Raw genomic sequence first — 65,510 nt, 5'->3', positions numbered from 1 at the left:
AGGCAGTGATCAAGACCAGTCCCAAGAAAAAGAAATGCAAAAAGGCAAAATGGTTGTCTGACGAGGCCTTACAAATAGCTGAGAAAAGAAGAGAAGCTACAGGCAAAGGAGAAAAGGAAAGATACCCATCTGAATGCAGAGTTCCAAAGACTAGCAAGAAGAGATAAGAAAGCCTTCTTAAATGATCAATGCAGAGAAATAGAGAAATACAATAGAATGGGAAAGGCTAGAGATCTCTTCAAGAAAATTAGAGATAACCAAGGGAGCATTTCATGCAAAGATGAGTACAATAAAGGACAGAAATGGTATGGACCTAACAGAAGCAGAAGATATTAAGAAGAGGTGGCAAGAATATATAGAAGAACTGTACAAAAAAGGTCTTAATGACCCAGATAACCACGATGGTGTGGTGACTCACCTAGAGCCAGACATTCTGGAGTGTGAAGTCAAGTGGGCCTTAGGAAGCATTATAATGAACAAAGCTAGTGGAGGTGATAGAATTAAAATCCTAAAAGATGATGCTTTTAAAGTGCTGCACGCCATATGCTAGCAAATTTGGAAAACTCAGCAGTGGCCACAGGACTGGAAAAGGTCAGTTTTCATTCCAGTCCCAAAGAAAGGCAATGCCAAAGAATGTTCAAACTACCACACAATTGCATTCATTTCACATGCTAGCAAAGTAATGCTCAAAATTCTCCAAGCAAGGCTTCAATAGTATGTGAACCATGAATTTCCAGATGTTCAAGCTGGATTTAGAAAAGGCAGAGGAACCAGGGATCAAATTGCCAACATCTGTTGGATCATAGAAAAAGCAAGAGAGTTCCAGAAAACATCTGCTTTGTTGACTATGCCAAAGCCTTTGACTGTGTGAATCATAACAAACTGGAAAATTCTTCCAACGATGGGAATACCAGACCACCTGACCTGCCTCCTGAGAAATCTGTATGCAGGTCAAGAAGCCACAGGTAGAACTGGACATGGAACAATGGACTGGTTCCAAATTGGGAAAGGAGTACATCAAGGCTGTATATTGTCACCCTGCTTATTTAACTTATATGCAGAGTACATCATGCAAAATGCCTGGCTGGATGAAGCAGGAGCTAGAATCAAGATTGCTGGGAGAAATAATCATAACCTCAGATATGCAGATGACACCACCCTTATGGCAGAAAGCGAAGAGGAATGAAAGAGCCTCTTGATGAAAGTGAAAGAGTGAAAAAGCTGGCTTAAAACTCAACATTCAGAAAACTAAGATCATGGCATCCAGTCCCATCACTTCATGGCAAATAGATGGAGAAACAGTGGTAGACTATATTTTTGGGGGCTACAAAATCACTGCAGATGGTGACTGCAGCCATGAAATTAAAAGATGCATGCTCCTTGGAAGAAAAGTTATGACCAACCTAGATAGCATATTAAAAAGTAGAGACAGTACTTTGCTGACAGAGGTCCGTCTAATCAAAGCTATGGTTTTTCCAGTAGTCATGTATGGATGTGAGAGTTGGACCATAAAGAAAGCTGAGGACCAAAGCATGGATGCTTTTGAACTATGGTGTTGGAAAAGACTGTTGAGAGTCCCTTGGACTGCAAGAAGATCAAACCAGTCAATCCTCAAGGAAATCAGTCCTGAATATTCATTGGAAGAACTGATCCTGAAGCTGAAGCTCCAATACTTTGGCTACCTGATGCAAAGGACTGACTCATTGGAAAAGACCCTGATGCTGGGAAAGATTGAAGGCAGAGGAGAAGGGGATGGCAGAGGATAAGACGGTTGCATGGCATCACCGACTCGATGCACATGAGTTTGAGCAAGCTCCAGGAGTCGGTGATGGACAGGGAAGCCTGGTGTGTTGCAGTCCATGGGGTTGCAAAGAGTCGGACATGACTGGGTGACTGAACTGAAACTGAGAATTCTATATAAAAATAATAATAAACCCAGAAGCTGGTTTTTTGAAAATAACTGCAAAATCAGCAAATCTTTCTCTATGACTATATATATAGACAGAGATAGAAGACTTAAATCACTAAAATCAGAAGTGAAAGAAATACTATAAACAGTTGTAGACGAACATACTGATAATCTTGATTGTTGGGAAGCCCAGTACAAAATAGCTGGTTGGAGGAAGTCCTTGGAAAAATGGCGAAGGGCCAGAAATACACAGGCTTGGTGTGCTCGGGCAGAAAAACATCTCTTGCCTTTGGTTATGCCTGGCGCCAAGATTTAACAATAAATATTAAGGATGTTGCTTGAGAAAACGGGTTATGGGATAAGCACATGGGTCACTTAGAGCACGCTGTCCTTGAAATATTTTTACTGATTAGGTGTTAACCCCGTACGCGCTCTGCTGGCTGTATACTCTAAGATCTTTGTTCCTGCTTCTATAAAAAGGCTTGACTGCAGAAATAAATTTGTCAGTCCTTGCAAGAGACTGTCTGAGTGTCCTTCTTTCAGGTTCGTCGCTTCCAAGTCCCAGGGGAAAAATCCCCAACATTGATGAAATAGGCAATCTTCTAGAAACACATGAACTACAAAAAACAGTTCAAGAAGAAATAAATATTGATGCTGGGAAAGATCGAGGCAGGAGAAGGGAGGCCTTCTCCTGAGGGCTCCCTTCAAAGGATAAGATGGTTGGATGGCATTGTTGACTCAATGGACATGACTTTGAGTGAACTCCAGGAGATAGTGAAGAACAGGGAAACCTGGTGTGCTGCAATCCATAGGGTCACAAAAAGTCGGACATGACTGAGCAACTGAAAAACAAAAACAAATAGGTCTGTAACAACAACAAAAAAGGCAATTAAATCAGTAATCACAAACCTCCCAATAAAGAAAAGCTCAGGACAAGATGGCTTAACTGGTGAATTTTAGAATAACACCAATACTTCTTAAACTCTTCCCACAAACTGAATTAAATAGAAAACTAACAAACTCATCCTAAGAGGTCAACATTACCTTGATTTCAAAGCCAAAACAAAACAACAAAAAAACAAAACCAAAAAATCTACTGGGGAAAAAAAAAAACCTGAAAGCCAGTAACCCTAATGAATAGGATGCACATAGCCTCAAAACAGTACTGGCAATAATAATATGCTAGTGAATTCATCCAGCTACTGAAAGGATTAACATTGTTCAGTTCAGTCACTCAGTCCTGTCCGACTCTTTGCCACCCCATGAATCGCAGCACGCCAGGCCTCCCTGTCCATCACCAACTCTCGGAGTTCACCCAGACTCATGTCCATCGAATCAGTGATGCCATCTCATCCTCTGTCATCCCCTTCTCCTCCTGCCCCCAATCCCTCCCAGCATCAGAGTCTTTTCCAATGAGTCAACTCTTCGCATGAGGTGGCCAAAGTACTGGAGTTTCAGCTTTAGCATCATTCCTTCCAAAGAAATCCCAGGGCTGATCTTCAGAATGGACTGGTTGGATCTCCTTGCAGTCCAAGGGACTCTCAAGAGTCTTCTCCAACACCACAGTTCAAAAGCATCAATTCTTCGGCGCTCAGCCTTCTTCACAGTCCAATTCTCACATCCATACATGACCACAGGAAAAACCATAGCCTTGACTAGACGGACCTTTGTTGGCAAAGTAATGAGTCTGCTTTTCAATATGCTATCTAGGTTGGTAATAACTTTCTTCCAAGGAGTAAGCGTCTTTTAATTTCATGGCTGCAGTCACCATCTGCGGTGATTTTGGAGCCCAAAAAAATAAAGTCTGATACTATTTCCACTGTTTCCCCATCTATTTCCCATGAAGTGATGGGACCGGATGCCATGATCTTCGTTTTCTGAATGTTGAGCTTTAAGACAACTTTTTCACTCTCCACTTTCACTTTCATCAAGAGGCTTTTTAGTTCCTCTTCACTTTCTGCCATAAGGGTGGCGTCATCTGCATATCTGAGGTTATTGATATTTCTCCTGGCAATCTTGATTCCAGCTTGTGTTTCTTCCAGTCCAGCATTTCTCATGATGTACTCTGCATATAAGTTAAATAAGCAGGGTGACAATATACAGCCTTGTCGTACTCCTTTTCCTATTTGGAACCAGTCTGTTGTTCCATGTCTTGTTCTAACTGTTGCTTCCTGACCTGCATACAAATTTCTCAAGAGGCAGATCAGGTGGTCTGGTATTCCCATCTCTTGAAGAATTTTTCACAGTTTATTGTGATCCACACAGTCAAAGGCTTTGGCATAGTCAATACAGCAGAAATAGATGTTTTTCTGGAACTCTCTTGCTTTTTCCATGATCCAGCGGATGTTGGCAATTTGATCTCTGGTTCCTCTGCCTTTTCTAAAACCAGCTTGAACATCAGGAAGTTCACGGTTCACATATTGCTGAAGCCTGGCTTGGACAATTTTGAGCATTACTCTACTAGCATGTGATAAGAGTGCAATTGTGCGATAGTTTGAGCATTCTTTGGCATTGCCTTTCTTTGGGATTGGAATGAAAACTGACCTTTTCCAGTCCTGTGGCCACTGCTGAGTTCTCCAAATTTGCTGGCATATTGAGTGCAGCACTTTCACAGCATCATCTTTCAGGATTTGAAATAGCTCAACTGGAATTCCATCACCTCCACTAGCTTTGTTCGTAGTGATGCTTTCTAAGGCCCACTTGACTTCACATTCCAGGATGTCTGGCTCTAGGTCAGTGATCACACCATTGTGATTATCTGGGTCATGAAGATCTTTTTTATACAGTTCTTCTGTGTATTCTTGCCATCTTTTCTTAATATCTTCTGCTTCTGTTAGGTCCATACCATTTCTGTCCTTTATCGAGCCCATCTTTGCATGAAATGTTCCCTTGGTATCTCTAATTTTTTAACATTAACATTGTGGCCAAGTGGAATTTATCCAGGTCCTGTGAGGGTGTTTCAACATAGGAAACCAATGTAATGTGCTACATTTATAAAATAAAGAGGAAAAATCTAAATAATCATATCAACAGGTGCAGAAATATGTCTAAATTAAAACTATAAAACTCTTAGGACAAAATATAGGTGTAAATCTTTGTGACCTTGGATTAATGGTTTCTTAGATATGATTCCAAAGGAAAGAAATAGACAAATTGGAATTTATCAAAATTAAAAACTGTTTTGCTTCAAAGGGCACTGCCAAGAAAGTAAAGAGAGAACCTACAAAAATGGGATAATGTTTATAAATAACATATCTGATAAGTGACTTGTCTGAGTCCTTTTGCTGTAAGGAATACCATAGCTGAATGGCTTATCCACAACAGAAATGTGTCACAGTTCTTGAGGCTGGAAAATTCAAGATGAAGGTGCTGGGAGATTCCATGTCTGGTGAGGGTCTACTTTGTTTCATAGGTGGATATCTTTTCACTGTGTGCTAACATGGCAGAAGGAGCAAGTGAGCTCTTTGGGCTCTTTGATAAGGGCACTACTCCCATTTGTGAGGGCTCTGCTTTTATGACATAACTGTCCTCTGAATGCCCCGCCTGCAGATACCTTTACATTTGTCAGTAGGGTTTGACATGTGGATTTTTATTTGTGGGGGTGGGGGGGACACAAACATTCAGACCATAGCAGAACTTGTATGTAGAGTACATGAAACACTGATAGTTCAACAATAAAAAGAACCCCATTGTTAGGGACTGAGTATGCATATGTTGAAATCCTAACCCACAACTGGAAGGTGCAGCCTTTGGGAGGTAATCATTTCATAGTGTATAAATATACCAAGTGGGCTTCTCTGGTGGCTCAGAGGGTAAAGCGTCTGCCTGCAATGCGGGAGACCTAGGTTCGATTCCTGGGTCAGGAAGATCCCCTGGAGAAGGAAATAGCAACCCACTCCAGTACCCTTGCCTGGAAAATCCCATGGACGGAGAAGCCTGGTAGGCTACAGTCCATGGGGTCGTAAAGAGTTCAACATGACTGAGTGACTTTAGTTTCTTTTCTTTTTCTTTCTAAATATACCAAAACATTACATTGTACATTTTAAATATGTATAATTTTTTCAGTCATACCTCAGTAAAGCTGGGGGAAAAAAGAATGATGGGGAAAAAATTGTGTAGTAAGTAGGCTATAAAAACTCTCAGCATAAAAATACAGTCATGCTCAAAACACTGATCCCTAGAGGAAAAGTCACCAGATTAACAGTGATTGCATTTGGAAGTCGATTGTATACAAACTTCTTTCTGAAGAAAATGGTGACTATGGGTTGAATGAATGGTGAATATGGCATGTCTGAGGTACAGTGAAGAAATAACTGACAAAAGCAAACATTAAATGTTTTTTTATTATGAAATAGTTTAAATATACAGAAAGATACAGAGAATAAAACCCCACAACCAGCTTTATTATTTTAGAAGAATTGGTATTTTTTCAACAAATGATTTCTCATTTTTCTCCCTTTCCAGAGGTCATCACAATTTGATAATTATTTCCATAAATGTTATTACACTATTTTCATATGGTATTCAGCCATGAAAAAAATACATAATTTTGATTTGCATGTTTTCAAACTTTATATAAATAAGTAGAACTATATCATACAAAATACCCCCTAGTTCAATTTCAGTATTCTCAGATGTATCCATGTTGACAGAAATATCTCTAGTTCCTTCATTTCAAGTCTAACATTTAAACCCCAATAATTTTTTTGATTCCCTAAAACTTTTCATTTCTACAAACACTGAAATGGGTCTTCATGTACATCTCCCTGAACACGAGAGGCTCTGTGGAGGTTTAAGTTGAATTTCTGGGTCAAAGAATATCCATATCTTCAACTTTACTAGATATTGACAAATTCTTTTTAAAAAACTACAGTAAGTCCCCTACACAGGAATGAGTTCTGTTCCAAGAGAATGTTTGTAAGTCCAATTTTTCCAAGCCCAACTGTTAGCCTGGGTACCCAACTGACACAATTGGCTATATAGAACTCTACTGAAATAGCTTTCCCTGGAGAAGGGAATGAATGGCAACCCACTCCAGTATTCTTGCCTCGAGAATTCTGTGGACTTTTCACACAAATAACACATAAAAAGCAAAAAATAAAGAACACATTTTAAATCTTATAGTACAGTACCTTGAAAAGTACAGTAGTACAGTAAAACAGCTGGCATACAGGGCCTGGCATCAAGGGAACAGGCAAGACTTACTGACTGAAGGAGGGAAATAGGATATGGTAGAACTGAAGGATTGTCAGCAATAGAAGATATCAGCTACATCACTGCCTGCTTTTACGCTTGCTTCTGGACATCCTGGACTGGAAACAAAGATACTGTACTACCATGCTCTATACTGTGAAGTACACAAAAGCACAGCTACTTGTAGAGGATGGACGCATGTCACAAGGTACGCCAGACATGTAAACTAACTTACATGACTGGACATGTAAATGCACATACACATCTTTGAAAGCTTGCAACTTGAAGGTTTGTATGTAGCGGACTTACTGTATTTTCAACTGCATTGTATGATTATTTCTATTGCCCCACATCTTTCCAGTAATTAGTACTATGATGCTTTTGAAATAGTTCATTGTGATTTTGTTTCCCTCACTGCCATGATGTATATTGTCAATTCTTTTACTACTCCCAAATCCATTCTTTCTCTACTGGTATTTAAACCATCTTTATCATATGCAAATTTTCTACAAATAGATTTGATTCAATAATTTTATTGCTGTTCTTTAGAAGTCACACTTCATAGATTCATTTTAAGTTTTAAGATTTTATGTGGGGGGGGCAGGGAATAAAAAAAAAAGATTTTATGTGAAATTAAAGGGCAAAAAGGCCTATTGAGGAATTTTGTTGGAATTGCAGTGAATTTGTTAATCAGAAATAATGGATAACTTTATTATCTTGAGTCTCTTCAGCCTAGGCTACATAATACCTTTTGATTTATTTTATTCTTCTTCAGTTTTCTGGACCTAGAAAATCTATTGTTTTAACTCCTTGAGGATCTGGTCTTTGTATCGATCATGTTGTCTCCTCCTGTCTAAATCGGTGTGTGGCAAACAGCAGCTACTCAATATTCACTGAATGAATGAAACTGTGTATATATATGTGTGTGTGTGTGTAGTTTGTAATTTTCTCTCAATCCCCTTTTGATTTCAGTTTTATAATCACCTGATAAAAATTTATAAACTTTGTATTTTTTTCTGTTGTATCAAACAGTTTAGATGAAATCACCTAGATTAACCCATACTATTACTTGGGACTGATGTCTTTTTATGCTGCAGTATGAATTTCTTGAGGTTTTGGAGTTAACTGCAATACTCTCTGTGCTTGATCTAAATAGAAGTTCTGTATTTTTCTCAGTGAACCTTCATTTTCTTTAATTACTTTATCTAATTCTTTCTCTTTAGAAACCTCCTAAAACCAGCTGTGTTATATAGTTCTACTTCTATTACTTGCCTATAGTAAAAACACTCCTACATATATTCTAAAGTTTTTAGGTTGTCTCAGTTGTGACCTGCTGCTTTCCATGGATGTTCTTCTTTGTCTACTAAGGAATCTTGTTTTAGCTGTAAGGATTAAATGAGTTAATATATGTTGAGTATGTAGAATAGTGCCTGGTGCATAGTAGGCACTCAATACATGTTAGCTATTATTATTTAATTGAAGATCTGCTATATTTGATGCACTAGGTGAAGTACTTTGCATGCAAATTTCTTACTTAATATGCACCAATCTACAACAGACACTATTTCATTTAATATTCACATTTCTACACTACAGTGTCCTTTATTATCCCTATTTTAAGAATTAAAGAAAACCCTGAGTTTCAGATAAGTCAAGCAAATTACTCAAATTCACACAATGCCAGAATAGTAGGAGAGCTATGATTTTCCAGAATCTAAGCTCTTAGTCCTGGTAAGTGCCTAGATCTGAGAAAGAAACAAATAAAATAAGGCTGAAAGGTATATAAGAACTAGATAATGAAGTTCCTCATAGACAGTTTTAAAGACTGTAGATGTTAAAGAACAACAGCAAGGCAGTGATGTATTATTATACTTGAAAATGTTCATTTTGAGTGCATGGTGGGAAATGAATTTAAGGGGACCAAAAATTGATACAGGAAGATCTGTTAGAAAGCTATAGAGTGATCCTCATGATTGGTCAACAGAAACTAATAGAATTCTATAGCTGAAACTACCATTTAGTAATCACTTTTGAAAATCCAGATGCACATTAGAAATAGCTTGGAAATTTTAAAAAAACACAAATGCCCAGGTTATTACTTTTCCCCCTAAAACCCCAGATGTGATTCTAATGAGCAGCCATGTTTAAAAACAACTGGACTACATGATGATCTTTTACTTTTATCTAGTTTCACTTTTTCTATTTCATATTCAGTTCTCCCATTTCATTTACTTGGTTTTCCAATCTCTGTCTCATTTTTTGTTGTTCTTTCTCAAGCCTTTATCAAGTGTAGTAGAAAAGCTTTTGTATACATACATACATATATAATATTATAATATATATATTTTTAAAATATGAATTTTTGCTTAGCGAAAAAATTTATGACATTTTGGCTCCACTTGTTTGACTAAGTATGAATAGAATGCTAGATTTCTAATTTATATTCACTCAAAACTTTGATATAGTCCCACTTATTCTGGCATCTAGTATTACTGGTAAAAGTCTAGAAGTGATTAAAAAAAAATTTTTTTTGAATGATGCTTGAAACTTCAATTCCGAGAATATAAAGAAATACTATGTTGTTAAAAAAAAAAACAAGAAATTAACATGTGATACAGTAACTATAGATTTGGTTCAAATTTCACAAAATTTTATGCTAGAGTCCATTATTAGTCTTCATATCTTACTCAAGATTCCACACTGTATTTAGCTGCATTGGGCATGAAACAAATTCTGATAAATTCTCTTTTCATTTTTATTGTTACAAATGTTTTCTAATTTTCCTTGTTATGGTTTCTTAGATACACCCATCATTTAAAAGTGGACATTTAATTTCCTAATACATGGGTTTTTTAAAGTATCCTTGATATTAATTTCTAATTTTGATATTAATTTCTCATTTACATGCTTTCTTCTGTGCACTCACCCTCTGTGCTTTTCCAGTCTTTTAACTTCATTGAGGCTTTTGATGGCTAAGTCAAAGATCTCTCTTGGTAAATGTCACATTGCACTTGAAAATGTGTAGGTTATTTTCAAATATCTTTTCATACTGATTCCTAACATAATTCCACAGTGATAAGAGAACAGACTCTGTATGATTTAAATACTTTTAGACCATGAAACATTTGCACCTCATTTTACATCCCTGGATATGTTACAGAGTCTCTTGGTTTATAGTCTATGGGAACTTCAATAGAACTTATACCCTACTGTTGTGTGAAAATTATATAAATCTTAATTATGTTGAAATGGTTCATAAATAGTGCTTTTCTATTCTACTATATCCTTCTACTTTTCTGCCTATTCACTCTATTAATTTTTGAGAGTTTGATATTGAAACTCCAACTAAAAGTCTTAATTTATCTACTTAAAAAAATAATTGTAATATATAGTGGAACTATATAACTTTGTTTTGTATTTTCCAAGTCTCCTTTAAATGTGTTGTCATACTTTGATAATTTAAAAATTTTTTTAAAAAGAGAGCTATAGAGTGATCCATGTGAGATGAGGTCTTAAACTAGGATGGCAATATTAGAGATAGAGAAAAGAGTATAAATTCCAAAAGTATTTATGAAATAGTCTACAGGACTTGGTGATTGACTGGATTGGGTGGTGAGAGTGACTCCCCAAGATGGATTCTCTGATGATGAGCAAGGTGTGCATGCTGCCTGAAAGTTTTCTTGCATTCCTTACATTCATAGGGTCTCTCTCCAGTATGAATTCTCTGGTGTTGGGCAAGGGATCCACAGTAACTAAAAGCCTTTCCACAAACATTACATTCATAAGGCTTCTCTCCAGTATGAACTCTCTGATGTTGAGTAAGGGATGAATCATTGCTAAAAGCCTTCCCACATTTAATACATTCATAGGGTTTCTCTCCAGTATGAACTCTCTGATGTTGAGCAAGGTAGGCAATCTGGCTGAATGCTTTCCTACATTGCTGACATTTGTAAGGCTTTTCTCCAGTATGAATTCTCTGATGTTGAGCAAGGTGTGAATTCTGGCTGAAAGCCTTCCCACATTCCTTACATTCATAGGGTCTCTCTCCAGTATGTATTCTCTGATGTACAGTAAGGTATGCACGAAGGCTAAATGCTTTCCCACAGACGTTACATTCATAAGGTTTCTCACCAGTATGAACTCTCTGGTGTTGAGCAATAGATGATCTATTGCTAAATGCTTTCCCACATTCAATACATTCATAGGGTTTCTCTCCAGTATGGACTCTTTGATGTTGAGCAAGGTAAGCAAACTGGCTGAAGGCTTTCCTACACACCTTGCATTCATAAGGTTTTTCTCCAGTATGAACTCTCAGGTGTTGAACAAGGTGTGCATTCTGACTGAAGGCTTTCCTACATTCCTTACACTCATAAGGTTTTTCTCCAGTATGAATCCTCTGATGTTGAACAAGATTTGATCTCTGGCTGAATGCTTTCCCACATTCTACACATTTATAGGGTTTCTCTCCAGTATGAATTCTTTGATGAAGAGTAAGGGATGAGCTCTGGCTGAAGACTTTTTCACAGTCATTACATTTCAAAAGTTTCTTCTCTGTATAGATACTCTTGGGCTTAATGGCAATTAATTTTTTTTTTAAGCTTTTATGTGTGTTATGTTTATGTATTTTCTCCTCTTTGGGGATTATCTGTTGTGTATGAAGTAGTGTGTTGGGATGGAAACTTCTCCAAGTTTTGTTATATTCTTGTCCTCTTTCATTAACAGGGGCTTCTTCATGAGTGATTGTCTCTTCCTTGAAACATGCTTTCTGATTCATTGGTTGCCCTTCAAGATGGCCCTCACATTTCCATTCTTCTTTCAAGCTGGAGTACTCAAGGCCATAGCTTGTAAGTTTTTCTATTACCTTCTGAGATGATTGTGGTTCATAAATGTCCTGCTTTGAGGTTAATTCTTCAGTCTCACACATAGATTCCCAGTCTGAAAAATAATAATAAAAAAAAATTCTCTATTAAGTACCAGAGGGTACATTTATAAAAGTGCATCTATAAAGTGTGTGAATTTAACAGCAAATAAGAACACTGGTTTTTGTAGTTCTGAAGAGTACAAAGACAATAACTGAAAATAAGTCATGGAGTAACTGGAGGAGAAGAGTGGAGAAGACTCCTGAAAGTCCCTTGGACTGCAAGGAGGTCAAACCAGTCAGTCCTAAAGGAAATCAACCCTGAATATTCATTGGAAAACTGATACTGAAGCTCCAATACTTTGGCCATCTGATGTGAGAGCTGACTCACTGGAAAAGACCCTGATACTGGGAAAGATTGAGGGCATGAGGAGAAGGGGGCAACAGAGGATGAGATGGTTGGATGGCATCACTGACTCAATGGACATGAGTTTGAGCAAATTCCAGGAGATGATGATGGACAGGGAGGTCTTCTGTGCTGTTGTCCATGGTGTCACAAAGAGTTGGACACGACCGAGTGGCTGAACCACAACAACAAACTCGAGGAGGAATGATTAGAATTATAAGGAAATCAATACAGTAAATCATAGGTCAATAAGGATTTGTGTAGGTGGTTGGACCTGGTTATAATTTTATGCATGTATGAATAATACAGGAACTGAAATAATCTCCACTCTTATGGTTACTTCTTTCAAGAACATTCATTGAACCTTGTGCCAGGTACTATTCTATATGCTTTCAGTTTCATTTCAGAAAGAAATGAAGATCCTTACCTTCATGGATCTTACACTCTTAGGGAGACCAGAAATAAATGCTAAATAAGTAAATTTTATTGTATGTTAGAAGGTACTAAGTGCTATGGAAAAAGAAAAGCAGGGTAAAAGAGATCAGGAGTGATGGTGAAGTCAAAGGAGGGAATCATAAATAAGTTAACACTGAAGCAAAGAATTGAAGGAAGTGAAAAAGTTAGTCACTTAGATATTCAGACAAAGAACATTCTGGACAGAAGAAACAGCCTAAAAGCAAAGGCATGTTTGGTTTGTCTGAGGAATAACAAGAAGGTCAATGTGGCTAGAGAGGGGTGAGATGAAGTCAGAAGTAAAGGATAATTAAGATTATTTAAGCTTTATAGGCTTCCTAAGGAACTTGGCTTTTACTCTGAGTGAGATGGAGAGCCACTGAAGTGGTATGAGTAGTATGAGTGGTATGAGCCAATGAAGTGGTATGAGTACAGAAGTGACATCTAGTTACAGTTTAATGAAATTACTGGAAGGTGGAGAGCAAGAAGAGAAGAAAAGGGACCTACTATTGTAGCAATCAATGCGAGAAATAATAATTATTTAGACCAGAGAGATATCAATGAAGATATAAAGAGGTGGTCAGATTCTATTTAATTTTTCCTCTTGGAAAGGCCAAGAAGATATCCTTACAGATTGGATATAGAATGTAACAGAAAGAGATAAGATAAACATGCCTTCCAAGTTTATGGTTTGAACAATGGAAAGATGGAACAGCCGTCAACATTGGCCAGTGAACCCTCCCACACTGTTGACAGAGATCAAATTAATAAGGAGAAGGACACAGGGGGATGCAAGATAGGGGCAGAGGATTTAGAGGTACAAACTGCTATGCATAAAATAAGCTACAAGAATATATTGTACAGAGCAGAGAATATAGAGAGTATTTTATAATTACTATAAATGGAGTATAATTTATAAAACTTTTGAATCACTATGTTGTATATCTTAAACTAATATAATACACTAAATCATGAACTATGAGTGCATGCTCAGTTGCTAAGTTGTGTCCAACTTTTTGTGACTCCATGAACTGTAGCCTGCTAGGCTCCTGTGTCCATGGGATTTCCTAGGCAAGAATACTGGAGTGGGTTGCCATTTCCTTTTCCAGGGGATCTTCCCAACCCAGGGATCAATACTGTGTCTCTTGCATTGGCAGGCAGGTTCTTTATCCTGGAACCATCAGGAAAGCCCACACTAAATCAACTGTACCTCAAAATAAAAAGAAGTCTGGATTCGAGATTTTTAAATTGGGAGTTGCCAGCATATAGATGGTATTTCACAAGTCTGTATTATCAAGAGAATGAGCATATATAGAAGAGAAAGGAGCAAAGGAATAAACCCCAGAGCACTCCAACATAAAGATATTCAGGAAAAGAGGAGAAACCAAAAGATATTAAGAAGGGCAAATGTAAGCAAGAAAAAATCAGAGGTGAGAACATTAATACCACATGATATTAAAGGTTATAATAAAAATCAACTTGTTCAATGATTTATACCAAAAAAGAATAAAATACACTTTCACAATAACATACACAGTTTGGAATACATTATTAAGAAATGACACAAAGGGAATTCTCTGGCTGTCCAGGGGTTAGGACTCCATGCTTTCACTGTGGAGGGTTGGGTTCAATCCCTGGTTAGGGAACTACAATCTTGGAAACCAAACACAGCAGATAAAAAGATGAAAGAAATGTCATGAACATAAATAATAAAACAATGGCTAATAACAGTAATCATTAATAAGAATTATCTTTCTTTATATATAAAGTATACATTGGTACTTGCAAAACACCACATAGATAAAGGCACATAATAGAACACAGAAGCTATGTGGAAAAGTACTATACTATTTATACTTCTTTTTTTCAAATAAGAATATTATCTTGCAATTTTAGAATCAATTTTAAAAAGCAATAGAAGAAAGCAGAAGGAAAAAAACTTTACAATTCTAATAAGGGACCACCCCCTAAAAACTGAATAAATGGAGAAGATGCACACCTTGCTTTTTATATGAGGAACCAACATGGTAAAGCCACAAAGTCTCATCAAATTTACCTATTATGTTCATTCAATTACAGTCAAAGCCTACTGTGATTTCTTAAAAGAACTATGCAATAAAGAATGTGGCAGGCCTTTGTCCCTGTTTCCCAAGAGGTTACCTCTAAGTCATCTGAACTCCTGGAAGGAGGTCTTTGGTTATTCATGGTGAGCCTCTTGGACTACACCTGATAGTTAACACTAATAAGGTGACTCATGATGACTCCTTAGGTAGTTTTTGCTAAGGAGATGACTCAGGCTGGAGGCAAACCATGTTGGAAAGACCAACCATATGATCAGAGGGTTGGAGCTTTGAGCCACCATATCAGTCTGACTTTTGGGAAAGGAAGAAAGGCTTGGAGATTGAGTCACATTGGGTAATGATTCACTCAGTCATGTCTACATACTGAAACAAAACAAAACTAACCTCCTCCTGCCACCCCACCTCCCCAAAAACACTAAAAACTCTGGACACTGAAGCTCAAGAGAGCTTCCCTGGCTGGTAATATTCTTTTGAATACTGAGATGCCCGATGGGCCCTTATGACAACTGAAACCTTACATCTGCAACTCTCCCGGCCTTCCACCTTTGGGGCCTCTCCTTTTGGCTAATTCTGATCTGCAGTCTTTGTTACAGTAAAAGTGTAATCATAATAATACACTTGAGTTCTGTGAGTCATTCTAGTGAATTATCAAACCTGAGGGTGACTGTAGGCATTCTCAAATGTGCAGCCAGCTGGTCAGAAATAAGGGTGGCCCTAAGGATGCCCCAACTTGCAGCTGGTGTCTGAAATAAGCACAACCTTGTAGAATGCTGTCCTCTCAGATTTTACAGTTTGGCAAACTCTTTGCAAGAATTTTTTTCTTTTTTTGAAGAAATTCCCTGGTGGTCCAGAGGTTAGCACTCAACACTTTTACTGCCATGGGTCTGGGTTCAATCCCTGGTCAGGGAACTAAGATCCTGTGAGCCAAACTGTATGGCCAAAACAAAAATATTGTGACTTAAAAAAAAAATTCTTTTTAATTCTAAAGTTCACCAAAAAATATACATGAATGTAGGATAGACTATATGTTAGCCCATAAAACAATCTCAATAAATTTTCGAAGATTGAAATCATACTAAGTATCTTTTTTAATCATAATGGACTGAAACTATAAATCAATAGCAATATAAAAACTGGAAAATCCACAAATACATGGAAATTAAACAGCACACATTTACACAATCAGTGGGTCAAAGAAGAAATCACAGAGGAATTTAAAAATATCTTACAACAAATGAAAATAAAAGTGCAACATACCAAAATTTATGGGATGCATCAGAAATAGTTATAGCTGTGAAGGTTTACATCACAAAAGAAGAAAAATATCAAATAAATATTAACTAGAAAAAGAGCAAACTAAACCAAATGTAGAAGAAAGAAGAAAAAATAATAAAGATTCAAGCAGAGATAAACCAAACAGAAAATTTAAAAAGCAATAGAAAGAATCAATTAAACCAAGAGTTTGTTTTTCAGTAAGATCAACAAAACTGATGAACCTTTAGACTGAAAGAGCAATTCAACTGAAGTCAGAAATGACTCCAGTCAGAGCAATTAGGCAAGAAAAGCAAATAAAAAGCACTGAAATTAGAAAAGAGGAAATAAAATCATTTCTGTTTGTAGACAACATGATCTTACACATAAACATTTTTAACACTCCACAAAAGAAAAACAAACACTCGTTACAACAAACTCAGCACAGAGTCAGAAAACAAAGTCAACATACACCAATCAACTGCATTTCTATACATTAACAATGAACAATCTGAAAAGAAAATTAAGGAAACAACTCCATTTACCACAGCAACAGAAAGAATAAAATACTTCAGAATTAATCAAGGTGAAAGACTTATACAATGAAAACTATAAAACATTGGTGAAAGAAATTAAAAGATAACTGTAAATAAATGGAGACATCCTGTGTTCATGGATTAGAAGTTAATACTGTTAAGATGTCCACACTACCCAAAGCTATCTACAGATTCAATGCAATATCTATCAAAATCCCAGTGACTTCTCCAGAAATAGAAAAACCAATCCTAAAATTCATATGTAATCTTAATGGACTCTGAATAGTCAAAAGAATCTTGAAAAGGAGGAAGGTAGTTGGAAGTGTCACACTTCCTGATTTCAAAACATATTACAAAGCTACAGTACACAAAACACTGTGATATGACATAAAGATATATGTGTGTGTGTGTGTGTGTGTGTGTGTGTATAGCAAATAGAGAGCTCAGAAACAAATCCTTATATATATTGTCAAATGATTTTTGATGAGTGTGCCAAGACCTTTCCATGGGGAAAAGGACAGGCTTTTCAATAAATGCTAGATGCTAGAAAATTTATGCTAGATGCTAGAAAATTTAAATGATGCTAGAAAAATTAAATATCCACATGTAAAACAAAGAAGTTGTTACACCACACATAAAAATTAACCCAAAATGGATAAAAGACTTAACCTAAAACTTAAAACTAAAATACTCTTAGAAGGAAACATAGGGAAAATCTTCATGACATTATATTTAGCAATGATTTATTGGTTATGATACCAAAAGCATAGGTAATAAAAGAACAAAGTAGACAAATTGAACTTCATGAAAATTAAAGACTTACTGTGCATAAAGGACACAATCAACAGAGTGAAAGGCAACCCACAGAGATTATGGGACAAAATATTTGCCAATTATGTATCTGAAAAGAGGTTAATATTCAGAATACATAAAGAACTGCTAAAACTCAACAATAACACAATTAGATTATTAGACTGGACAAAAAAAATGTTTAGTTATATACTGTTCACAAAAGAAACACATAGAAAGTAAGAGAGTAAAGGAGTGAAGAAAACTACACTAAAGAAATAGTAACAAAAGAAGGCCTTTATAAAGTTCTATCAAGCTAAATAGTTAAGGGAAGAATCATCACTAAAGAGTAATAATAATAGAAGAATTCACCAAAAGATAATCTTTCTGGGATTACCAGAAAGATAATCCCCAAAACATATTATAAAACACTTCCATAATACTGCTCAAGGAGATTTTTTTTTAAAAATCAATAGACTTAGAAGAATTGACCAGCACAGTTATTGAGCTTAATCCAATGAACATGTATCAAATGCTGTACTACACAAGCAGCAGACATTTTCCAGAACACACAGTTTATCAAAATTTACTCCCTAGACATAAAATAGGCTTCAAAGTACTTCAAAGCATGCATATTAAACAGACCGTATCCTCCACCTGTAATGTAGTTAAAACAAAAACTTAAATTTGGAACTTAAAGCTTCCAAATAATTCATGGTCAAGAAAAAAAAAAATCAGTGGAAATTAGAAAATGCTAAGATATACATGATAACAAAAAGACTACATATCAAAACATGTGGACTATATTCCTAACATAGTCTTAAACGCTTAGAAAAGAGAAAGCCTCAAAAACACTGAATTATCTAAGTTTAAAAGCTAAAAAAAAAAAAAAAAAAAAAGACGACCCTGGTAGTATAGTGGATTTGAATCTGCCTGCCAATACAGAGGACATGGGTTTGATCCCTGGTCTGGAAAGATTCCACATGCCTCGGAGCAACTAAGCCTATGTGCCACAACTACTGGGCCAGTGCTTTAGAGACTGTGAGCTGCAACTACCAAGCCCACACACCACAACTACTGAAGCCAGTGTGGTCTAAGGCCCAAAAGCCCGAACACTGAGCCCACATATTCCGACTACTGAGCCTGTGTGCCTACAGCCTGTGCTCTGCAACAAGAGAAGCCACCACAACAAGGAGCCTATAGGCACAAAAATGAAGAGTAGCCCCCACTCACCCCAATTAGAAAAAGGCTGCACGCAGCAACAAAGGCCAAGCACAACCAAAAATAAAATAAACAAAATTTTTATAAATATTTTAAAAGAGAGAAAATAGCATAAAAATGTAGGAGGAATAAAATAGAGGAGAACTACCTAACAAAAATTTAAAGATAGATTAGAGATAATCAGTGAGGTAAAAAATGTCTGAAAACATTAATAAGTTGAAAGATTTGTTTCTCTCTTTTTAGAAGGAAGAACAGGTCATGATTACATATACTGCTGCTGCTGCTGCTGAATCGCTTCAGTCATGTCCAACTCTGTGCATCCCCATAGACAGCACTGGAATGGGTTGCCATTTCCTTCTCCAAGGCATGAAAGTGAAAAGTGAAAGTGAAGTCGCTCAGTCGGGTCCGACTCAGCGACCCCATGGACTGCAGCCTACCAGGCTCCTCCATCCGTGGGATTTTCCAGGCAAGAGTACTGGAGTGGGGTGCCATCGCCTTCTCTGATTATTACATATACTACCAACTTTAGATAAGAGAAAATAATAACTTTAATAAATCTGAAAACTTACATGAGAAGTATAAATCTTTAGAAAAATACCATAACTCCACAACTATAGAAGAAATAAAAAACATTCTTATAATAGTAATTGAATTATTAAATTCTTTTCATACATAAAAAATCCCAGGCCAAGATGAACAAAGTTCTACCAGTCATCCAAAAACAAACATTTTTATTTTACCCAAAATCTTCTAAGGAAGAAAAAGATTTTATGAGATTAGGACAACTTTGATTCTAAGATCTGACAAGGAGTACACGAAAGGAAAATTGAAGGCCAACCTCACTGACACAGATGCAAAAAACCTAAAGAAAATATTGGCACAGAGCAACTAGCTATGAATGGAAAAGATAAAGATAGGTCTGTCTCAGGAATACAAGATTGGTTCAACATTAAAAACATAATTCACTACATAAAAAAGAAAACATCGTCTAATCACCTACAGATATAGAAAAACATTTATTGAAATTCAAAAGCTTTCTACAATCAAAACTCTTAACAAATGGTAATGAAAGGGTATCTACCAGAAACCTTTAAACATCAGAATTATTAATAACAAAATATTATAGCACTTCCTAGGTGGCACAGTGGTAAAGAACCTGCCTGACAATGCAGGAGATGTGGGTTCAGTCCCTGGGTCGGGAAGATCCCCTGGAGGACGCTGTGGCAACCTACTCCAGTATTTTTGCCTGGAGAATCCCCATGGACAGAGGAGCCTCGTGGGCTTACAGTTCATAAGGTCGCAAAGAGTCAGACACGACTGAAGTGACTTAGCATATACAAAGCACTTCAATTGAGGCCAGAAATTGATAAAAATACCTGCCATCACTACTTTGATTCATACTGTATTGGCGATCTAAGGATAATAGAAAAAAGAAATTAAGGATTAAGAATTTAAAGTGAAGAAACTGCCATTATTCAGACATACTCACCCACAGAAAAAGTAAAGGAAATCTAAAAATTACTAATAGTAGTACAAGTTTTCCAATGTTGCTAGATATAAGGTCAAAGTATAAAAGTTAATTTTATTTCTGTGTATGAGCAACAAACTGAAAACACAGAGAACGTTTAACACAGGAACAAAATTTAAATGTCTAGAAATTAATCTAATAGAAGATGTGTGTGTCCTTTATAGAGAAAATTCTAAAACACATTGAAAGAATTAAAAAAATCTAAGTAAACAGAAAGATAAACTATGTTTACAAATAGAAAAAAAAATCCAAAATCAATAAGTAGAATAAATAAAATTTAAACCAAAAGCCAATAGCTTTTTGTTGTTTTCTGGTGGAAACTAACAAGCTGACCTAAAAACTTCAGTTAGATGTCCAAAGGGCAAATTCTGAAGAACATAAAGAAGGTATAGGGACTTACTCTAACAAATATTCAGTTTTTACATTAAAATATTTTTTTAAGATAATGTGGTACTTTCAAGAGAGGGGGACATACGTATACCTATGGCTGATTCATACTGATATATGGCAGAAACCAATGCAATATTATAAAGCAATTATCCTCCAATTAAAAATAAATAAATTTTTTAAAAAGATAGTGTGGTACTGGCGAAAGGAAACAGAATCAATGGAATGGAACAGAGGTCAAAATCAGATTAATAAATATACTATTACGTTGGCCAAAAAGTTCATTAGGGTTTTCTGTGGCATCTTACTAAAAATCCAAACGAAGATTTTGGCCAACCTAATATAACCTGATATATTAAGAGGTAGCATTCAGGACAATAAGCAAAGAAAGCTCACTTCTTCAGTAAATGTCTAAGACACTTGGTTTTCCATAAGGAGTAGAAATTAAATACTTCAATCTCAAAAATCAATTTTTGGACTATGGCACTAAATGTAAAGAAGAATCTATAGAGGACAGTTTGAGAATACCCATATGACTTCAGAATGCAGAAAGGTTTCTTAAAATATGAAAAATCATAGGCTACACAAATCAAAACTACAATGAGATATCATCTCATACCTGTCAGAATGGTCATCATTAAAAAGACCAGAAATAACAAATGATGGTGAGAATGTGAAGGAAATGGAACCCTCCTACACTGTAGGTAGGGATGTAAATTGGTACAGCCACTGTGGAAAACCGTACAGAGGTTCCTCAGAAAACTAAATATGATCAGAAAACTACCGTATGATCTAGCAATTCCATTCCTGGGTATATATCCAAAGAAAATGAAAACATCAATTCAAAAAGATACAGGCACCTCAGTGTTCATAGCAGCATTGTTTACAACAGCCTAACTGTTCATTAACAGATGAATGGATAAAGCTATGACATACTGGGAGTGTAAGACTTAGTGCTTTCACTGCCATAGGCCCAGGTCTGAACCCTGATTGGGGAACTAAGATCCCACCAGTTGCACAGTGTGGCCAAATAAATAAATAAATAAAAGCAACAAGGATATATTGTATAGCGCAGGGAGGATAGCCAATATTTTATAATAACTTTAAATGAAGTATAATCTATAAAAATACTGAATCACTATGTTATATACCTGAAATATATGTATATCAACAATACCTCATAAAAATATATATCTCTCTCAAACTGAACAAAGGACTGAGCAGGCACTTAACAGAAGAGGAAATCAAAATAGCCTTTTATAAATTAGATCCCAAATATTTTTTAGTAATCAAGGAAATTCAGATGACAAGTATAAGTAAATATTTCACACATGTCAAATTTGCAAAAAATTTTAAATTTGTTAATTCTCAGTCTGGAGCAATGAATACTCTCACACACAGCTATTAGAAATGTAAGTTAGTACAAGTAATCTGGAAAGTAAAATAGCATTATGCAGTAAATTCCTGGCTATATTCTCAACATGAACTCCAGCATATGTGCACCATCAGTCACACGTAATAAGGTTCATAGCAGTAACATTTATAATAACAGAAGACTGAAACAATTCAAATGCCCTTCAGTGGATAAATGATGATTTTCACAGTGGAATATATTACATTTCACCAGGAAAAAATTTCAATGAAAAATAGTGACTAAAATCAATATAGATGAATCTGAGGAATATAATTTTGAGTTGAAAAAGTCAGAATTACCAGCACAATGTATTTCCATTTTCATAAGAAAATTGAAAATATGCAAATATAAATATTTTGCTTAGGGATTATGTGGAAAAACTACAAAGAAAAGTCAAGAAATGATAAGCAAAGTTGTAGGATAATGGTTACTCTAGTGAGGGGTAGGGATGGGCCAAAAGTAGGGAGCGATACATCACTAAAAAGGAACCCTCAAAGGCCTAAAATGGCACTGATAATCTTCTATTTCTTAAGTTAAGAAGTAGGTACATTTTTTGTTATATTATTACTTAAACTACATATTTAGGCTAATATATATTTATGTGTGTGTAATTTATTTAATAATAATAATTAATAAAATTTAGCCATGTCTTCTTTGACACTACAGTTCCACATCAAAAATTTTTCTTAGAAATCTGAACAAGAACATAAAAGTTTGAGGAGAGGTAGTCGAGATGGGGGTGGAATGAGATGGGGAGTAGTGTTGACAGAGATATTTACAGAGACCCTAATTTTATTCTGAATTTTAATCTTCCATTTTACCTGAATACATCCTATGTCTGTATGAAAACCATTCCTACACCACAAAGCTAAACTCTTAACCTCTTCTCTCTTAGATGTTTTCTAGCTTCTAACCTGTGTTTTTGTTAAAGCCTATTTTCTCAATTAACCAGATTCCTCTCTCACCTCTCTCTGAGCTTCCTTTATGTCAGCTTTCTTTTTATATATGCTGTTTACAGCTATATTGTATTTCTTCTACAAGCCTATCAATTATTTGATTTTTTACATTTTTGTATAACACCTTAGCATCTTGCAAGTACTCTGTTTAAAGTACAAATTCAATAATCTTGATTAAAAGAATGAATGAACTGACCATTAAGAGAAAAATGAGGCATTCAGAGATATATTACTACTATTATAATACTAGTAGCTATCAGCTTTTGAGCTCATAATATGAGAGAGGAACTGTTGAAAGCTCTTTTAAAATATTATCCTAGTTTACAGATGAAAAACAAAGGCACGGAGAGATTAAGTCAGTTTCTCAAATTTTCACTTCATGTGGGTGTCAGGGTTTGAAATTTACTTTGATGTTACAGCTGTGCATAGAGCTCAAAAGGTCATCAGATTAGGAAAAGATTCTTTTTTTTTTTCCTTTGGATGTTGAAAGCTTTATTTTGAAATTTCACGCAGACAGAAGATGAAGGGCCAGACACAGGGCTGAGGGAAGCTTGTGCACCTGAGCTTGGTAAAGGCTGGAAGAGGGGACTTCCCTTGTGGTCCAGTGGTTAAGAATCTGCATTCCAATTCAATGGATGCAAAGATCCCATAGGCTGCCAAGCAACTAAGCACCACAGCTACTGGGCCCCCAAGATCTAGGGCCCATGCTCTGAAACAAGAGAAACCTGCACACCGCAATGAGAAGCCTTTGCACTGCAACAAGAGAAGCTCTTGAGCCGAAACTAGAAAAAGCATGTGTGCTGCAACAAAGACCCAGCTCAGCCAAAATTAAAACAAAACAGAACAGAAAGGCTGGAAGATGCTTATGAAACTAGAAAAAGGAAGGAGACTCAGAGAAGGGAGGGTAAAGTGGGCAAGGAGAGACAGTTCAGAATATCAGCTTTCGGAGAACAACCTCAAAGGACTCAAGTTTCTACTAAGACCTAGAACATTTGAGAGGAACATGCCAACAACAGAGTGAAGAGGTGCTACCTTTGAGTCAAGCTGGGCTGTATCCTGCAAAGGTTTTTGCGTGCCTATTTTCTCTTCACTTACCTGTGCACAAGTCTTTTGTCATCTCTCTCTTCGCCATCCAGGGCTCCTTCCCTTGTTCCAACAATAATATCACACTTGGTTTAGAAAAGCAAAGTCCTGCGTAGATGAAAAGAAACCAAATTTGGTCATGCTGTAGATATCTGAGAACTCACATTCAATTATTTGATCATTGGGGAAGAGGGGGCTTACAGTAAGCCAGAGAAAAATGTGATGAGGACATGCATACAACGGACAGGGAAGCTGAAATTTCCAACAGATTAATAGCAGAGCCATTCACTGCCAAGTCACAAATATTAACCTGTTACTTTGGCACAGGCAGCAGACATTCCGCCAAACACTACAGATGCTAACCCCCAAAATCACAATGATACCCTTATGAGTAGAAGCTCAGTTTTGCAAGAAGACATTCTTACCCAGTGATACCAAAACCCTGTAGTTCTCCAACATCACATTACTGTACAGATGCCTTTGAGAAGGATTTAGGTAATCCCATTCCTCTTGGGAGAAGTCTACAGCCACATCTCTGAAGGTCACCAACTCCTGAAATGAAATGAAATAACCTTATCTCTTCCCATACTCACCTCATTCATTCTGCCCCAGGCACACGGGGCTCCCAGATATACCTTCAGATGTGGAGAATGTTCCCCCCCAGGGCTTTTGTACTTCTCAGATCATTCTGTATAAAAACAGCAATGTTCTTATCCCAGTTCCCTATTCCCCTAACCCTGCTTATTTTTCTCCGTGGTACTTAATTATTCTGTTATTTATTGTCTGCTCCCCACCTCCACTAAAATATAAAGTCTGGGAGGGCAAAGTATGTTTTTGTTTTAGTCACTGCTATATCCCAGTTACAGAAAAGTATCTGACACACATGAGGCTTATTTAAATATTTGCTGAATAAACTGAATTAATGAATGAATGTTTTGCAAAAGTCAAGAAGCTATAAGAGGATGTAAAATGAGACCATAAAGTGCTTACTGTATCTCCCAAAATTGTATTATACCAAGCAAAACAAATCATCAATTCCATTAAAATGCAAATACTTTAATCCAGAATACTTAAAATTTTGTGTGAAGAAATGAGTCTTCCCTTCATAATAGTATTTTGGCCTATAGTGGCTAAGCAAAGTTCTTAAAAACTTGGAGTTATGCTATGATTCAGCTGATTCCAGGTTTCCATAATGTGACCATCTAATGAAAACTAATATACATAATGTGTGTGTGGGGATATATACACACATGTAAATTATTTTGTGTTTTTTTTTTTACAAAATTACAAGAGGTGAATCTGTCAAACCAAGAAGATTATTTTATTGGACATTTTATTCAATTTTGTCATAGTTTAAAAAACTCTCTCTGCAAAATAAAGTTTGAGCAAACTCTGGGAGATAGTGAAGGACAGAGAAGCCTGGTGTGCTACAGCCCATGGGGTCACAAAGAGCTGGACACAACTTAGTGACTGAGCAAGAAAATTAATTATTCTTAAAGTGTCTTTCAACACTCAGCAACTTTTTTTCTTAATTATATGAAGTAGTTTGTGAATTTCTCCCTCTTTGACCTAGCAATAACATCCCTAATATATTGCAGAAATGTTCCTGTTTGGTTTGGTCATATACATGCTTCCAAAAATGTTTTCCTTAGCTTACATAGATATGTATAATAAACACATAAATTTTTTATATATGATATACACATTCTTCACTGAGTCCTTCATTTATACAGTCAATGAAAATAATTACAGTGTCAATACAAGGAGCTTAAATTCTAACCTTCAAATATCTGACCTCTAACAAAGAACATCTGAAAATATTTGACCTCCAACCAAATACTTGGTTTCAAACTCCATTCAAAATTATAATCAAACCCATCTGAAGAAACAGTTCCCTTGACCATTTTGCCTTACAGACACGTTGTTCTCAGCAGAGAAGACAACTTCCCCTGAAGCCTTGTCATGTACTGACTGACTTATTTCTCACATCCCTTGTACTATAGCACATGAAGCTGAGGTAAGTGACCTCTTAGCTCCTTATACTTGCTTTCAGACCACTGTCCCACCCTCTTCCCGAAAATATACCTAGTTTTCCATCTCATGAAATCAGGCTGTAGCTGTATATGATCCCTTCTTCTTTTAATCATCTACCAGTTTCTGGTAGATACCAATTCTTTGTCCTTCCTTGAACACTTTAGTATCTTGTCTTACTGTCACTTTCTCCAATGCTATTCCCGTTATACATAATCTTTGGTCACTTCAATATTCATAAAAATAACCCTTCCAACAACCTGGCCTCTCAGTTCTCTGATCCCACCTTCTCCAATAAGCTTGTCCTCCACACTTCTACAGTCACTTTCATGATCATGCCCTAGACCTTGTCATTATCAGTTAGTACCAACCCCACCATAATCTCAATTCTCCTACTCTCACTTTTACCACCTATATTGCAATTCCCCCCCCCCCCCCCCCCTGGTACCCTAATTAGGATGGGCTTCCCAGTGGCGCTGGTGGTAAAGAACCCACCCACCAATGCAGGAGACATATGAGACATGGGTTCAAGCCCTGGGTTGGGAAGATCCCCTGGAGGAAGGCATGGTAATCCACTCCAGTATTCTTGCCGGGAGAATCCCATGGACAGAGGAGCCTGGTAGGCTATAGTCTCTGGGGTCGCAAAGAGTAGGACAGGATTGAAGTGACTAGTATGCATACCCTAATTAGGATCATCCTTTGACCCCACTAGAACCTACAAATCATTAATCTTACATTTTCACTGCTCTTCATTCCCACATACCCTCACATCCTAGAACAACCATTTGTTATAATCACACCCAGGCATATACTCTCAACTTCTCTGCCCCCTTTTCACTTAACTATACTCATCTGGGCCACAGCTATCACTGAGCATACTTGGTTTCTGTACCCTGCACACATTAATTTTTTTTTAAGAAATAATTCTAACTGGTCTCATTTTAAATTCATGATCACTAACTTCAAGTGAACCACAATAATACATTTCTATCTACCTACATGATACAATTCTCTAGTCCATTCATTTCCCCTACCCTCCCAAATGACCATTTGATACTTTCTTCCCTCTCCTCACATCTTCAATCCCTCCATCCTTACTCTCAGCTAAAAATCTACCTTTGTTTCGCTGAAAAAAACAAAACAAAAAACAAGCCATTTTAAGAGGATTTCCACAAATTCCCACAACATCTACACTTTTACTTGCATGTGGGCCATACACTCTGTTTTTTAATCTCTCTTTTTTTAATCTTTATTGAATTTGTTACTACTTCTGTTTTATGTGTTGGTTTTTTGGCTGCAAGGCATGTGGGATCTTAGCGCCCCAATCAGGGATGGAATCCATACCCCCCGCATTGGAAGGCAAAGTCTTAACCACTGGACCGCCAGGGAAGTTCCTGGCCCATATACTCTAACTTGATCCTATTACTGTAAATGAACAGCCCACTTACCTAGCAAAGGTCAACCCTTCCATTTGTATCCTAGGCCACAAATCCTCTCAGCTACTCAAGCACAGTCTTCCAGAAATTCCCTCCTCTCTCCTCTTCATCTTCAATTTCCCTTTCTGCTGCATCTTTAAATCAGCCCACAGACACATACCTGTCCTTAAAGAACCTTTTTGACTATAGTTTTTCCTCCAGTTACCACCTATTTTTCTTCTTTCCCTACAGCTAAACTATGTGAAACAGTGGTCTCTAGTTTTCATTATTTCTCTCCCTGTCCTGAAGAGGAATGACATAATGTGATGTGTAACAGGAACACTGTAGCTGCTCTGTTGAAAACAGACTAAAGACAGTAAGGGTGGAAGTAGAGGGACAAGTTAAGAGAGCATAGCAACAATCCAGGTGAGGAATGATAGTTTACATCAGAATGGAAACTGGTAATAGTAAAAAGAGGTCAGGTTCTGGATATATTTTCAAGGTACGACAAACAATTTCCTGATGGAAGATTTTAGTTTGAACATCTTAGACGGGAAGTATATAAGAAGTTTCTAATTGGTTTTCCTGTTTCTATCCTTGTCCCATTCAGTTTCTTTTCAATAGCAGCCAGAGTGATCGTGATAAATGGGAATCAGATCATGCCATTCCTGTGCTCCAGAACTTTCAATGGCTCATTTCACTCAGTTTGAGAAATCTGAATTTGAGGTATCCATTCTACAATCAAATGAAGATGCTGAGTGGATAGCTGGATACATGAGTCTGGATTTCTGGAGAGAGTTCTGGGCTGTATACAGTTTGGTAGTTGTTGGCATATAGATGGTATATAAAGCCGTAAGACAGGGTGCAATCAACAAAGGAGTGAGTGTAGATAGAGCAGCAAAGAAGGACTAAGCCCTCTTAATTAACAGGTACTTAGTAAAAAGTTTGTGGAATGAATGAACTTCTGGATCTAGAATGAAGAAGTTATTCTGTTTCTAGGGGAACAGCATTTTAGGCAGAGAGAACAGTAAGTGCAAGGCCATGAGTCCAGAATGTACTCAGTTCACTGCAAAAAAGTTAGCATGGCTGCAACTGAGTGAGTGAAATACAGACAGAGTGAGAAAAATTAGATGAGGTCACAGGGATAGCCAGGGACCAGATTATGTAGAGCCTTGCAGGTCAAGGCAAAGACTTCAGCATTTGTCCAGAATGAGGTGGGAATCCACTGGAGAGTTTTAAAATGTGACATGATTGGTTACCCAGAAGCTTCAGCAGAAGGAAAATTAATGTCCGCCTGTTTTGAAAAAAGAGGAAAATATTTCAGGAAAAAGAAAACACCAACTCACCTGGTACATGGCTTTAAGAAGTCCAACAGCCATTCTTTACTCCCTTGACTCTTCTCCTGGGGAATGGCAGTGTCTTTAGATGAGTGAGATGGGGAAGAGAACATGAGAAACTAGGCTTTCCTTGCAGCATCCACAATCATCAGCCAAGAATTTTTCTGCTTTTCTTTCCTCTGTTGCACCCTTCCCTCCACTAGAAAGCATAATGGAGACCTAGGAATCTGCTTGCAAACAATTTAACCTGTGCCCAAATAACTTCCTAATTCATTATTTAAACAAGAAATGTTCCAGATTTTACAGTTAAAAACTCCAAGTGATGCAACCTTTTGCATAAAGACACAGCTAATAAATAACAGCATTAAAATGAAATAAAGGTCTTTCTGACTCCACTTTCCTTCTCCTCTCCAGTAGGTAAGTGATTCTGTCTCCCCACCACTGCGCGGTTTGGGAGATCTTAGTTCACTGACCAGGGATTGAACCCCGGCCAGGGCAGTGAGAGCACCTAGTCCTAACCACAGGATCGACAGGGAATTCCTGGGTCAGCGGGTTGTGAAACCTGGTGGCACACTGGCATCACCTGGCCGGCTTTAATAGATATTGGTGGCAGAAGAGTCTCATTCGGTCCCCCGCTCCTAAACACACACACACACACACACACACACACACACAGATTCTTAAAAACTACAGCGCCAACCACCATCTTGCACAGATCACAGCAGCCATGGGTACCGGCAGTTTCACCGTCACCCTCACCCATAGCCCCTAGTCGCAAAAACTATGATGGTCTCACTCACACACTCCAGTCACAAAGAGGCCGAGGACAGAGGAACAAGAGAGGCAGAAACTATCCTTCTGCCTCAACTCAGTCTCACTCTCTGTGGCACCAACCATCGCTCACTCGCACACACATAGTCACATAGATATGATGTGTACAGGCACCGCGGGTGACAGGCTCACACACCGTAAGGTAACAACCACCGTCTCACACGAAGAGTCACACAGAAAGCCAGGGGGCCAACGTCCGGGTGACCCACTTCCTTCCTACCTGCAGAACCGAACTGCCGGAAGACCAGGTCCCAGCCCGGAAGGCTCGCGTAACCTCCCCTCGGGCCCACCTCCTGGCCTGAATCTGATGGAACCCAGCCTCCGCGAGCCCGGAAAGAGGCGACTCGGCCTCCGGAGGACACAAAGGGGCAACGGGCCCAGTGCTCGCGGGGGCCACTGGGAAATGTAGTCCTGACCAGAAGAAGCCTCGGCGCTCTGGAGTTCAACTGCCCTGGGAGTTTGTACCACCACCTCCTCTGCCCCAGCTTTTGCCAAGCGGACCTCTCCCTGGACTTGCAGGAGGAGCCTGCACGTCTCGATCGATTCCTCTCAGCTCTGAGGCTGGGTCCACCACAGAGACTGCGTCGAGCGTCACCCTAAACGGTCGAGATTGAAGGACCCAGGCATAAGGGATCGGTCCACCTTCCTTAGCGACGCGTCGGAGAATTACAAACCGCTTGTTAGCCTCAGGGGCCGGGGCGGGGCCGGGGGCAGCGAAGTGGGCGCGTTCTAGTGCACGCGCGTCTACACAAAATGCGTGAGAAGTGAGTTCCTCTGAGCTGGGGGACCTGAAGAAAGTGTGTATGGGGCAGTTGGAAATGGAATGCGCAGGTACGTTGTGCTTCGTCCAGTCCCTCCTTCCCTAGGGCGTTCTTTCCCAGGGAATGGTTTGCCCTGAAGACAGGAGGGGAGAGGTCAGGGTAGAGAGTGTCATCTTTTGCATAAGATTCCTGAGTTTGTGATTTAGTGATGGTGGATGTGAATGTGTTCCCGCTTCCTAAAACGGCTCCTCTGTCGGGTATCTTCAAAGTTTGTTTACCCACTACATTCAGATATAAATGTTATCTCAAGAGGACTTATCTGATTACACTTCTCCCCCTGGACACTTCACGGCTCCTTTGTTGTTGTTGTTGTTGTTGTGTTAGTCGCTCAGTCGTGTCCCATTCTTTGAGACCAAATGGACTGTAGCCTGCCAAGTTCTTCTGTCCATGGAATTCTCGAGGCAAGAATACTGGAGTGGGTTGCCATTCCCTTTTCCAGGGGATCTTCCCAACCCAGGGATTGAACCTAGGTCTCCTGCATTGCAGGCAGATTCGTTACAGAATTGCAGTCAGAGCCACCAGGGCTCCTTAACCTGACTCTATACCTGCTTAAAACAACAGTGTTTGTATTTTAAGGTTTTTACTTTTTTTTTGCCCTGCTAGGTCTTTGCTGCGGCAAGGGCTCAGCAGCTGCAGTGCAGGGGCCCCAGTGCCCCACAGATGTGGGATCCCAGTTCCCCTCAGTTGAGTTCAGTTCAGTTGCTCAGTCGTGTCCTACTCTTTTTGACCCCACAGACTGCAGCAAGGCAGGCCTCCCTGTCCATCACCAACTCCTGGAGCCTACTCAAACTCATGTCTATTGTGTTGGTGATGCCATCCAACTATCTCATCTTCTGTCGTCCACTTCTTCTCCCACCTTCAATCTTTCCCAGCATCAGGGTCTTTACCAATGAGTCGGTTTTTCCCATCAGGTGGCCAGAGTATTGGAGTTTCACCTTCAGCATCAGTCCTTCCAATGAATATTCAGGACTAATCTCCTTTAAGATGGACTGGTTGGATCTCCTTGCAATCCAAGGGACTCCCAAGAGTCTTCTCCAACACTACAGTTCAAAAGCATCAATTCTTTGGCGCTCAGCTTTCTTTATAGTCCAACTCTCACATCCATACATGACTACTGGAAAAACCATAGCTTTGACTAGACGGACCTTTGTTGGTAAAGTAATGTCTCTGCTTTTTAATATGGTGTCTAGGTTGGTCAAAGCGTTTCTTCCAAGGAGCAAGCGTCTTTTAATTTCATGGCTACAGTCACCATCTGCAGTGATTTTGGAGCCCCCCAAAATAAAGTCTGTCGTTGTTTCCATTGTTTCCCCATCTAATTGCCATGAAGTGATGGGACTGGATGCCATGATCTTAGTTTTCTGAATGTTGAGTTTTAAGCTAACTTTTTCACTGTCCTCTTTCATCAAGAGGCTCTTTAGTTTTTCACTTTCTGCCATAAGGGTGGTGTCATCTGCATATCTGAGGTTATTGATATTTCTCCCGGCAATCTTGATTTCAGCTTGTGCTTCATCCAGCCTGGCATTTCACATGATGTACTCTGCATATAAATTAAATAAGCAGGGTGACAGTATACAGCCTTGATGTACTCCTTTCCTGATTTGGAACCAGTCTGTTGTTCCATATCCAGTTCTAACTGTTGACCTTCATACAGATTTCTTAGGAGGTAGGTCAGGTGGTCTGGTATTCCCATCTCTTTAAGAATTTTCCACATTTTTTTGTGATCCACAAAGTCAAAGGCTTTGGCGTAGTTAATAAAGCAAAAGTAGATATTTTTCTGGAACTCTCTTGCTTTTTTGATGACCCAACCTGCAGCTCCTTCATTGGAAGGTGGATTCTTTACCACTGGCCCACCAGGGAAGTCCCTATATTTTAAGTTTTTGTTTAAGTTCCTGTCAACTGACTGTGACTTTGTGGGTGCACTACCCTTTGATTCTGTCACCGTGTGTTTCAGAGTGAGAGTCAGTCAGTTCAGTCGCTCAGTCATGTCCAACTCTTTGCGACCCCATGAACCACAGCACGCCAGGCCTCCCAGTTCATCACCAACTGCCGGAGTCTACCCAAACCCAGGTCCATTGAGTCGGTGATGCCATCCAACCATCTTATACCCTGTCGTCCCCTTCTCCTCCTACCCTCAATCTTTCCCAGCATCAGGGTCTTTTCAAATGAGTCAGCTCTTTGCATCAGGTGGCCAAAGCATTGGAGTTTCAGCTTCAACATCAGTCCTTCCAATGAACACTCAGGACTGATCTCCTTTAGGATGGACTGGTTGGATCTCTTTGCAGTCCAAGGGACTCTCAAGAGCCTTCTCCAACACCACAGTTCAAAAACATCAATTCTTTGGCGCTCAGTCTTCTTTATAGTCCAACTCTCTCATCTATACATGACTACTAGAAAAACCATAGCCTTGACTAGACGGACCTTTGTTGACAAAGATGCAAAACTGTGTGTGGGGGGGTGAACTGCCGGGGTCCAGCCCCGGCTGATCCAGGGTATTTGAAGGAGAAACGGCATCCGAGATCATCAGGAAACAATTGATCAATTAAGCGTTAATTAAAGATATAAAGAGTGGTTAAATAAGGATAGCTCATTGAGGAAATTCAGCAGAGAAAAGAGGCTGAAATAATTCAGCCAGAAGGTGAGAGAAAGAACAACATGGGGAGACCAAGTTTCGGTGAACAAGGCCCGCACTTTATTTTTCAAAGTAGTTTTTATACCTTAAGTTATGCATAAAGGATAATGGGGGAAGGGGTAGAGTCATGCAGTAAGCCAGGCTTTCTTCCTGCAAACTTATCATATGCAAAAGTTTAGGTGATTTGCATCATCTTCTGGCCTGGAGGCCTGTTAACATTTTAAGACCCTTTCTTCAGAAAACATATTTTTCTCTAAAGGTGATTAGGCAGGCGCCACCCTCCAAAAGCATTAAAGTTGCATTCCTATAGGGCAAAGGTGTGGTGGGCTACAACAAGAAAAAGAATTAACTCAAGGGTCCAAGGTTACAAACACTGCCAGGGACACAGCAGGTAAGGGATATGGAGACTTAGCAGCAAACATTGGCCCAACAAGTGAAAAACCCTTCACCAATACAATTTCTAATCAATCTTTTAACTGCTCAAAGGAATCTGTATTTAGACAGTTTAGAACATCTCATGCCTCTCACAGTTGGGAGGCTCTGAGCAATCACATGTGGCCGGAAAAACCTATTCAGGCAGGCTAGAGGATTTCCAAAGGAGTTTGTAGGTTGAAACACTGTCACACCCAGGAACTTTATTAACTGGAGCTGTAAGTTAACTCTTTTTTTAGAGAGAGGTAGTGGGGGACAGCCCCCCGTAAAGTCAGAGGTGTAGGTGAGAGCACAAAGCAGAAAGTAGGCAGACTCTGGTTTTGGGGGTAGATGCTCGAGAATTTCCAGGGGGACTCCTGAGGCTCGATCCCGCCTTTGCGTATGCCGAGCCTCCTTCCTCATGACCATTGCCACGGGTGGAGTTCCTCATGCTGGCTCCTGGCAGTGATAGACTTCCAGTTGAGCTATTCCAGATCCTGAAAGATTATGCTGTGAAAGTGCTGCACTCAATATGGAATATGCCGGGAGATGGCTCCCGGCAGTGAACATGGTGCATTTCTGTGACCATGTGTGTGATTGTGTTATTGTGTGTGACATTTGTGATGCTGTGCGAATGTGCTATAATAGAAAGTGACTGGTGGAGAGTGGAGGAAGGGTGTGGTATGATAGTGCATGAAAAATGGTGAGGACTAGGCTAATGGATGTAGGTTTGTGCAAGGAATTCTGCTCGGTGGTATGTGATTAGAGAGCACCTACTGTGTGCCAGATGCTGTTGCTGTATGTTGTACTGGGATAGACCTAGAAGAAAAATTAGCTTTAAAAATGGAAAATCAAAAATCAGAGTAGAAGGGCAAATTCAAGAGGCCTATTATATGTGTATTTAGATAACAAACAGATATCTGGATCAACACAAAACAGTGAAGAGCACCAAAGATGGGAACTACAGGGTTAACACATAATACTATTTTCTTTTTTAATATTTATTTATTTAGGATGCCCCATGTTTTTGTTATGGCATGTGGGATCTAGTTCCCTGACCTGGAATTGAACCCTCACCCCTGCCTTGGGATCTCAGAGTCTTAGCCACTGGACTACCAGAGAAGTCCCAGTATTTTATTATTTAATTCTTGCCAAAATGCAAACTACTATTTAAGCAAAAATAAAGACAATGTAGTCACGGTTTTATATATTCTTAATACATAAATTAACAGATATAGAAGCTCAAAGCTACGAGCAGCTGCTGCTGCTGCTCCTGTTGCCGCTTGTGTGTGTGTTTGGTGTGGATCCAGTGAAGCAGCAGCTGAGGAGATTAGTTCTCGCCATGGCTGACAAAAAGGCCAGGTGGGGAGTCAAGGCTGAGAGCAATGATCTACTGCATCCTGACGACTGCAGTGCAGTTTTCTCTAGTCTTTCATTTTCCTACTGTACTGCAGTAGTTAGGATACAGTAGAACCAAATTGCAGTTTTCTAATTGAGAATGTCCTCTTGGTAGGTAGGAGCAGAATTTTGGAGTAAAGTAGCAGGATTCTGTTTTAGTAGACACCTCTCTGTTGCTGGAACATATCAATTATATCTTCATCCTTCATTTCCAACTGTGTAAGTGAGTATGTCTCATTGATTGGCTGCCCATCAAATCGTATTCTGATCTGCCTTATTGACAAACTCAGTCATTCACTGTAGACTTTCATTAGTTTACTAAGTGGTTGTATGCCTCTTAATCCTTTAAAAAAAAATACTTATCTGTTTATTTGGCTGCATCAGGATTTAGTTGTGGGCAAATGAACTTCTTAGTTGTGGCTAGCGGGCTTAGTTGCTCCACAGCATGTGGGATCTTAGTTCCCTCACCAGGGATCAAACCTTCATCCTTTCCATTGCAAGGCAGATTCTTAACCACTGGACCACCAGGGAAGTCCCTATGCTTCTTAAAGTGCACCACCTGCCACTTTCAAATTACTATGATCATTGTTCTCAGCCTTGACTCCCTACTTGGCCTTTTTGTCAGCCATGGCGAGAACTAATCTCCTCAGCTGCTGCTTCACTGGATCCACACCAAACACACACACAAGCGGCAACAGGAGAAGCAGCAGAAGCTGCTCATAGCTTTGAGCTTCACTCCTTCTTATTTTTCTTATATTCCCAAGCTGGGCAAACTCAGGTGCTCTCTCCTTTGACACTAGCAGGAGATTTAAACTACACAAGCCTCTGCCATAAACACTCCAAGTCAGTTTCCTTTCCTTGCTTTCACAAGCCATTTGCAGACTTTCTTGGGATGCCTGCTTTGCTTTTCCTAGAAAGCTTCATTGTGTAAGTGAGAAAATGTTCATTTCTTCTTGGTGTTTGTGTGCAGCCTCATCTGTCTCAATATCCTAACCAAATTTGGGGTTGGGGTCCATTCTGTATTTGCCGATTTTAATAGGAATAGACACCAATGTCTTTTTTCACAGGTGACATGATCATCTCCGTAGAAAATGCAATGGAACCTCTAAATACTCTAGTAGAAATACTAAGTGAGTTTAGCAAGGTATCAAGCTACAAGTTACAAAAATCAATTTTATTTCTTATATACAGTTGGAAATTGAAATTTGAAAAAATACCAATTAAAATGCATCAGAAACTCTGAAATACTTAGGGGTACACCTGACAAAAGATTTTGTTACCTGTACATTAAAAATACAAAACATTACTGAGAGGAATTTAAGAAGAGATATATTATGTTCATATTGTGTTGCATAGTTATGAGATTCACCATTATAAAGATGTCAGTTCTCCCCAATTTATCTATATACTGAATATAATCTCAGTGAAAATGCCAGATAGATTTTTTAGTGAATGAACAAATTCCTTCTAAAACTCTTCTTGGTGTTTGAAATAAAAAAAAAAAATTGTATATGAATGTATATAGCAGCTTTAGTTATAACAGACAAAAGTTGGAAAAGCCCATATGTCCTTCCATGAGTGAATGGCTAAACAAACTGTAGTATGTTCACATGGAATTCTACTCAGCAATAAAAAGGAATGAATTACACATATAACAACATGTATGAATCTCCAGGGAATCATGCTGAGTGAAAAAGTCAGTACTCCAATTACATACTTTATAATGTATATACAATATATAATGTATATATACATTATATCGGGCTTCCCTAGTGGCTCAGAGGTTAAAGCGTCTGCCTGCAATGCGGGAGACCAGGGTTCGATCCCTGGGTCGGGAAGATCCCCTGGAGAAGGAAATGGCAACCCACTCCAGTACTCTTGCCTGGAGAATCCCATGGAGGGAGGAGCCTGGTAGACTACAGTCCATGGAGTCACAAAGAGTCGGACACGACTGAGCGACTTAACTCACTCACTCATACATTATATAATACATAATGTATAATGTCACTTATGTAACATTCTTGAAAGGTAAAATTACAGAAACGGAGAACAGATTAGGGTTGCCAGGCCTTAAGGAGAGGGTTTCGGGAAAGAGAGAAGTGGATGTGGCTACAGAAGGACAACATGAAAGATTCTTATGATGATGGAAGTATGTTGAGAGTATCAATGTCAATGTTCTGATTCTGTATATAGTATTGCAAGATGTTACCACTGGGGGAAATTGGATAAAAGGTATATGGGATCTCCCTGAATTATTTCTTAAAACTACATGAGAATCCAGAATACTGGAGTGCGTTGCCATTTCCTCCTCCAGGGGATCTTCCTGACCCAGGGATCTAACTCTAACAATCTCTTGCATTGGCAGGTGGATTCTTTACCACTGCGCCACCTGGGAAATATTCTTGCCTGAAGAATCCTATGGAGAGAGGAGCCTGAGGGGGCTATAGTCCATGGGGTCACAAAAGAGCTGGACACAACTGAGTGCGTGCGTGCGTGCGCGCACACACACACACACACACAAGAATCCAGAATTACTTCCAAACAAAAAGTTAAAATTTAAGAAAGTTAGGCCAAAAGAAAACAAATTCTAAGGTGGTAGAACAAAACCCAACTGCTTTATAAATGTAAATTTACTAAATATGTCAAAGAGTAAGACTGTCATTTATTTTAAAAATAAATATTATTTAATGAGACATACTTCAAAAATAAAACAGTTAAAAGAAAAAGTATAGAAAAAGATAATGCACTAGCCAAAAGAAGCATGGTGAAGCTATAGTAATATCAAAACAGACTAAGACAAAAACCAATATTATAAATAAAGGGTAAATTGCATTATTTCTTTTTAAAAAGTATTTATATTTATTTGGCAATGCTGGATCTTTGTTGAGGCATGTAGGAGCTAGTTCTCTGACCAGGGATCGAACCCAGGTCCCCTGCATTGGGAGCACAGTATCCTACCCACTGGACCACCAGGGAAGTCACAAATTACATACTTTCTTATTGGATCAATTTAACAGGAAGCTAGTACAACTCTAAATATGTATCATCAACAAGAGAGCTTTAAAATATATAAAGCAAAGCTTTACAGAAATAAAAGGAGAAATGGACAAATCTACAAGTATAAAAAATGAAATCAGGAAGCTAGATGGACATAGAACCAGCTCTGTTCTCTCCTCATCTTTTAACAAAATAATTAGCAAAAAATAACTCTTACATGTGACAGAAGAAATATACTGCTGGTAAACACACTTGAGACAAATAATGAAGACTTATTTAGAGGACATGTTCTCTCTATGCAGTGTTTAGGAGTCTCTTTACCCTATCTGGGGCTTCCCTGGTGGCTCAGAGGTTAAAGTGTCTGCCTGCAATGTGGGAGACCTGGATTCAATCCCAGGGTTGGGAAGATCCCCTGGAGAAGGAAATGGCAACCCACTCCAATATTCTTGCCTGGAAAATCCCATGGAAGGAGGAGCCTGGTAGGCTGCAGTCCATGGGGGGTCGCAAAGAGTCGGACAAGACTGAACGACTTCACTTTTCTTTCACTTTACCCTATCCAGAAAGAGATTCACACTATTCTGAAACAGTGCTGGTTATCATCTAGTGAAATGAAGCCTGTGAAAGGAAGATTATTTTTTTCTGCTTCCTAGAGATAACATAGTTCTTTAGTTTTGTGGCTTTGTATAGCTTTACAGTAAGCTTATGAGCTAGAAGCCTCTCTGATACCTTCAACAACTTCAAGTTCCTCATATTTAGCATGCTGTAGCCCGCAGTATTCTGTTCTCTTTGCCAACATACTATTGCATAAAAGCGTCGTGTTTTCATAGAGATTTTCTCCATTTTAGTCTCTACTGCAAAATTATTGTAGTGAGTCTTCAACTTTCATTGAAAACTTTTAAAATTCTTAAATCAGAGTGGAACTCAAATGAAATGTTGAAAAAAATCAGGTCTTTATGGCAAGAGTGACATTAAAGTCTGGTTTGCTAGATTCTTAGGTTTTTGCACCTGGTTACTTCTCTGCTTTTCCACCTACACTTTTCACTCCTGATGTCGAGGCTACTTTGAATTTTTGACATGCCCTTTCATTTGATGACTCAATGTCTTTGCCTTCTTCAACAACATCTTTCTAAATTACCTGTATCACCTTTGTCCATAAAACACACATGGATGTGGAATAACACAGTGTAAAAAAAAAGTAAGGGTGTTTCCAGCAATACACATTCACAAAACTACGATATTTTTCCATTTAATATTTTACTAGGTGCCCGTCAGAAAAACAGAAACACAATGAACACAAGCACACTGTCTCTCAAAAACTGCAGGGTCAGAATCAAGAGGTCCCTAGAACAGACGACGCGACCATGGTCACACGAATCAAATTCGCACGACTCCAAAATCACTGGACCTCAGAGTCTCTCGACCCGCTAGGCAACCACAAATCCCACCGCAGAAATCTTTCACACTCGATCACCCAAGGGCACTCCTCCTTCTCTGACTGCCGCCCGGAGCTTGAGGCTCAGGCTGGCCCATCTCCTCGTCACGGTGCCCAGATCTTTTCCCACCTTCACCCCACTGAAGTCCAGTCCCAGGTGGGGCTGGGATCAAATGGAACTAAACCGACTCAGCGGTGCTTCCTTCACGGACCAGATACCATAACGCCGAGAACCCGAAGATACAACCAACTGCACGGAGCAAGAGACTTTTTGCAGAAAATAGATTTGGACCGAGGAGGCCTCTGGGAAATGTAGTTCTGGGCAGCAAAACCGCGGACCTTTTCTGATTCTCCTTAGCACCAAGTAGCACTCCCAGGCTCCGAGTGCCAGACTCATGGGAGGCAGCTGCTGCAAAACTCAGCTGAGGTCCCTCGGCAGATCTGAGAGCCCCTCCACGGTGCGGTGGGTCACTCCGGTTACCCCGACAGCGGGAGGGCCAGTCCCTCCTCCGCGAGCCGCGGGGGCCTCTGGGAAGAGTTAGCTGCATCTAACGGACCTGGGCTGGTGCTGCCTACAGCCACAGTCGGCGCTGACCTGAGTGGCACCCCTCCCTCGGGCCGCACCGGCTGTGCCACTCGGGCGGTGTTGAGGTGTGGAACTGTGGCCTGTGTCTGCGGGCTCGCCGGTGAGTCTTCGGGAAGCCGCGAGCTCAGAATCCGGGACTCTTTGTGCTAGGTGGTTCAGGGGCCTGCGGCCCACTGGGTTCCTGTGTTGTTGGAGGAGGACGCCGGGCAGGGGCGGCGGGTTCCCTGAGGCCGTGGGAGTGGAGGGTGAAAAACTGAGCGCGTGACTCGATAGGACTTTATTTTCCAGACATTTGTCCGTGACTCATGTGGCCCTGGAGTCGTGTGGGTAGGCAGATTTTGTGGATGTGTTTTTTCCTTTTCTACTTCCATATGAATGTGGCTTCGAACTACGAAGCCTGTGTGTGATTTGTGAGACTGTACCAGTGCTTCTTTTCTTTGGTTCTGGTCATTGTAAATATGTTTTTCTATTAGACATAAGTAGCCCCAACACGTTGTTTTAGTATTTGTTTCAAATTGTATTTTCGTGTATTTGCCATATTTTGTGTGCTTAATAACTTCATGCTCCTTGCCCCCGACTCCCAGCCCCAATTCACAAAATAAAGAAAAGCTCCAAGAAAACAAGAATCATTCATACTTCTGCCAGCCACTATCAAATTTTATTTCCCATCTTTTCATTCCCCGTGAATATATTATATATATATGAACAGTAGTTTGAAAGTTGGAATCACACTGTACATACAATTGTGTAGTCTACCTATGGCATTTAACAATGTGCAATTAATATTTTTTCATTTAAACAATTACACATCTATGTGATCATTTAACAGGTTTTTTATGGTATACATGTTAATGCATTTACTCTTGTTGGTGGGTAATTTGGTTCTTTTCAACTTCTTGCCATTGTAAAGAACGTGTTTATTAGCAACTGTTTGGCACATGTTATGATGCACTTTGTTAATTTTCAGGGGGACAGGGGGCAGGCTCTTAGAAGTGGAACTGATCAGTTGAAGTGTATGTGTTTATTAAAGACTACCTGCGTTTGTGCTAAGTCGCTTCAGTCATTTCCTGACTCTGTGCAATCCTTTGGACTGCAGCCTGTCAGGCTCTTCTGTCCATGGATTCTCCAGGCAAGAATACTTGAGTGGGTTACCATGCCCTCCTCCAGTGGGTCTTCCCAACCTGGGGATCGAACCTGTGTCTCTTAGCTCTACCTGCATTGGTTGGTGGATTCTTTACCACTAACGACACCTGGGAAATGCAAAGACTCCCTGCTGCTGCTGCTGCTGCTAAGTCGCTTCAGTCGTGTCCAACTCTGTGCGACCCCACAGACGGGCAGCCCACCAGGCTCCCCCGTCCCTGGGATTCTCCAGGCAAGAACACTGGAGTGGGTTGCCATTTCCTTCTCCAATGCATGAAAGTGAAAAGTGAAAGTGAAGTCGCTCAGTTGTGTCCGACTCCTAGCGACCCCATGGACTGCAGCCTACCAGGCTCCTCCGTCCATGGGATTTTCCAGGCAAGAGTACTGGAGTGGGGTGCCATTGCCTTCTCCGAAAAACTCCCTAATTCTATCCAATTATTCTCTGGTAAGGTTCCATCTAATCTACAGTATTATTGGCATAGTATGAGATTGCCTATATTTATACACTCTTGATAACAATGGTTGTCATTAATATTAGTAATCTTTGTTAACCTCATAAATGTAAAATAATTCCCTTAATTTGCAGTTATTTGATTACTATTGAAGTCAACCATTTTAAATATAATTTTTTGTGAATTATGTGTTTTCTAAGTTATTTTTCTAAAGCAGTGTTCTATTTTCAAATTTCTTTTCCAGGTTCTTCAGGCATTATGGATTTATTCATTCATCTACTCACCATTTATTGAATGCTGCATGTGACAGGAGTTAAAAGATGCTTGGGATATAGCATTGAACAAAGTAGACAGACTCTGCTATCATGGTACTTAAATTGTTGTGGGTCAGATAATAAGTGAGGTAAGTAAATTTAATATAACATACATTACATAGTGAAAAATTCTCAGAAGTAAAGAAGGAGAATATATAGAATCAGGGATAGGACTTTTAGATGGGGTAGCTAGAAATGCATCCTGAAAATGTAATAATAAAGATATGAAGGAAATTAGGAGCTAATTATGCACAGTACATGCATATAATTAAGGGAAGAGGGAACACCAGAAAAGCCCAGGTGGAAATATGCCTGTTACCAAGAGGCTGCTGCTACTGCTGCTGCTGCTGCTGCTAAGTAGCTTCAGTCGTGTCCGACTCTGTGCGACCCCAGAGACAGCAGCCCACTAGGCTCCCCCATCCCTGGGATTCTCCAGGCAAGAACACTGGAGTGGGTTGCCATTTCCTTCTCCAGTGCATGAAAGTGAAGTTGCTCAGTTATGTCCAACTCCTAGCGACCCCATGGACTGCAGCCTACCAGGCTCCTCTGTCCATTGGATTTTCCAGGCAAGAGTACTGGAGTGGGTTGCCATTGCCTTCTCTGTACCAAGAGGCTAGGGTGGTTGAAATAGAGCAGATAAAAGGGAGAGTAGTGGAGAAGGAAATGGCAACCCATTCCAGTGTTCTTGCCTGGAGAATCCCAGGGACGGGGGAGCCTGGTGGGCTGCTGTCTATGGGGTCGCACAGAGTCGGACACAACTGAAGCGACTTAGCAGCAGCAGCAGCAGCAGTGAGAAATGAGAGAAGAAAAGTAATTGAAGGGCCGGAGGCCACATCAGGTTGGTCCTTGTGGGCCATGTTAATGATCTTGACTTTTACTCAGAATGAGGTGGGAAGCTGTGGGAGAGTTTTGAACATGTGATTTTATCTGCTTATGATTTAAGAGGATTGCTTTGGTTGGTCTGATGAGAGGATTAGGGGAAGAAGACAAGGACAAGGGAAGAAGTGGAAAGACTAATTAGGAAACTGTTGCATTAATCAAGGGAAAAGATGTTGGTGACCTGGATGAGAGTAGTAAAAATGGTGAGAAGTAGTCATGTATGGCAATTTGCTGATAGAACTGATGTGGTGTATAAGTATGACAGGATGACACAGTATTTTTTAATATGAGCAACTTGAAGATTGGAGTTATTACCTGAGAAGGGACAGAGGGTAGGAAAAACCTGGGACATAGGGAAATAGTGAGATTTCAGTTTGGAATATTGTATGTGAAGTATGAGGTGCCCATTGGGTATTTAGGTGGAAATATTAAGTTGGCAGTGGGATATACAAGTCTGCAGTTCCAAAGAAAGGTCTCAGGTTGGAGACATACACTTGGCAGTTATTAGCATGTAGATGATGCACACGTGCATGCATGTGTGCTCAGTCATCTCCAGCTCTTTGTGACCCCATGGACTATAACCCGCCAGGCTCCTTTGTCCATGGAATTTTCTAGGCAAGAATGCTGGAGTGGGTTGCAATTTCCTACTTTTGAGGCTATTCCTGACCCAGGAATTGAACTCCTGCTGCTCTTGCATTGGCAGGCAGATTCCCAGGCACTACACCACCTGGGAACCCCTTTTAGGTGATATTTACAACCAGACTGGATGAGATCACGTTGTAGGGTAGATGGAAAATGATAGAGGTAAAGGACTAATCTTTGGGTCACTTCAACATGACAAAGTCTGGGAAATGAGGAGGAATCAGCAAAAGAGACCGAAAGGGACCAGCTAGAATGATTGAGAGAGAACTTGGTGATATCCTGGAAACCGAGGGAAGAATGTGTTTCAATGAAAATTGTGTCAGATGCTGCTGATAGCCCAAGAAAAAGAGGACTGAGACAGTAATGTTGAATTTAGCAACATGAAAATTGTTGGTCACCCTGCAAAGCAGTTTCAGTAGAATAAGGACCTATAGAGAAAACTGGACAAGATAAATTGGTGATAACAGGTATAAACAACCCTTTAAGTTTTTTCTCTTAATGGAAGGAGTGAAATGAAGTGGTAGGTGGAGTTAAGAGGTAAATAATAACCCTGTTCATATACTGAGTGAAGTGATTCAACAGAGAGAGAAACTTGATAAAGGAGGAAAGGGGAGAAATGCTATAGACATGTCCTTAAATGGAAGAACAAATGTTAGGGTCTGAGGATAAAGGAAAAGAATAAAATAATCACTTAGGAGAGTGGGACAAAGAATAGAGAAATATAATATGATCTCCAGACAGCATTGAAGACCCACTTGCTGTTAGTTTTCATGAATTTAAATTGAGCCTGTTCCACGTGGTTGGTTGGTTTTTCCCCTCCTGTACTGTTCATATGCATGGTTGTCGCCACAGATAGGAGAGGGGAGAGTAAAATTTAACCGAAGTTGTTGGTTTCATGAAATAAGAAAGGGGCAAGGGAGTCTAAGTTAGCAAGAATTAATTATACTAATTGACCGTGGGTTCAAGGCCAGGTAAGTAGAAAAGTGGTGGGAAGAGGGTGAGGGAAAATGAAAAACTGTAGAATGAAGGAATGGAAGTTCCTGATGGTGGTGAAAAGTGGTTGAGTTGAAATGCAAGAGGAAGTAAGGTGGAAAGACAAGGATATTTTTCCCTGTAGTTGCCAAATGTTCAAAATAGGACAATCCCTCTTTTTATCACCTATTTGTTTTAGAAAATGTGGAATATTGTTAGTTATATTTCAGTAGGGATTACAAAATGGTGATATTCAAATCCTATCATTCTTTCTTTATTTACTAGCTGAAATATTTTCCTAAGGAAAAAATGTCTGTCATCAATTCTGATTAGTTTAAGATACAGTTAGCATTTATAAGAATTTGTTGTTTTCTGTGTAAATAGTTAAGTCAATAATTGTAGTAGCTGATGTAAAGTATGCTTGTGTATCTATGCATGCATGCCTGCTAAGTTGCTTCAGTCATGTCCAACTCTTTGCGACCCTATGGACCATAGGCCGCCAGCCTCCTCTGCCCATGAGATTCTCCAGGCAAGAACACTGGAGTATGTTGCCATGCCCTCCTCCAGGGTAGTGTCCTGATCCAGGGATCAAACCTGAGTCTCTTACATCTCTTGGATTGGCAGGCAGGTTCTTCACTACTAGTGCCACCTGGGAAGCCCCTTCTCTGATACAGAGCTATTGATAAGTTCACGGGGCATCTCCTACATATGCACTCCTGTTCTTGTTCACCGAATGTGCTTAAGCTCTCCATGATGTAGTACTCATCTTTATAGCTATCAGCATCTTTGGGGAATGTATATTCTTGGCCTTTCTGATGGCTCCAAGTATCATTTTGCTACAGAGTGACCTTTAATCTGCCTTGTGGGTACAGGTTTCTCAAACCACAAAGCAAACCTTGTCTAAGGTTTTTATTCTCTTTTATTCTCTTTTTCAGCTCTGCCTTCTCAGGCTCAGTCCATTCCCAGAAAGAAGAGGAAATGAATGAATTCCAGGTAAATTTTAAATAGCATATTTGTTCCAGAGCAGTTTAAAGGAATTGTAGTAATCCATACACTAAACTGGAAAATCCTATATAGATAAAACATATTTTCAGAGGAAACAGAGTTGGAAGATTAAGATGAGGAAAGTTAAAATATGATTATGCAGAAATGTATTCATTTAGAGAGATTAAAGTTGGGCTTCAGTTTTGAATTTCATTACTATAGGTAAACAAGAGCAGAAATTCATTATATATTTAAGTAAGTTTTTCATTGGCACCTAGGTCAATGAATATCTTATAATATATATAGGGAGACTTTCTGTAGTTGGTAAAACAGCTTTTCTGATAGTCCGGGGTTTTCTTTATAATTAAAAAAAAAATCTTGGCTGTGCTACATGGCTTGCAGGATCTCAGTTCCCTGACCAGGGGTTGAACCCAGGCCACAGCAGTGAAAGTGCTGAATCCTAACTACTACCACCAGGGAGGTGGTCTGTTTTGATCAGGGATAAAGCAAAGAATATATGTTAAAATATCCCAGCATTGGAAATAACACAAATCAACATCAACAGAAAAAGAGATAGTATTTCATGCAGTGGGATAGTAGACACACACACACACACACACACACACACACACACACACACACACATACACATTCTCTCTCTCTCTCTTCATGCAATAGGATAGTGTACACACACACACACCAAAACAGAGTACTGCAACTTACAATATGGATAATCTCACAAACATGTGGTACCATTTATATGAAGTTTGAAAACTGAGAAAACTAGTCTCAGCGTTAGAGAATAGTGGTTACTGAGCAGATATTTACTGGGACGGGATATGAGGGAATCTTCTAGTATGCTGAAAATGTTCTATATTTTGATCTGAGTGATGGGTACATGAATATGTAAATATATAAGAATGTCTCAGTTTGTACATTTAAGATTAGTGCATTTTACCACATTATTCTATGTATGTCATACCTCATTTAAAAATAAAAAACAGACTATCTGAAGAAATAGATGGGATGTGCCTTTCAAATGACCCTATATAATTATCTTTTTCCATGTATGTTTGCTGTGATTTGGCCACGATCTAAAGTAATCATTTATGGTAAATTCTTTTACTTTCAATCTACTAGAATGTGAACAGAGTAAAAGTTTTATTTGGTTTACTGCTGTATCTACAGCCCCTAGAACAATGCTTGGTATACTTGGTTTTTGTGAATGTGGTTGTAATGAATCCATGGTTCCTTATTTCTTCATTTTACTCTTAGAGTAAGTAATGTCTGTTTCCTCTTCAAGGACATTTCCTCAGAACTTCATCCTTTTTCTTCAAACTTCCTTTGGAATCTTTCTCTTTGAGATTTTATCCTGTACTCTTAGCTACTAAACATATTTCAATTTACTGCCTTTTCACTCTCAGCTCAAAGATTTGCTTTACTGAAACATACCTTTCTTTGACCAGGTGCCCCTATCTCATAGCTTCTCTGTCTGGTTTTTCCCTCAGTTAATTTTCAAAGTGAACACACGTGTGTAGCCAGCATGAGCACTGGATAAAGACATAGAATATTACCCTGACACCCATTGGACTCCTTCTGTACCTTTCCAAGTTATTACCCCTACTCCAGGGGTAACCACTGTTTAGTGTATATCACTATAGATTATTTCTGCATATTTTTAAACTTTATGTAACCTATATACTTAGCGTCTGACTTCTTTTGTTTAATATTTTTTCAGATTTATATTGAATTGCTGCATGTAAGCTGTAGTTCACTCAACTTTATTACTGTATATTATTCAATTATATGAATAAACCATAATTTTATATATCCATTCTATTATTGATTGGCATTTAGGTAATTTTTATTTGGGAATAATTAAAGTATTGTTCGTGTTAACTTTCGGTTAGATTTTTGTTGCACATATGTGCATATCTCTTTCTACCAAAGCAGAATTGCTGAGTCATAAGTTATGTGTAAGATTACCTTTTATTAATACTGCCAAACGGTTTTCCAAAGTGGTTGTCCAAAATTATACTCTTGTATGAGAGTTCTCAGTTATTCCAAGACAACAACATCTTGAGTGTATTTTCTGTGGTCACTAGCTTGTTTTTTGGTATAATATCAAACTCATAGATAGTAAAACAGAAGCTCAACTAAATTTGAGTACATAAAAATTACATTCTCCTGTTGATACAATCACCATAAATAAAGTAAATTGGCAAAACCTAACAATAATTTTAGTAATACATATGGCAGACCAAATCTGGTATTTAAATATTTACAAACTAAATTAAAATCCAATAGAAAACTGCATATAATACATGAAAAAAAATCCACAATTGAAAAAATAAAAAAGAACAAATGCCCTGTAAAAACTGTAAATAATATCTATTGTTAATCAAAGTTTTACATGGATTACCTTATATAGTTTTCAAAAGCGTCTCTCTTTCCTATTTGTTTATGTTTTCATTTATTTCCCTCAACTAGTATGTAAGTTCCAGGAGGACAAGAACTTATATCTATCTTCCAGCTATATCCTTGGACTCTAAACCAGTGCTGGGCATATCTAGTAACTCAGTAACTTACTGAATAAAAAACTATAACTCTAGGGCTCAAATATGAATTATTTTCTCATTCTCTTTAGTGGCAGTTAATACTCATAATGAAAACCTCAACTACTATGAGACCCTCAAATAGTCTCTGAGCTATCAAAAAACAAAAACAAAAAAGGTTCAATTGTTTAATTCTCTGGTTCTACTACTTTAACATATAGAAGAAATAGAAGAGCTGAGATTTCAGTGGTATTGCAGAGACTGAATCAAATGAACTTGTTGATACATTGTACCTAGGTGTTGTAGAAGAGTTATGAATCAAAATACATGCTACAGTTCCATTTTTGGAAAAAGGGGGTTGGTGTTGTTATTAAGAAAGGTAAGAAAGTTAATGGCAAAAACTGCTGAGTATTATATTACTCCTCACAAACCTAATACGGAATAGGTATATGTTACCTGAAATAGTGAACTATTGATGGCAAATTCCTAACTGGATTCTAAGTAGTAAATAAACATGATAATGAGAAAAGCAAAATTTTCTGTTAGAAAAGATTATTTTTACAGTGTGTCATAAAATCCAGGATTCGTGAAAGAATCTCATGATTTTCTTTGGATGAAAACTCCATACATGAGACACTGTGTGTGCATGCTCAGTTGTGTCTGACTCTGCGACCCCATCGACACTATAGCCCTCCAGGCTCCTCTGTCCACGGAATTTTCCAGACAAGAATACTGGATTGGGTTGCCATTTGCTTCTTCATATACATTATTTTTAAAATATTATTTTCCATTATGGTTTATCGCAGGAGATTGGATATAGTTTCCTGTGCTGTATATAGTAGGATCTTGCTGTTTATCCATTCTAAGTGTAATAGTTTGCATCTGCTATCCCCAAACTCTTTGTCCATCCCTCTTCCTCCCCTGCTACCCGTTGACAACCACAGGTCTGTTCTCTATCAGTGTGTCTGTTTCTGTTTTGTAGATAAGTTCGTTTGCGCCATATTTTAGATTCCATGTATAAGTGACATCATATGGTATTTGCCTTTCTCTTTCTGACTTAGTATGATAATCTCTAGTTGCATCCATGGTGGTGCAAATGGCATTATTTTGTTCTTTTTTATGGATGAGTAGTATTCCATTGACTGTGTACCATATCTTCCATCCACTCATCCAAGACAGTAAGCTTTAAAGAAACAAAAAGAATGTTACTTTAAAATGCCAACTAGTACATTAGATAATAAAGATAAATGGTTAGGACTACTTCTGCATCAAACTGCAGAAAATTTATTATAAGGAATACTGTGAAAAATAAGAAACATATCAGTAGGAAACATTTATTGATCTGTCTTAGCTCATGATAGACACAGACAACAAAATGAACAACTACCAATAATAATTTGATAGAGCTAATTGATTGTCATAGCTTATAGCCTGGAAACAATTAATATCCCCTTTTTAGATATGGAAAAACTAAAAGACTGACCATATATTAGGCCCAAATTCAATAAATTTCAAAGTACAAACTGTATGTTTTCCACAATGCAATTACATAGGAAGTTAATGATAAAACTTCAGAAAGAAAACATTTCCACATGGAAGTTTTAAAACTAGCATAAGGAACTTAGGATCAAGAAAGACAGAATTTAAGATCATGGTTCAGGCCCTAATACCCTAACCATACTTAAGCTGGAAAAATAGCCAGTAGTGGCTTGAAAATAGGATGGTCTCAGCATGAATGCAGTAGTAGAACTAAAGATAGAGAAGCTGGAGATTGTTCATCGATGATGCTTCTCATAGCTGGTTCTCCTGAAGGGGATCTAGGAGCATATTTTCATGGCTGCCAGAAAAATCGCACTTTGAAAAGTTCTCTTTCTGGCATGAGCATTTATCTGTCTTAATAGATTAACCTAGTGTTATTGACTGTCTCTGACAGAAATCTTACATAACAGTTGCTTAAACAGGGCAGAATTTTGTCTTTGTAGGAATTCAGCTCAGTTCAGTTCAGTCGCTCAGTCGTGTCCGACTCTTTGTGACCCCATGAATCGCAGCACGCCAGGCCTCCCTGTCCATCACCAACTCCCGGAGTTCACCCAGACTCATGTCCATCGAGTCAGTGATGCCATCCAGCCATCTCATCCTCTGCTGTCCCCTTCTCCTCCTGCCCCCAATCCCTCCCAGCATCAGAGTCTTTTCCAGTGAGTCAGCTCTTCACATGAGGTGGCCAAAGTACTGGAGTTTCAGCTTCAGCATCATTCCCTCCAAAGAAACCCCAGGGCTGATCTCCTTCAGAATGGACTGGTTGGATCTCCTTGAAGTCCAAGGGACTCTCAAGAGTCTTCTCCAACACCCCAGTTCAAAAGCATCAATTCTTCGGCGCTCAGCCTTCTTCACAGTCCAACTCTCACATCCATACATGACCACAGGAAAAACCATAGCCTTGACTAGACGAAACTTTGTTGGCAAAGTAATGTCTCTGCTTTTGAATATGCTATCTAGGTTGGTCATAACTTTCCTTCCAAGGAGTAAGCATCTTTTAATTTCATGGCTGCAGTCACCATCTGCAGTGATTTTGGAGCCCCAAAAAGTAAAGTCTGACACTGTTTCCACTGTTTCTATAAGGGATATCATAGTGTTTTCTTTCTTCATCTGACATGCCCTGACATGCCTATCCATGGGGTTGCCAATTGCAGCATCCCATCTTTCTCATGGCAGAGTAATATTCCATTGTATATGTATGTATTACCTCTTCTGTATGCATTCATCTGCTTTTTGGTCTCTGCTTTTTCATACCCTGTCTCTGCTTTTTAATACACTCTTTAGGCTAGTCAATAGCTTTTATTCCAAGTAGCAAGTGTCTTTTAATTTCATGGCTGCAGTTACTGTCTGCAATGATTTTGGAGCCCAAGAAAATAAAGTCTGTCACTGTTTCCACTGTTTTCCCATCTATTTGGCATGTAGTGATGGGATCAGATGCCATGAGCTTCATTTTATGAATGTTGAGTTTTAAGCCAGCTTTTTCACTCTCCTCTTTCACTTTCATCAAGAGGCTCTTTAGTACCTCTTCACTTTCTACCATAAAGGTGGTGTCATTTGCATATCTGAGGTTATTGATATTTCTCCCAGCAATCTTGATTCCAGCTTGAGCTTCATCCACCCCAGCATTTCACATGGTACTCTTCCTATAAGTTAAATAAGCAGGGTGACAATATACAGCTTTGACATACTCCTTCCCCAATTTTGAACCAGTTCATTGTTCCATGTCCGATTCTAACTGTTGCATTTTGATCTGCATACAGGTTTCTCAGGAGGCAGGTAAGGTGGTCAGTATTCGTTCTTTTATTTTTTTTTAATAATTTCTGAAAGTAATTTTTGGCTATGCTGGGTCTTCATTGCTGCATGAACTTTTCTCTAGTTATGACAAGTGGTGGCTACTCTCTAGTTGCAGTGTGTGGGCTTCTCATTGTGGTGGTTTCTCTTGTTGCAGAGCACAGGCTCTAGAGTGTGCAGGCTTCATTAGTTGTGGCACATGGGCTTAATAGTTGCAGCTCCTGGGCTCTAGAGCACAGGCTTAATAGTTGTGGCACATGGGTTTAGTTACTGTGAGGCACGGCATGTAGGTCTTCCTGGATCAGGGACGGAACCCATGTCTCCTGTATTGGCAGGCAGATTCTTTACGACTGAGCCACCAGGGGGAGCCCCAACAATATTAATTCTTTTGATCCATGAACATGGAATATCTTTTCACTTATTTGTATTCTCTTCAGTTTCTTTCATTTCCTTGGTTAAATTTATTGCTAAGTATTTTTGATGTTTGTGATACTTTTGTGAATGCGTGCATGTGTGCGTGTCAAGTCATGTTTGACTCTTCCCGACCACATGGACTGTAGCCTATCAGGCTCCTCTGTCCATGGGATTCTCCAGGCAAGAATACTGGAGTGGGTTGGCATTTCCTCCTCCAGGGGATCTTCCTGACCCAGGGATCGAACTCGCATCTCTTATGTCTCCTGTTCACTATTGTGAATGGGATTGTTTTTATTTCTTATTCAAATATTTTGTTGTTAGTGTATACAAACAGAGCTGATTTCTGTCTATTGATTTTGTATCCTGAAACTTTACTGAATTTTTTGATTTGTTCTAACAGTTTTTTGGTGGTGATTTTAGGATTTTCTGTATATAAGAGCATATCATCTTAAAAAGACTTCTCCTTTCTTTCCTCTTTGGATATATTTTTTTTTTCCTTGCCTGACTGCTCTGGTTAGGATTACTCATACTATACTGAATAGGATTGATGAAAGTACCTTGGTCTTGTTCTGGTCTTAAAGGAAAAGTTTTCAACCTTTTACCATTGGGTATGATGTTAGTTATTGGCTTATCATATATTGCCTGACTTATGTTGAGCTACATTCCTTCTATACTCAATTTGTTGAGAGTTTTTATCACAAAAGGATATTGTATTTTGTCAAGTGCTTTTTCTGCCTCTTTTGAAATGATCAGACATAATAATTTGTCTTTTTATTAATATATCACATGTATAGATTTGCATGTGTTGAACTATCTTTGCATCCCAGGATTAAATCCTTCTTGATCATGGTGTTTTAACATGCTGTTGAATTTAGTTTGCCTATATTTTGTTGAAAATTTCTGCAGCTACATTCATTAGAGACACTGGCCTATAGTTTTCTTTGCAGTGTCCTGTCTCCCTTTAGTATCAGGGTAATGTTGGTCTTGTAAAATGAGCTTGAGGGTGTTCCTTTCAGTTCAACTTATTTTTTTGTGTGAAAGTTTGAGAAAGATTGGCATCTATTCATCTATAAATGATTGATAAAACTCATCAGGGAAGCCATCTAGTTTTTGGCTTTTCTTTTTTGGAGGGAGAGGAGGATTTTCTTTACTGGAAGATTTTAATTACTGATTCAGCTCCTTACTCATTATATCTGTTCTGATCTATTTCATGGTTCAATCTTGGTAGGTTGTATGTTTCTAGGATTTATCCATTTGTTCTAGGTTATCCACTTTGTTACCATATAACTGTTCATAATAGTCTCTCATGGTCATTGTATCAGTGGTATCTTTCAGATATCACATGCCCCCTCTTTCATTTTATTTATTAGACTCCTCCTTTTCTTCTTGATGGTGTCCTTAGCACAGTTAGTACGATCTGCTTCTCTGTAATGTCCTCTGAGAATGTTATCTGCTGCTCTCTCAGACTTTTCAGTCATGAAGCTCAAAATTCAGTATGCTGGATATGATGAGAGAAAAATGAGCCTCTTTTGCACCATACCATATAGCTGAGAAAACAGGGTACTCACACATTTTTACTTTTCTTTGCGAATGAAATCATGGGCCAGGATTTCTCTTGGCCCTAAGCTATGTTGCCTTGATGGAGGAGTGATGTAGGTAAAAGTCACACTGTTCCTCTTACCCTTTCTGATGAGTCCAAACTTGTGTGTTTTGCTCCATTGGTGCACTGGAAATCTTTGTTGGAGACTTGCACTTTCACAAAGTCTGTCTTTTGTTGGGTGCTTGTCTCAGACAGGCATTTTCTGGGGGCTCCTGAACAGTGGCCAAAAGAGGCTACAGTCAGTTCACATGCCTCTCAGGGGTCTACAGGAAGAACTGTGGTCTTTATGCTTATTTTTCAACATTTGGGTAGGCAAGACTCCTTCTGAGTCCCTTGCATATGGTGCTGAATCCCGCAGTTCCCATAAGGGCACTTTTGTCCATGGATGGATGTCAAATTATTATTTTTGCAGTGGGGACTGAATGAGGGATGTCTTATGTAGCCATGATTGCCTTTGGTTTCTTAAGCCTGATTATTTACAAGTCCTTGCTCTTCAGTAGGAAGGGCTCCAAAAGAGGAGTTTCCATTATTCTCACAGCGTACTCTGAACCTTAGTGAATGTTTATGTTCATAGAGTCCTTTTAGGACCTAGAAATTAATAATCAGAAACATTTTTTGTGAGTTTGCTCCTGGGGATTTCCTTTTATCTTACCCCATCTGTCACAGAAATTCCTGAAAGTATAGGAAATATGGACAGCTCCCTTTGTTCCAGTGCTCTTTTTCTTATTTTATATTTTTGGGATATTTTGGTTTTTAACTAGAAAAAGTGCATTTGATTTCTGTGTCTAAATCACACTGCTTTGAAGAAATTTGTTACCATTCCTCATTTCTGACACTTTAAATCTTTCTTTGTACTATTTTTTCATAGCTCTGGTTGTAATTCAGATTTAGAATTCTAAAATTTAAATCCATTTTAAAAAACTTCATTAACAAATCTTTTTTTCTATATCTTTTTGTATTTGTAGGATTCTGTTTGTGGCATTCTTTTTTCAGTATATGTGAACTCTGCAGTTTTCATGGCTGCAGACACATATTGTAGGCTTATGAACAATAAATCTTCATTTTCAATTTAGATTTTTTTCTGGCCTAATGAACAATATGTGCAACTGCTAAATCAATGAATATCTCCAGTTGGATGTCCTACTATGCTTCAAAGTTTGATACCATTTTCTCCCCCTTTTCTGCTTCTATCCAAATCATATTTTCATGTGTTAGTGAATCACAGGGATCTAGTGAGTTCCCAAACCAGTTAACTTCGAGTGAAGTTTTATATTCCCCCAGTTTTTACAGTCAGTATAAATCGGTACCCAAGATCTCTAACCCACAGTAGTTATTAAAGATATGTGCTTGCTAAATCAATGAATGAACACAAACTGACAGGATATTGCTAAAATGATTTTTTTCTTTCAGACAGTAACAAAAACATAAAATTTATTTTATAGTCTCTTACCTTTGTGTATTACCTGAACAAGTTTCAATATGTTTTGTTGAGCAACATATAAGGTGGATGACTTCAGAGTGAGTGGGAGTATGTTGTTACAGGACACGGTGACATTCAAAGATGTGGCTATTGACTTCACTCAGGAAGAGTGGCAGCAATTGGATCCAGCTCAAAGGAACCTGTACCGGAATGTGATGCTAGAAAACTATAACAACTTAATCACAGTAGGTAAGGGTAGTTTCCTATATAACTCAAATTCTGGGAGTACAGTTCCCTTCTTCCCCCAGTGTTTCTGAAATGGGTCCAACCTTAAAATGTTAGACTGAGTTTGGTCTTTAGATGCCTTTGCTCACATGCACATGCATGCTGCAGCTTTCAAAGCAAAATGTCATCTATGGTTATGTTTCAGGGGGCAGCATCCCTAGAAACAATGCTTTTCTTATCCTTCAGAAGGCCTTGGGCTAGCCTCAATTCTTGAATGATTCTTTTTTCCTACTATTTATGCCCAAATCTTACATCCCTTCCCTTTCACAGGATGTCCATTCACCAAACCTGATGTGATTTTCAAGTTGGAGCAAGAAGAAGAACCATGGGTCATGGAGGAAGAAGTGTTAAAGAAACATTGTCCAGGTTAGTGAGAGGGAACCATAGAGGTGAGGAAGGGCCAAGGCCCTTTAAAAGCTAATATGTAAGTTCTTGATCCCTCTGAAATATTCCAAAGGTATATTTTTTTAAGGCCATAGAATTCCATACTGACAATTGGTGTGAATTTTTTATATATGTAAGATGTCATTTTTGAAACTTTTTTTGAAAATTCACATTTTTGTTGTGAATTTAAATATCCTAACTCTGTCAAGCTTTGAAGTCAGTGGTACACTGGTTTCATAAGATTTAGAAACTTTCCTTCACATTCTTCACAATCTGTATAAAATTACTCATTGTGTTATTTATATCTTCCGTTAATTCTACAGCATTCTCAGCATCATCAAATATTAGCTCTCATTCATTGTCTTAACATTCTACCACTGAAACTCAGATAGATCCTAGACCTTTTTATTTTTTCCTCCATATTTTTAAATCTCCTGTTTTCTTCCTTTGTAGCTCTCTGTTGTCTTCTCAGTAATTACTTTAAATATATCTTTCAGTTTACTAATTCTCTCTTCAATTGTGTTTATTTTATTTTTAACTCATCCACCTTTTTACACAATTATTTACTTTTGGCTTTGCTGGTTCTTTGTTGCTACACATGGGCTTTCTCTATCTGCAGCGAGCAGGGGCTACTCTAGTTGTGGGTGCAGGTTTCTTATTGCAGTGGCTTCTCTTGTTGCAGAGAACAGGTTCTAAGTGCACAGGCTTAAGTAGTTGAGGCACGTGGGCTCAGTAGTTGTGGCTCTGGGGCTCTAGAGCTTGGGCTTATTAGTATTGTGCCACACAGCTTTATTTGCTCTGCAGCATGTGGGATCTTCCTGGACCAGGGATTGAATGCATGTTTCCCGCACTGGCAGGTGGATTCTTTACTACTGAGCCATCAGAGAAGCGTAACTCATCCACTTTTGAAAAAAACTTTTAGTATAAGTATTTTGTATTTTTAGAAATTCCTTTTGTTTTTGCAAAAAATTCTCACATCTTTCTGATTCTTCCTAATAATTTCTGTGGCTTCTTCAGATTTGTGTTTTAATTTTTGCTTCTTTAAAAATACTGTACATAGCTCTTTTGTATTGTCTTCAGGTTTGAATGTCCTACTTTTGACGACTCAGTGTGTTTTGGTTCTTCATGTGCTTGATGATAGCTGATTCCAATTTGAGTTTTTTAAAATCTTAATTTATGATAATCTTCTTGTCCTAAATTGAGTTGCTTTCTTCTGAAGATGATTTACATGTGTTTCTGGTGGGCACCAAGAGGTGTTTCCAGGTAAGGATCAGTTCTTTGAAGGTCCTGGCTTTTGGTAGGAACCTCAATTGAACTTTTCTTCTTTATTGATAGCCCAAGAGCCTTATATTTTACTTAATAAGGCTTTGCATAGATACTCAAGTCAGATCCATCTTCAGGCTGCTTTCAGTTCTGCTCTCTTAGTCATGGTTTTGGCTAATACTTGATTTTGTTTTGTTCACTTTTTGTGTGTGTATAGTGCTCAGGTTGTTGGAGACTGTTCTTGGAGATTTAGGCTACTTCCTATAAGCCCAGTAGTGCTTCAAAATTTCAGCTTTATCCACTGTCTAATTTTGCAAATGAGGTTACCCTATTGTAATTTCAATGTTAAAAATCCGTATGTAATCTCTCTCTTTTATTCCCCTGACTTTCATGGTGTTTTTTGTTTTGGGTGATTTTATTTTTCTCTTTATTTCTTTCTTGGTTCTGCTGGTTAATCTTGTTTTAGCCCTTTTTGTTTTCTCATTGTTTCTTCCTCATGCATTTGTATTTCTATAAATATCTTTCTATATTTCTAGCTCTTGATTTATACCTGGTATTTTCACTAAGTTTTTTCATTCATGGCAATATTCAGTCAAGATTTCATTCTGTATGTCATAATTTTCTTTAGCTTGAATTTTTGTCTGCTTTCTTTATATCATGTTTCTTTTTTTCTTTTCTCTTACATTTTTTAAGAGATATGATTTCAATACCTTCTCATTTTTGAGTGAGGATAGTTCCTTCTTAACCTGATTTTTAAAGAAGTATAATGTTAGGGAAGGAAAAGCAGTTCTCAGATCTAGAGCACAAATCTGGAAACTAAACTGCTAACAAAACTGCAAACTTTCTTTTCTGAGGAAGAAAGTTCTCAGATTTAGAGCACAAACCTGTTGGCCAGCCACTTGTTTTTGTAAATAAAGTTTTATTGGAATACATTCATACCAAGTCGTTTACATTTTGACTGTTACTATTACAGAGGCAAGGTTGAATAGTCATGTCAAAGACTACATGACCCATGAAAGTGAAAGAAAGTGAAGTCACTTAGTCATGTCTGACTCTTTGCAACCCCATGGACTGTAGGCTGCCAGGCTCCTCCATCTGTGGGATTTTCCAGGCAAGAATACTGAAGTGGGTTGCCGTTTCCTTCTCCAGGGGATCTTCCTGACCCAGGGATCAAACCCCAATCTCCCACACTGCAGGCAGGCTCTTTACCATCTGAGCCACCAGGGAAGCCCATATGACCCATGAAGCCTAAAATATTTGCAATCTGATCTTATTTAAGAAAAAGTTTGCCTACTCTTGATGTATAGGAGTACATCTGTGCTTCATACTAAAGCCTTTTATTCTGCATGGTTGTGTGAATATAAGTATGTTTAGGCTTTATTTCTTCTCATCCAAAAAGGAACTGTGGCTACAAGTCTCATAACTCTGAATCTTATACTCTCATCCCAGGACGTCTTCCTAAAAAGATAGTATTTCACAGTGTTTCCTTGCTCAGTCCTGGTTTCCTTGACATACTTAGGGATGTCAAGTCTCCTGTAGTCAGTCTGCACTCCCAAATTTCCATGTTGTAAACATGGGTTAATTAATTCTTCTCTTCAAGGTACGGTGTCCATTTTGACAGTGTCAGCTGTTTGCTCTGCCCACAATCGGCATGAACGATTATCTTCTCTTAGAATCCTTTTTCCCCTGTTCCACCCTTCACTGTATTTGTCAACATTAACTCATTATAATTGGGGTTATAGCCACCACCTAAGATCACTGAAGCATCGACGTTTCAATTCTTGTTTGTATACGGGAAAAGAGATCAGATAGTTTTTCATTCTACCATCTTAAAACATGGAGTCTTTTCTGTCACATTTGGTATTTTGATCTTGCTCCTGGAATTTGTCACTTCTACTTGGGCACTACCTTAAAGACCTGATCTTGCCTTCTCCCTCGACCTCTTTTGTTTAATTGAGCTTTTCTGTTTCCCTAAACTGAGGTGACTCAAAAGCCTAAGCTCAGTATACTGTTTTCTACCAAGTCTCTAACTTCCTGCTTTCACAAGAATCTTTCATTTCCTTTATTCTCAGTCTGGCAGAGAGGAAAATAGAGATTATTTTTTCCTCCCTATTTTTGAGCTAAGCAGCCACTGGGGACTGGAAGTCTTACCCTTTGGTATGTAGATTTTCATTTATTCTGTTTGAGCCAGTTCCTTATCTCTGAATTTCTCTGCCTGGTGTCCTTGATGTAGAGCTATTCTGCTTATCTTTCTCAAGAGAGTAACCTCACATATTCTCTAGGATGGAAGAGTAGTCTTTGTCTTCATTAGTTTATACCATTTTTATACTTTGCCTCATTTTCATGTGGTTTTGGGTAGGATCAGAGATAAATTCATATGTCAATTAGGCCATATTTAATTTCTCATTCTTTGTTTTCCCTTTTGGTCAGTTGTTGTTTAGTCGCTAAGTCATGTCTGACTCTGTTGCAACCCCATGTACTATAGCCTGCCAGGCTCCTCTGTCCATGGGATTTCCCAGGCAAGAATGCTGGAGTGGGTTGCCATTTCCTTCTCTAGGGGATCTTCGTGACCCAGGGATCTAACCTGTGTCTCTTGCACTGGCAGGCAGATTCTTTACCACTCAGCCACCTGGGAAAGCCCCCTTTTGCTCAGTACTTACTCCCTTTTCAGTCATGCTAGGTCGGCTTTTCTGCTTTTATATTCTGATTCTTTTATCCTATTTTTACCTTCCTGTTGTTTGCTCTCATTTTATTAATTACTGTAGTGTTCAGGTGAATTTTTAAAAAATATGTAGTATGTGCTTACAGTACAGATTTTTAAAGTACAAAAGGATACATATTGAAAACTAAATTTTCTTCACTTACCCATGTCTTCCTCTATGCTGGCAACCTGTAGTATCATTTTCCTTTAAGCTATTACTTGTTTATATTTTCAAGCATTTTTATTGAAACCACTTTAAGTTGATAGGTTAACTTGTGAATAACTATCATCTCTGCTGTTGAATGTTCTTTTCCAAGAATGTGAGATGCCTTTTGTCTTAGTTTCCTAGGGCTGCTGTAACAAAGTAGAGGCTAGAAATACAAAATCAGGGTGTAAGTAGGGCTCATGTTCCTACTGAAATCTATAGAAGATTCCTTGCATCTTTCAGCTTCTTTTATCCCCAGATGTTCCTTGGCTTGTGACAGCATAACTCCAATCTGTGTCTTTAACGTCACATAATGTTTCCCTGTGTTTCTGTCTCTTCATGTGGCGATCTTCTTTTAAGAACACCAGTCAGATTAGGGGCTTACCCTACTCCAGTGTGACCTCATCTTAACTAATTACATCTGCAGTTACCTTATTTTCAAATAACTTCATGTTCTGAGGTACTGGGCATTAGGACTTAAACATATTTTAAAGGTGGGACACACAATTCAACCCATAACACTGTTTCATGTGTTCAAATCTGTGTGTGCATGTAAAGTTTTATAATTTGTGGAACTTTCTAATTAAATATATTCCCATTCTTTTGTATTTTTATTATAAATGTAGTCTTTTGTTATCTTTTCTAAACAGCTATTTGTATATATGAAGGTTACTAAAACTGAGTATTAATTTGCTATAGTGAATTTAATGAACTTTCTATAAATTTTCAGGTAACTCTTGATTTTGCAAAGAAAGAGTTTTAATATTGACAAATAATGTGAATTTTTCCTTTCTAAGTTGTTTGTGTGTATGTGGGAGGGTGACCCATGCTGTGCAACACATGGGTCCCTAGTTCCCCAACCAGGGATCAAACCCATGCCCTCTTCATTGGGAGAGCAGTCTCAACCACTGGACTGCTAGGAAAGTCACCCTTTCCAAGTTTTTATACCTCATTTCTTTCTCTTATTTAATGCTCTACGCTGTACTATAATAACAGTTGTTATAGTACTCATCTTTTTTTTTTTTCCTGACTTTAATGTGACTGCTTTGGGATTTTTCCCATTAGGAATGGTACCAAGGTTTAAGTTGTACTGTGATTTTTCTCTAGTTAAATATGTTTCCATTTTATAAAGTTATTTTTATGGAAAAATGGGTGTTAAATTTTTAATATGTTTTTAATATCTTTGGAAATGATTACTTGACTTTTCACTTTTGACCTATTTACTATTACTACTATTTACTTATAGATTTCTCTAATATTGAAACATACTTCTATTCATGGAAAAAACCAATATATGTATGTCTTATATTTAATATGCTTCTGAGTCACTTTCTTTTCCTTCTAGGTCATTTTGAATATAGAGTTTTTGCACTGATATTCAAAAATGAAGTTGATGTATAGTTTGCTTTTTGGGTTGTCATCTTTATCCGGTATTGGTATTATATTTGTCTCATATACAAAAAAGAATTCTTTTTTCTTTCATAATATTTTGTATAGCACATGCTTAACAGCTGTCCTTTAAATAGTTGTTTAAATTCCCATGCAAATATCTATGGGCCTTGTCTATTTGTTTTGTTTGGGGGGATTTCTTTTCATAAATTTATTTGTTGAAAATGGTCTTTTTTTTCTACATCTTATAGAGTCAGTTTAGGTAATTTATATTTTCCAGAAATTATTTCTATCAAGCCATTTATGAATGAAAGTTTATTTCCATAGAATCTTATAAAATACTTTTATGGTTTTTTAGCTACCTGTTTTACCTTTTTCTCTATTGATGTTTTGTCATTTGTATATTCTGAATTCTCCCTCTTATTTATCCAATAGTTTTATATTTTTTATTTCAGATTCCATTAAGCAATCAAAGCTATTTGTATTTCATTAATACCTGCCTCTACTCATATTTCCTTTCCTGGGATTTACTGAAGCTTAGGAAATAGGAGCTATATATAAGCCTAGAATTTTCTTAATAGGAAATGAGGCTATAAGCTAAGAATCTCATACATGTATTTTTTTGGTTTTAATTATGTATAATTTTGGTAAATTTTACAAGTGACATTTATTTGCAATTTCTTTTAGGAGAAATATGGGGGATGGATGAGCAGCTGAAAATTCAGGACAGACTTTTGACACAACTTGAAGATAAATTCACAAAAACACTGACTGAAGAAAAAGTCAGTGAATGTCATAAGAAATTTGCAAATGCATTTCCTCTGAACTCAGACTTTTTTCCTTCCAGTCACAGTGTCTATGAATATGACTTATTTGGAAAGTGTTTAGAACATAATAATTTGAACTATTATGAGAGAATCTTTATAGGAAGAGAAGACTGTGTATATAAGGACCCTGTGAAATCATTTGGCAATAGCTTATCCCATCTTGTAGTAACCCCCTTTAAGTGTAATCATTGTGGAAAAGGTTTTGATCAAACTTTGGACCTCATCAGACACTTGAGAATTCATACTGGAGAGAAACCCTATGAATGTAAAAAATGTAGAAAAGCTTTCGGTCACAAGGAAAAACTGATTAAACATCATAAAATTCACAGTAGGGAGCAGTCTTATGAATGTAATGAATGTGGGAAAGCTTTCATTAAAATGTCAAATCTCATTAGACATCAACGAATCCATACTGGAGAGAAACCCTATGCGTGTAAGGAGTGTGGGAAATCCTTCAGCCAGAAATCAAATCTAATTGATCATGAAAAAATTCATACTGGAGAGAAACCTTATGAATGTCATGAGTGTGGAAAAGCATTCAGCCAGAAGCAAAGCCTCATTGCACATCAGAAAGTTCATACTGGGGAGAAACCTTATGCATGTAATGAATGTGGTAAAGCCTTCCCACGAATAGCATCTCTTGCTCTTCATATGAGAAGTCATACAGGAGAGAAACCTTATAAATGTGATAAATGTGGAAAAGCCTTCTCTCAGTTTTCCATGCTTATTATACATGTGAGAATTCATACAGGTGAGAAACCCTATGAATGTAATGAATGTGGAAAATCTTTCTCTCAAAGCTCAGCCCTTACTGTACATATGAGAAGTCATACTGGTGAGAAACCTTACGAATGTAAGGAATGTAGAAAAGCTTTCAGCCACAAGAAGAACTTCATTACACACCAAAAGATTCATACTAGAGAGAAACCTTATGAATGTAATGAATGTGGGAAAGCTTTCATTCAGATGTCAAATCTTGTTAGACACCAGAGAATTCACACTGGAGAAAAACCCTATATATGTAAGGAATGTGGTAAAGCCTTTAGCCAGAAATCAAATCTCATTGCTCATGAAAAAATTCATTCTGGAGAGAAACCCTATGAATGTAATGAATGTGGGAAAGCCTTCAGCCAAAAGCAAAACTTTATTACACATCAGAAAGTTCACACTGGAGAGAAACCTTATGATTGTAATGAATGTGGTAAAGCCTTCTCTCAAATTGCTTCCCTTACTCTTCATCTGAGAAGTCACACAGGGGAAAAGCCTTATGAATGTGATAAATGTGGGAAAGCCTTCTCTCAGTGCTCACTGCTTAATTTACATATGAGAAGTCATACAGGTGAGAAACCCTATGTATGTAATGAATGTGGAAAAGCTTTCTCTCAAAGAACTTCCCTTATTGTACACATGAGAGGCCATACAGGTGAGAAACCTTATGAATGTAACAAATGTGGAAAAGCCTTCTCCCAAAGTTCCTCCCTTACAATACATATACGAGGTCATACAGGTGAGAAACCCTTTGACTGTAGTAAATGTGGAAAAGCCTTTTCCCAAATCTCATCTCTTACACTTCATATGAGAAAACATACAGGTGAGAAGCCTTATCATTGTAATGAGTGTGGTAAGGCCTTCAGCCAAAAGTCACACCTTGTTAGACACCAGAGAATTCATACTTATTAGAAATAGAAACTTTATGAATCTTGTGAATATGGAAAAAGACTTCAGAAGGAATTTGCATTTCCTTGCACATTACATAATGGGATCTAGAGCAGAAAACTGTCAATGTGGGAAAGCCTTTTTAAGAAGCCACACATTTGTGAAACAGAATTCTTACCAAGGGGACAAAATGTATGAGAAAGCTGATCATCAAAAACCTTCAGTAGACATCTTACCTAATGATATTTATCCAGCATTCTCACTAAAATCTGAAACAAGATATTTGCTATCAGCTTATCAACATGATACTTGAGCTCCTAGCCATTGCAGAAAAAAGAAATACTCTTAAAATAACCTTTTTATACTAGAATAATAATAATTAGAAAATATGTTGATATAAAATATTTATGAATAAACATGATAATTACAAGACATATATATGTAGTTAAACATTTTGAAGGTCGCAAAAGAACTCCTGAAATTTTGAGAAAAATAACATTGTCTAAAAAGACATAAAATTTCTCACAAATCTCTAAAGTACTTCCACTCAGTTGTTTTTTTTTAACCAGTTATGTTTTTAACAATTTCACAAACTGATTGAAATTTTATATAGGAATGTAAAGGCCACAAATAGGTGAAATATGTAAAAAATACAAGAGAGAAGATACACCATTAGATATCATTTATTTAAAGCTGGTATCATTGTTTTTACACAATGTTCTTAATATCAGTGGAAACAAATTGAAGATTGGAGGAAGGAGATATGGGAATTTTGTGTATTATAGTGCTGTTGAGATCACTGGAGAGAAAATGACCTATTCAATAAATGGAAGATTCATATTAACAAAAAATGTTAGCTCTCTACTTTTTATCATATACAAAAATAAAATCCAAACAGACTGAAGACTAGAACATAGAAAGCAAAATTCTGTATGATGAAAATAAAATAGACTATATTTACTACTTTAGAGTAATAGGATTTCTTTAAACATATATAAATGTGGAACATTCAGTTCTATTTTGGTTCATTGGCTTCAGAGGCACCCACATATGTCACAGAGATACATATATCTTTGTGTTAACTGGATCATGGTTTGTATTCCTCTAAATAGAATACATACATTTCCATTAATAGAGGGATAGGGTGATATAATATGGTTATTTCTATGATAGAACATAATATTTAAAGATACAAATTTGACATAATTACACGGATAGACTCCATAATATTGACAGAAAAAGCAAAATGTACAATGAAATAAAACATTTCTATAAATTTAATAAAACAATGCAAAGAACAGTACTGTGTGTTGATCATGGATACATACATATATGACATTGCCTTTTAGGAAGTGAAGGCAGTTGTTATATTTATCTGTAATATTTCTTTAATAAAAGACAAAGCAAATATGACAGTAGTAATGAATCTGGTTGTCAAAATTATGTTGTAGTTTTTTTAAATTATTATTTCTTGTATATATTTTCCTGTTTCTCTAAAATAATCAAGTGGATAGAGAAAACCTGGACCTATATGGATTCTTATTTTTGATCAGATATAACATTTATAGAAAGTTATCTTTAATAATGATACATAAACCAAACCTGAATAAGATATTTTGCTTACCACCTCATGTTATTAGCATATACAAATCAGAAGTATACAGCATCTGTTTGAAGAGAGCTTTAAAATTTTTCATTTTTTATTTTAAACATGAGTTCCTCCCTAATTGAAACCAGTGAAGAAACAAATATTCAGTTGTTGAGATACATTTAGGAAAAAAATATCACCTGCATTTGGGTTGGTTTCAAACTAAGGGGAAAAGACCACTCATGCATAATGTAAAATGTTAATGTTGTAACATATCAAGACAAGGATACTCATATTGGGACAGAAGAAGTTTCAAAGTATATCAACAAATCTTTCTTTGGCTTCTGAATTTTTAAATGGGAATTCAGATAGTGGTTATTTTTATGTGTCAGGTAAGAGCTCAGTGAATGTGAAAGTTCACGTCTTCCTATACCACAGCTGTTTTATATTAATGCCTTTTAATTTTTTTTCTAATTTTTTATTGGAGGATAATTGCTTTAAAATATTGTGCTGGCTTCTGCCACAAATGAACTCAAATATTTACAGTACTGAAACTTCTT

The 65,510-nt window shown here is 38.1% G+C and overlaps 2 protein-coding genes across 6 annotated transcripts; one reads left to right on the top strand and one right to left on the bottom strand.

Moving 5' to 3' along the window:
• Positions 1–9,692: 9,692 nt before the first annotated feature.
• ZNF570 (zinc finger protein 570) lies at positions 9,693–30,121 on the bottom strand. Of its 3 annotated transcripts, none has more exons than XM_025269893.3 (5): positions 29,900–30,121; positions 28,858–28,930; positions 24,491–24,617; positions 24,078–24,173; positions 9,693–12,037 (listed from the first exon to the last, which is right to left on the bottom strand). In XM_025269893.3, exons 2-5 carry the CDS (start codon positions 28,888–28,890, stop codon positions 10,683–10,685), a joined length of 1,611 nt encoding a protein of 536 aa, XP_025125678.2. In that variant the 5' UTR covers positions 28,891–28,930; positions 29,900–30,121; the 3' UTR covers positions 9,693–10,682. The 3 variants fall into 3 exon arrangements, with proteins under 3 accessions (XP_025125678.2, XP_044787199.2, XP_044787198.2); XM_044931264.2 differs by having other exon boundaries at positions 28,858–28,913; XM_044931263.2 differs by having other exon boundaries at positions 29,816–29,919.
• Positions 30,122–30,305: 184 nt separating this feature from the next.
• LOC102398634 (zinc finger protein 569) lies at positions 30,306–64,784 on the top strand. 3 transcript variants are annotated; one of them, XM_006068749.4, is made up of 7 exons: positions 30,306–30,510; positions 39,197–40,053; positions 41,790–41,948; positions 45,288–45,345; positions 54,775–54,901; positions 55,208–55,303; positions 61,567–64,784. In XM_006068749.4, exons 4-7 carry the CDS (start codon positions 45,331–45,333, stop codon positions 63,384–63,386), a joined length of 2,058 nt encoding a protein of 685 aa, XP_006068811.4. In that variant the 5' UTR covers positions 30,306–30,510; positions 39,197–40,053; positions 41,790–41,948; positions 45,288–45,330; the 3' UTR covers positions 63,387–64,784. The 3 variants fall into 3 exon arrangements, with proteins under 3 accessions (XP_006068811.4, XP_044787185.2, XP_044787186.2); XM_044931250.2 differs by lacking the exon at positions 39,197–40,053; XM_044931251.2 differs by lacking the exons at positions 30,306–30,510; positions 39,197–40,053; positions 41,790–41,948; positions 45,288–45,345; positions 54,775–54,901 and adding an exon at positions 60,836–60,920 and having other exon boundaries at positions 55,206–55,303.
• Positions 64,785–65,510: the final 726 nt, after the last annotated feature.

This window comes from Bubalus bubalis, chromosome 18 (genome assembly GCF_019923935.1).
Source record: "Bubalus bubalis isolate 160015118507 breed Murrah chromosome 18, NDDB_SH_1, whole genome shotgun sequence".
Taxonomy (NCBI): Eukaryota; Metazoa; Chordata; class Mammalia; order Artiodactyla; family Bovidae; genus Bubalus; species Bubalus bubalis.
Note: the sequence above shows the minus strand (reverse complement) of the source record. Positions and strands in the feature narration are given on the sequence as shown.

What these genes read in the sequence shown, in the direction of transcription:
- ZNF570 (XM_025269893.3), bottom strand. Translation starts at nt 28,890, where the DNA reads ATGGCTGTTGGACTTCTTAAAGCCATGTACCAG. An exon ending in CAGGGTTTTGGTATCACTGG is followed by an intron (nt 24,174 to 24,490) that starts GTAAGAATGTCT and finishes TCATCTACGCAG; the next exon opens with GACTTTGCTTTTCTAAACCA. An exon ending in GACAAAAGACTTGTGCACAG is followed by an intron (nt 12,038 to 24,077) that starts GTAAGTGAAGAG and finishes ATTATTTTTCAG; the next exon opens with ACTGGGAATCTATGTGTGAG.
- LOC102398634 (XM_044931250.2), top strand. An exon ending in TAACAACTTAATCACAGTAG is followed by an intron (nt 54,902 to 55,207) that starts GTAAGGGTAGTT and finishes TCCCTTTCACAG; the next exon opens with GATGTCCATTCACCAAACCT. An exon ending in GTTAAAGAAACATTGTCCAG is followed by an intron (nt 55,304 to 61,566) that starts GTTAGTGAGAGG and finishes AATTTCTTTTAG; the next exon opens with GAGAAATATGGGGGATGGAT.